The sequence below is a fragment of the Phalacrocorax carbo genome, chromosome 3, assembly GCF_963921805.1.
Source record: "Phalacrocorax carbo chromosome 3, bPhaCar2.1, whole genome shotgun sequence".
NCBI lineage: Eukaryota > Metazoa > Chordata > Aves > Suliformes > Phalacrocoracidae > Phalacrocorax > Phalacrocorax carbo.
This window is the reverse complement of record NC_087515.1, coordinates 102,910,632-102,982,075: the sequence shown is the minus strand read 5'-3', so window position 1 is coordinate 102,982,075 and position 71,444 is coordinate 102,910,632. Positions and strand designations below refer to the sequence as shown.

General features: G+C 42.7%; 3 protein-coding genes across 3 annotated transcripts in view; 2 read left to right on the top strand and 1 right to left on the bottom strand.

Moving 5' to 3' along the window:
* Positions 1–9,127: 9,127 nt before the first annotated feature.
* On the bottom strand, positions 9,128–15,845 carry KLHL31 (kelch like family member 31). Its single transcript, XM_009504361.2, has 3 exons — positions 15,676–15,845; positions 12,175–13,378; positions 9,128–10,296 (listed from the first exon to the last, which is right to left on the bottom strand). The coding sequence occupies exons 2-3, from the start codon at positions 13,344–13,346 to the stop codon at positions 9,564–9,566; spliced, it is 1,905 nt and encodes a 634-aa protein (XP_009502656.1). The 5' UTR covers positions 13,347–13,378; positions 15,676–15,845; the 3' UTR covers positions 9,128–9,563.
* A 5,859-nt stretch (positions 15,846–21,704) lies between these two features.
* On the top strand, positions 21,705–40,277 carry LOC104053707 (elongin-A-like). The gene is made up of 11 exons (XM_064448570.1): positions 21,705–21,782; positions 28,594–28,695; positions 30,567–30,679; positions 31,756–32,404; positions 33,800–33,899; positions 34,755–34,928; positions 35,506–35,603; positions 36,409–36,589; positions 37,080–37,203; positions 39,903–40,021; positions 40,158–40,277. The coding sequence occupies exons 1-11, from the start codon at positions 21,705–21,707 to the stop codon at positions 40,217–40,219; spliced, it is 1,800 nt and encodes a 599-aa protein (XP_064304640.1). The 3' UTR covers positions 40,220–40,277.
* Positions 40,278–70,160: 29,883 nt separating this feature from the next.
* Positions 70,161–71,444, top strand: part of LRRC1 (leucine rich repeat containing 1) — a 73,994-nt gene continuing 72,710 nt past the window's right edge. Inside the window, exon 1 of the mRNA XM_064447902.1 lies at positions 70,161–70,740. Within this exon, the coding sequence (XP_064303972.1) occupies positions 70,582–70,740 (159 nt within the window). The 5' untranslated portion in view covers positions 70,161–70,581. The remainder of the gene's footprint in view (positions 70,741–71,444) is intronic.

The window sequence follows — 71,444 nt, the reverse complement described above, 5'->3', positions numbered from 1 at the left end:
CACAGATCTGGAACATGCAAACAAAGTTTCTGGTGCAAGCCAAAAAGACAAAAGACGTGTTGTCCCCAGTCAAGGCTGAGTGTCCTTTTCACTGCGACTGCAGGGATGATGCTCTCTTGTGGAGACCAGAAATTCATCCTGGACCTCAGAAGCCTCCTCCTGATGAAAATGTTGTCAAACCTCACGCGCTGTTGTGTACTTAGATTTTAACAAATTGGAATTTTTCAGCTCATCCTCATTGAATTACACCCTGCATTTTTCAGATCATTGCACCAGCCTGTCGGGATCCTCCAGAGTTATAGTCTTCCCTCCCAAAATGTTTGCAGACAGTAGGTGGGCATGAAAAAAGGCAAGTGGGCAGGTCACCATTGAAATATACTTTTTTATATGATGTGACTATTGGATTTGATGTTCTTCTTCTCTTTCTGCCTCTTCCCCTCTGCTACCAGCATTGCTGGCTGAAATAAGTGGCTTTATATGGCTTTCCCTCTGCCTTTCCCCCTTACTGCCGTGAGCTTTCCGCTGGGACACGCTTGTCCCGGCACCATGCCCAGACCCAGAGAGATGCTTCAAGCCCGGCTGCTCCCCCAGGGAACCCTCTCCGGCTGCCCGCCCCGGCGGGGAGCTCCGTCCTTCTGGTGCCCTCCAGCGTCTCCTTCCCGAAACAACTCAGCAGAGCAAAGCCCTTAAAAGATCCTGCGTTAATGACGTGCCACTGGGAGAAGCGAGAGGATTAGGCGCCGAATTTAGCTTTGAATTTAGTTTACTAGGGTAAAATGAATGTAATTTATTGGGTGAACAGTGTCCCTTTGACTAAAGGCATGAAATCTAAGCGCTCTGCTGACATTAACCTAGGCTGAGAAAGGCAAGTTTTGCTTAATTTGGAAAGCCATGCAGATTTCATGGTATCTGAGTAGCTATTCTGCAGTGCTGCCGTATTAAAGATGTTCCCTGTATAACCGTTTGCACTGTATGGCATTACCGTACATTGAATGAGAAGTCGTGATTTGTTCTGTGGCTAGTTGAAGTGATAAGAACACGAGCTACAGACTGCAAGACTTTGATTCTGGATTTTTCTCTTTGTTTAGATACATAACTTCAACAAATTCCCTGTGTGGCTCAGAATAATCCCATACATAAATAACACAAAACAAAACCAGTCTGTCTGTTTTGGCTGTTTCTAATTAACTTCAGCAAAATTCTGACTCTACTGATCTTAACAGCTCTTCTCATGTCACTACGTGGGGATTCTACTTAAGGAACACACGGTGTCCTTCAGATGAAACAAAATACATTGCCATAGGCTTGGGTCATATTTACCTTGTGAGCATTTCACAGAAAGAAAAAGCATACCAATTTATAGGCCACTACATATTGGGTTTCAGTTGGTATAACGGGCACCATAAGTCTATGCAAGACCGACAGCTAAGTTATGGATAATTTAGGGAAAATCACCTTTCAGTAAGTGAATATTTCATGCATATTATTTAACTGTTTTTGAAGGAAGATGATGACATAATAAGCAGAAGAATTAGATTTCTCAGACCCTTAAGTAACAAGGCAAATATTTTAAGAAATAAAGGATCCAGCTGATTTTTACTTTAATCCATGTTTTTTACTTTAGTGATGCTGGCAAATAATGCATTTGTCAAGAGTTGCTTAAAATGTTTTTTCTTTTATATCATAGTCCAATTGTAAGTTCTGTCTTTTTAGCAGTTCTTACCAACCACACAGATTCATGGCTTGACTCCTCAAAATCATCCCTAAGTTTTGAAGCAAAATAATTCATTTTGCTTCCTTAAAATCATCCCTGAATTTTGATCTGCTTTACTTTAGCTCCCAGCAATTATATACATTATTCTTTACTTTTTTATTCTTTATTTTAACATTACTTAATATTATTCTTTCCACTCCACCTGCTTGGACTATTTTGAAGATTAGAACCAGAAGACAAAGGGCCTGCCAGTTCAGAGACGGGTCCTAAATTACTGTAATATTCTGTTAGTTTCTATCTTTTTCTTTACAGATAAGCCCTGGTGATCACTTTACTATCTGCTCTTGATAAGAGACCATGGATAGTTGTGTTGCTATGGAAGATTTGGTTGGAAATTTAACATTTCTTCCCTGTTCCCCTCTCTGGCTTCAGGGAGAAGTCATCTGGCAATGGCTTATGCCAGTAGCACGTTGTTTAGGACATAGCAATACCACATTGGTTTTACTCCCTCCATGAAGTCAGGATTTGTGTGCCTTGGCAGGACACCAAGGGAGAGCCTTGCCCTGCCCTTTCTGCATGACAAGAGCAGGCTGCAAGCCCTCTTATACTGCTGTGATCTTGGCCATGTTTCCTTACAAATGGTAAAACTTTGGTGAGAGGAAGTGAATAACATAGCTAATACTAAGTCAATCTACAGCTTATGCCTCCATACAAAGAAATCTCTTTATGCCAAGCAAAGCAACACTGTCCTTTTTTCCAGCAACACCTCTATTCACACAAAAGGACTAATTTGAGACAATTAAAGATTCAAGTCCAGAGTCTGAGGATTGTTGAGAAATTATTTACTGATATACCCCAACACTTCATGCATGCTGGGCAGAAGTTCTGTATCTAGGTGCCCTAAACCTTTTGCTTTCTGAGTCATACCTCTAACCAGGTGAAACACCAGCTGCAGACTCTAGAGCTACGTTTGTTCCCCAAGAACCATTTTCACCACTTCCTTTACACTGGTGAAATACCAAGCAGCTATCAGAGAATCACAGAACGGTTGAGGAGGGAAAGGACCTCTGGAGGTCATCTGGTCCAAAAGTCTTGCTCAAACAGGGCCACCTAGAGCCAGTTGCCCAGGACCATGTCCAGGTAGCTTTTGAATACCCAAGGATGGAGACTCCACAGCCTCTCTGGGCAACCTGTGCCAGTGCTCAGCCACCCTCACAGTAAAAACCTGTTTCCTGATGTTCAGAGGGAACCTCCAGTGTTTCAGCTTCTGACCATTGCCACTGGTCCTATCACTGGACACCACTGAAAAGAGCCTGGTTCTACCCTCTTTGCACCCTCCCTTCAGGTATTTACATACATTGATGAGATCCCCCCGAGCCTTCTCTTCTCCAGGCTGAACACTCCCAGCTCTCTCACCCTTTCCTCACAGGACAGATGCTCCAGTCCCTTCATCATCTTCATGGTTTTTCACTGGACTCTCCAGTAGTTCCATATCTCTCTTCTACTGGGGACCCCAGAAATGGACACAGTAGTCATCAGGTAGTAACAACATGTGATCCTACTGTCCTGGACCAGATTCAGACATCATCACTTCAAATAGATTTCTCCCCTGATGAAAATAATTCTTATAATTAGTGGACACCCCTTGGTGTCAAAACACAGGGAATACTTTTTGGCACTTCAAACCCTCTCATCTGTGGCACAACTTAATTGCTCTTCAGAATTCAGACTAATGTTTTTTTCCTTGAAATGTAGACATTTTTATTTCTGATAGTTACTCATACAATCCAAATGAAAACATGTTTGCTAATCAGACATCTGATCGGTCATCATTTCTTGTTAGGCATTTTGATTGTGACAAATGACTGTGAAATTCATTGTTAAAAACCAAATTGTTGTCCTTGTAATAAAAGGCAAAAGATAAAAGTGGCTCCAGTGTCACACTGTAGCTTATTGTGAAGGTGGTTTGACAGCTCGGGTGTAACAAATATTCCAGTTAGCTGATATGAAAGCAAGGATCAGCACGGGGCTCAGAAAACAAAGCATATTTCAGCTGCAATCAGGCATTTGTCAGAGAGTCTCTCAGTTTCCAACTGATTTTACAATAATAATAATTTGTTTGTGCTGTGTGTCGACAGTTTTATTTAAAGCGTACAACGAAAAATACTAACATGCTGTTATTCCTCTTAACGACAACTGCTGCGCTACAAATTCTAATTTTTAAGTAGTAACATCCTCACATTACACTTACAGACTTTTTCTGTTGAAATATGTTCCCTTGTGTTATCACAGTCCAACCTTAAAGTGTATAATTAGAAAACCTATTTGTATGAGCAGCATGTCTAACACTTACAAGCCAGGGAAATGCTTTACACAAGTAAGTTATATTTTTAACTTTTCTTGTTGACAACAAAACTGCCAAGGCAGCAACTAGTGCAACAATCAGTGTATCTAAATGTGCGTGTTCCCATTCTTACAAACAGAAATCAACTATGTATTCCTCATATGTTTATTAATTGCCTAAGTTTTTATTGAAAATTTAATTTTCATTGAGACAATGAACTCATACTAGCCTTTTGCATGGCAAAACTCATCTGCTGTTAACTGAATCTCTCACACCAGCTATATAGAATTGCATGTGTTTTCCTTTATTCTTTAGGGAACTTCTGGGAACAGAGCTCTGAGCAGCGCCACACTTGCAAATGAGCACCAGCGACTTATTTTTCACCCGTTTTCCAACAAACATTGCAGATTGTGTCCTTTCCTTTATTGTGTCCACCAGTGATGACATTTTTTGAATTAGGTTCACAGATGAGCTTTTATGTACTGTTTGCATCTGTGCATCTTCTTTGGTGCTCCATGTGTCATTCAGTTATAGACAAGAAAAGAGAAAATAAAAGGGACAAGAGATCCTCCTCTTGCATGGAGGAGTCAAAGTACTAATCTGTGCATGATCATGTTTTTGATTACTTATACAAAGTTGGTCTTTAACAAAAGGATGGAAAGATTCATTGCAGAAAGCTCAGGAGACTACAGTAACACTACTGGTTTCAACTGCCTTCTCCAAGCAGGTAGATTTGGAATTTGAAAAAGATCTTCCAACTTGGGTAAAATGGGTTAAATGGATTGAAAATTCAGTTCAACTGAGAATTAAAGCTACAGGCAATTGAAAGCTGAGTCTTGCTTTTCTTAAGAAAGGCTGGGCCACCTCAGTTAGGTAAGATAAAGAAAGGCTGCCTATGGAAAGGTGTGTATTGAGTAGGTGCTTCCTTCCAGCATGTATTTCTCAGACTTCATTGAGAAATGGGAACAAAATCTCAGTCTACTGACTGTGATAAGGGGCTCCATCTTCCCCTTTCGACTGACTGGAGCCATTTGCATCTCCCATCCTGTGTGTTGCACAAGACTCCTTGGAGGATACAGAGGATTTCATTCAACAGCCATCCCAAAAGAAATAATCCTTAGGGGAAAATCTAGTCTCTGAAAAATTTTATGTGCCTGCATGGTAAGTGGGTAGTTGAATGGTGATGCTGAGGATCAGCCTAATACCTCCGTGTTGGCTTTCATTGGACATCGATACTTGTCTACCCTTGGATTTAATTCTTGTGTTTTAATTTTCCAAACATATGCACATAAGAATAACTGTATATAGGAGAAGTCCCACTGAATTTAAGAAGGTATGCATGCTCATACAACTATTTGCTTGACTGTTGGGTTTGCAGCTAGAATTACCAAACCCAGCTGTTACCAGTGAAAACTCCCCCTAAATCCAGCATGGGTTTGGAAAGAGTTAAAACTGTAGGATCAGCTAATCTAGGTTACAGGATAATATAAAGCATGGTCTTATTCAGTCATTTCATTCATCATGTACTTACTCCTGCAAGAATTGCCATTTAAAAATCTCAACACAAAACACTTTTCAACACCCCATAGCTTTGGTTGATGCTAATTTTGTCTGATTCCCTCTTTGACCAGCTAGAAGTTGGTACTTAAGCTTACTGAACTCTTGACCGATTCATAGATGATTTTGTGGGTTAACTTCAGGAAGAGATTAAATGATCATGATCTCATCTTGACTATGAACTAAGCACAAAATCTTCCTTTCAGCATAACTTTCCAACAGCAAGTTCCTCCCTCACAACCTTGTAACACACTCTCCCATGCACCTACACAAGCATGAATAAACAAGAAAACACAAAATTATCAAACTGTTTCACTTACAGGCTGAAGAAAGCTTATTTTCAGATTTGAATTCCTTGGAAGCACAGATGTTGTTGACTATAAAATGCATGGGTGTAAGGAATTTTGAAGATAACAGCATATATTTTTTTTTTCTTTTTACTATTAGTATAGCTTTAAAGAAGATCCCTGTAGTGTTTCAAGTCTGCATCTCATACAGTTGGAAGCCCTCTGCTTTACTTAATATTACCATATACAGTACTTTCTAAACTGCATTTTAAAAATTATTTTGGGGATATACAATATTTCAAGTTCAACTAAAATGTTCCTGTTAAACAACTGGAGATTGAAAATATGGTACTGGACAATGAAAGAACACTGTCCCATAAAACACAACATACAGACCATTTTTCACAGTTCTAACAAAACAAGATTGTACATAAAAATGTCACAAATAGCTCAGTACAGTGGTATGATCAAAATATTATTAAGTCCAGCTGATATTGTCACATATTAAGGGCCAACTCCTGGCTCAAAGCGCAGCTGAAGCCTAAAAAGATGTTTAGAGAAAATAATATAAAGCCACACTGAAATGCTATACTGATAACTGTATCATTTGTTAATCCACCTATAATTTTTGGCCTGAAGTACATAGCTAATTTTTTCTACAGAAGGACCACATGACCAACGGTGCTTGGCTCCTGTCCTAGGACACACCTTTATTGATTTGTCATGGCCAAGGGCAGTGGAGGCTGAGGAGCACTCTTCCTTCTGGGTACGACAGTTTTGGCAGGCATCTATATCTACTGTTCTGCCAGAATTTGGCCAAGAGTTCGAAATCCTGTACATCTTATTCAGTAGTCCCAGTGAAGTCAATGGAACTTCCTTGTGAGTAAGATGAAAAGGATTTGGCCCCCAAAGTTTTTAACCCTTTAAGTAGTAAGAGAGTAGTTTCATTGCACTTAGCCCATCATTCACAAATAATTTTCTACTTGAAGACAGAAGATGGTTGTTGATGTATGGGAAGTGTTGGATCACAAAGAGGAAAGCATGCAGTGATGTCTGACTACTCATAGCATTTTGGAACTCAGTTCCCAAAGGGGAAAAGAGACACTTGCATATGACAGAATTTCATCAAATGGCTGTCTGAGACCAAAATGATTGCTTCTTCAATTCCTAAAAAGCATCCTATGGGTACCTTAGAAACACTAAATAACTGGAGTATGTATACAGCTATAATTGGATATGGGTTATGTGTGTCTTCATTGGACTGGTGGTGGACAATCAACTTTAATAGTATTAAAATTAAAAAAAAATATTGGAGCAGATGGATTTTTCAAAGAGATTTTAAAATACTTTCATATGGAACACATGTTCATGACTTTGGGTGAAGAGAAATTTTGCTCTCATTCACAAGAATGCTTTTGGCAACTGGAATGGGCAAGAACAGCATTTTCGTATTTAAAACAAAGTAATCTTACTCTGCTACACAATTCCATGTTTTGGTCTGTGGCTGTGGATTTGAATTATTATTCATTTGAATTAAACAGGAAAAAGGATAACTGTATGCTAATTAGATTAATGAAACCTATATGACAGCCCTACTATGATCAAAAGTCATTGCAACGCAGTATATTCTAATAACATGCAGCACTCAGAAATAGAATTTAGGATTTAAAATTGTGTAGTCAGGATGCAGACAAGAACTCTAAATTAGAATTGGAGTTTAATCCCAACTGACAGAGTGAATTACTTCACCTCTAATACTGTGTCACGCTCATGCCAATGCTCAGTACATAGCTGCAACAAAGCTACAAAAAGCAGAGCATAAGTCCTGAAAATGCTTGCCTCAACAATATCTGCACTACAGACAATTTTATAGCATTCCCCTGTTGCAAATGAGATAAAAATCTGGATGCCTTGTGAACACTGCTAAGAGCATGCCTTCTGATTGGCACTGGAGCCTGGAGGTGTCAGTGATAATCTGAGGAAACTACATGTGAAGCCTCTATGAATTGGTTAAGGTGAGTGAACCCTTTTGGTTATATTAAATCATTTTAGTTCCTTGTAGTGCTTCTTTCCTTCCCCAACAGAAGGGTATGGACATTTTGTGCTGCAAGCAGTCCTTTGGTATCAAATTCTCAGGGGACATTATGGGTTGCATATCCCTTTGGCTAAGGGAATAGGATTAGGTTTGAGTGCTTAATTCCCCCACTGCATGCTGAAATGAGGAAGAAAAGTTCTTGGAAGGTATTCTAAGTTGAGCAAAGACTTTACTCACTGGGAAAACTTCACAGACTTCAACAGGCACTGCATTAGTCTAGCCTTTGGGAAAACGTGAATAAAAGCTCCAGAAATGGGGCTGTAATTAAGGCTTCAAAAGGACATACTTAATGGTACACCCAGGAAAAGGTTTCTCTGAGTGATGTGCTTACACCTGGTAAGAAATGTGTTAAGATATCTCTTCGATACTCTTAAGGAAGGTCTCTTTGATTTCCTCCAGTCTCCCCATGATTCATCATTTTCCACATATATACCCTACTCTTAAAGGCAGATCCTACAGTCTTTATTCTGTCTTCATTCCTCACTCAACTGGGAATTTGTCAGAATAATGCTGAGCAGGAGGGATGCTCTGTGCATCTCCACTCGTAGACACCGTTAGCCCTTGGTGCCTCCTGGCATGGACTCAGCTTCCTGATTTTGGCTCTGCTGTGGCAGCTCCTACCTCCTTGCATTGATGAGGACCTTCTTGAACAAGAAGATATCCTGGATGTACATTCCTACACAGATGGGAAGAGTAGGAACAGGAGGAGACATATGCCTTACACCTGGAGTGACAGGAGAGCCTCCCTGGTGTGAAGGGGAGGATGGGGTGGTGGTCTGCTCCTTGGTGTAGGCAGAGAGGTCAGGAGAGAAACCTGGCACCCAAGGCAGCCCTTGGGCTGGCCTATAATGCTTACAGGAGCTAAGTATTTTGTGGATTGATGGTCTTGAAAGCCATGACACAGCATTAGATAAGAGAATTAAGGGGTTTCATGGCAGAAGAGAGGAATCTCTGTCAAACTTCTGAAGGAGAAAAAGGTCTGTGAATTTTTCTGTGAATACCACTGCCCCAAAAGGAAAGTATGCACATGCTGTATGCTATATTTTGGGGGTTTGGGGTTTTTCCTTTCAGTTTGTCAAAATAGAAAATGCTTAGAAAAGAACTGATCAATTTTGTGATGACACAGCACATTTCTGATGTACGTTAAGATTTATTACTAGCAATATATGAATTTCATTTTGGGTTCTGAAAGCATTTAAAACCCAGTATTAAAAAAGCTTCGCAACAATCTTCTGAAGGAATTTTGTCTCTATTTACAGGTAAGGAAACCAAGGCACAAAGTACATTATTTTACTGCCACTAAGGTAGTGGCAAAGTCAGGAAAAGAATGAAATTCTGCAGTTACGGGTTAACTCTCTCTTCCTGCTAAGAAAATTCATCTTATCCCTAATATGTTGTTTCATTCCACCTGTATTAAAGATCGTGAAAACTGGCCAATTTGCACTGTTAAAACTGTTGCAAAGCCAATGATTTTTTTTTCCATGTAAGCCCAAAAATGCTACTTAAAGGGTTAATTATACTGTTGTGCTGGTAAACATTTTTACTTCTTGCTGGTTAGACCCGTATTTAAATACTGACTGGGACAGAAGAGACTGAGCTGGCCCTGGACTCCCTTGTCTTGGTGTTGGGCATGGATATTGTACAACAGGATACGCCCACAGTGGCCTCAGGCAGCTCATCCTCCTCTGTCCATTCATTGAGATCTGGGTTATAGCACTGAATGCACTTCTTATATTTTTTCTCTATTTCATTCCAGCCACCCACTAAGTAAATTTTCCCATTAAGGGTGGAGGCACCAGCTGTACTAACTCCGGTTTGAAGCGGCGCCACGTAATTCCACTGCCCCGTGTAAGGACTGTAACACTCCACGGGGAGAACATCGACCCTTTCAGCTCGCCCACCCAGCTGAGACCCACCCATGACATAGACCCTCTCCAGAAGGGACACTGCGCAGTGCCATCCCCTTGGGGTGCTGAGGCTGGACTTATCCTGCCAGCTATCTTTGCTGGGGTCGTACATGCACACTGAGCGAGAATACGCATTATTAATGTAACCTCCTGTGACCAGGATCCGACCATCCACCACTGCACTGGCGTGGCAGCACCTGGGCACCTCCAGGGGTGCCTTCATCTGCCACTGATTAGTTGCAGGCACATAACATTCAATCGAGGAGAGGCACCCCTCAGAGTTGCGACCACCCACTGCAAAAAGGAGGCCATTGAACACATTCAGGCTAAAGTGGGTGCGCCGCTGATTCATGTTTGCCAGGTGAATCCAGGTGTTGAAACGAGGATCGTATCTGAAAGCATTAAAAAAAGAGGGTAACTGTCTCACGTACTGCTCTGCTAAATTCTACAGTCCTGTCTCTGCCCTGCTACTGCTGCAGCTGTGGAGTTACTAAAATTTTAGTTATTTATTTAGCCCATCAGAAGTCAGTGGAATGAAACTGGTATCTCTGGTTAAATTTCCAAATAAATTTAGTTTTTGACTGGGAAAAAAAAAAGTATTTGCATCATTCGAACCTGGTATTATTTCAATAAAGCAAATCTCACTCTTCTTCTGTTTGATTTTGTGTAATAACCTCGTTAGAGTATTGGAAAGAGATACTTTCAACATACAATAGAAATTTTAAAAGGGTTTTTTTTTCAATTTACACCTACAGCAAAGATATCAAAATTTACTCAAAGAGTTTTAAAAAATGTTAGGTGGTGATTTATACTTCCATTTTTTTAGTACTTCTTTCTAAATGGCAAGTATTCTTTCCCTGCCACTCATATGGAATAAGGATTATGTGGAAAGAACATCCTTGCTTCCTAACACCATACCTATCTGAAACAACATTTTCCATCCTTGACATTGAAATGAGCAGTTCTGAAATAGGAAATAGCAAATTATGACTCCCGAAAGAGTTGAGTGAGGTACATTAGTAGGCCCACACATTTCTCCTGTCGCATGCTGTGGCGACCAGGGAAACACATGAGAAAAAGACTATGGGAAAGTAATAACTGTTAGCTGTCATACCGCATTGTCACCCACAGCTCTGAAAGCAAGCCCATGGACCTACTGATGTGACTTGACATGCTCGAGGTTAATGGCAGAACAGGGAGCAGAACCCATTCAGCTGTGGACTGCGAGGATTCTCCCACCTCTTCCCCACCACCAAAGTGTGCACTGAGTACACAGCTCCTTGTGAGAACGTGAGGCATAGCTTAAAAGCAGGTCTGGAAAGCAAGAGCATAATCTCCTTTGTGTGAGATATTTTTCTGACAAAGTATATTAGACAATAAAAATGATCCTCATTCATTCAAAAAAGGTTCCTTATTCATTAACTTTGCATATTGGTTGGATGTCCTCAGGAGTTTTCTGAGTAACTTCTGGGAGCAGGAAAGGAAGCACTGGTAGGACTGTGGCTGTGTGTTGTCATTGCATGTCCACAGTCTGTTCGTAGATAAAAAGCTGAGTTGTCTCACCTCCAGCCTTTGCTACAAGCTATTGTGTGCTGTCAGTTTTAGGCTGAACTATTTAAAAACTACTATCGCCCATCTAACTACTGCATGTTAGCCTTCTGACCTTGCTATCCCCAGTGCAGTCCTTGGATGACTATAGATAGGTACTGTAATACTGCAGAAGTGAGATATTATTTGGAGTACACTGTAGAAGAGAAATATGGCCTTCAAGAGACAGTGACATTGTTTCTAAACTCTTGATAAATAAAAAAGCTAAAGGATATGAAATGCAGTATGAAAGCTGTTGAAAATATGGTGGTTGGTGCATAGAAAGTCAAGATTATAATACCTAAAAGGTGTTTTTCTGAACTTTCGTGATGCATCAGCAGCTCTTGACATTTAAAAAGTCATCTTGTCTGATTTGGCGCATTTTAATGGTACCTTAGAACATCCCAGAACTTCCTACTTATTTCTTCCACTCGGAGTAAGTTTTCTCAGTTCTCCTCACTTCTCATTGTGCATATGTAACCATGGTGAAGTTTTTGCATAACTTCAGATGCATATTTCTGTTCATTCAAACTTTAATGTAGAATAGCATCCGCACCTCCCCAGCCCTGTCCCCTTTCTATTTATCTGAGTGGTCATGCTGCATGTCACAGACCAGCTTGGTCTATCTACCAGCATTGTGTGGAAGTGCTCTCTCCATCCCTTTTAAATAAATAACCAGTTACCTGCAGAAATTGCTGACTGCGTGCTTGGCTTGGTTCCTGGCATCATTCTGGTCTTCCCCACCGGCCACATAGAGAAATCCATCCATCACCGTCACACACTGATTAAAACTTTTAGCAGGCATTTCACTCAGCTTCTTCCATCCATTTTCAGGATCTCTGTATAAGATGTCTCTGCTAAGAGACTTTTCTGTTAGAGCAGGGCGTCCCCCGACAGTAACTAAGACCCTGAAACCTCCACGGATCCTTGTTCTTCTGGACTGCAGTGTATTCTGGTGGTAGGGAAGCAAATGATAGTTCATGGCATCCACTAGGAGTTTATGGCAGTCTGCATCTTGCATCATTCTCGGCACAGTTTGAACATAATTGACAAGGTCTTGGGCTGAGATGGTACCAAAACGGATGTTACCTAAGAGATCGGCAGCAAACTTTACTCTTTTTTGGTCAAACTCCAGCCATTTTATTGCAATCTGGAATGCAACAATTTCAGAAGGCAACTGCAAGTCATCATCTGCAAGGAGTTCATTAATCTGATCAAAAGTAAGCTTTAAGAACTGATCTGTTTCTGAAAATTCAATGAAGTTGTCTCTAATAAATTTGTGTGCTGCTTCCTTGGTTGTTTTTAGTCCATATGTTTCTGCAATATTGGCAACGTACATACAGTTCTCAACACTGATTTCTTGGATTAGAAAATCACAGCACATCTTTACAAGGGTGTGAATCTGTAGATAAATTGCTGTGGAAATAATACTACCTATTGTATAAAGTGAGAGGGTAAGTTTTCCAGTGTAAGCATAGGTGATAACAGTAGCTAGACCCAATGGGGACACGTCATTGAGGTCTACTCTCTGAGTGGATGGATCTTTCTTTAAGATGTTGTGAAAGTAGTCACTGCTTGAAGCCATCACTACCTTATGAACACTGAAGGATTTGGTTTTGGTACTGATAGTCAAGTCACAAAGAAAATTTTCTTGTCTCATTCTGCTTAGACCTTCCAAGAGATTTGGGCTATATGATGGGTCGGAAACTTCAGATGAGATGCAGCTGAAACCATTTCCTCCATCCAGGAGTCCATTCAAACCATTTAGTTTACTGAGGGGGCCATCTTCCACAATGATAGTCATTTCATTGATATCTGCTTTGTTCTTCTTCACATTCTTCTTCTTAGGGGCCATGACTGCAATGAAATATTACAGCCAAGAGCTTGCTAAAAATAAAATTAAAACATTTAGAGCTATACTGCAGTTGTGAAATGTAATAGTGGAGTGACTATACAACAAATCTAACCTTTGTCAATACATATAAATGCCACAAAACCAAAACAGACAGGATAATCTATCTTCCTAAGAACTGTCATGCTGTCCTAGATTGTAGTGTGGCTGCTCCTTAATAACAATGGATACTAAAATTGTGAAGAATACACCTACAACACCTAATTCTTTTTTTTAGGAACAAGGTCATAAAAACAACAATCCCCTATTGTCACCACATCCAAAGAATTAAATTATCTTCCTAAATATTAAATGTGTTTGCCAGAGTGTAAAATTTTGTAAATATACATTTAAAACAGCCAGGCTCTAGATATGAATGCATTAGCCTGAAGCATAGGAAAGATATGGGCCCCCAGCTTCGTTCATCCTTACTCCAGGGCTAGTACAGACTTACAGGCAAGTTCAGTATTTGACCAGGAACTATTAAGAGTGGGAGAAATTCTTAGGGAAAAAAAAAAAAGCAACATAAGACATAAAGACAAAGTAAATTTCAGTACAATGTCATGTTGATTTCAGATTCAGTATCTGCTCCAAATTGTTTCCAGGTTTTTGGAGCTCTTGATTTTCTAGACTGATGACATTCTACTTCCCATGTCAGGTTTACAAATACATTCTACTCATAGCACACTTTGCTTTTCAATATCAGTAATTTTGAAATTTATAATCCTATATTTAGGATTTTGTCTAACTTTTATTTGAGAAAAATGCCATGCAAACACTAGCAGGATGTGTTATTTTAAACAAGTTCTTTATATGTGAGGGTTAAAAATTACTCCCATACAATTATGTTAGAACAGATAGATGAATTAGACTTATAAACTGTAGGCAAGTTCCAGCTCTTGCTGAAATGAAGAACTAAGTGTTTGTCACATGCAATGTGAGATGGCCCCTAAGTAATTTTCAAAGGAGCTATTTCAAATAAATATAATTATATGCAAATACACCTTGAAAGAAAGCACTGATCTTCAATAACGCAGTTAAAACAAAATTGCTGAGATCAGCATTCAAATATATTCAAATACAGCATTTATCTTCAGTATATCCCTTGATTTTAAAACAATCTCCACCAGCTAATTTTCTCTGTAATCCATGTGCTTATTCATGAATAAATGCTACCTAACAATAAAACAAATGACTGGATTATTTAATTAATAACTTAATAAAAAACTCCAGTAATATTTCGATCTAAAATCTCAGCACACAAATTTTACCTGAAGCACACAGCACGTAGCAAAACGATAACTTAAATTTAGAAAGGAATGGTTGCTGCCGGTGAGAACCAGGATTTTTTTTTTTTGCTGCTGTGGGGTGACGACTATGTGCAGAGCAGGCAAGGGAGAAGGCCATGTGTGCCGAAAGTGTCAGTGTCATCCCGTGCTGACGTGAGCTGCGATCCCCAAAATGTCGGTGTGCCAGTGTGGGGGTCAGCTGCTGCCCGGCTCCCCCCGCTCCGCCTGCATTCCAGGAGCTGCATCTGTTGAGACCTATCAGAGTCACCTCCCAGAATAGCAACCTCCCAGCAGCTTGCCATTTTAAGACAGGTTCAATCAAAGGTATAGCTGGTGGTTTAGTATACTTTCGTTGTTTAACACAACTTTTTTTGAAAAAAAACTATGCTATCCCAAGTGTCATGTATGTTTGTTGATATAGAATAAAAGCAAAATGAAACTTTTGGATGTTTTTGTATGTTACCCATTCATAGCTTTGCATATTAATAGCCACAACTTTATAGCTGGCAAGGGCATATTCTTCTGGCAGTCATACTTGTGGAGCAAAATATTTTTAGAGACCCTAACTTAAAAATTTTAATACATGCAGCACTTCATGTTTATCGCCTCAATGCATCATTGCAGAGCTCATTTAAATCTGTGACATTTTAAGCTTGCTGGTCAAAAATGTCCACTCTCCAGTGTTTTTTCCTGAAAAACACTTTTCCATCAGCAGAAATGTCACCAGCTAGTTTAGTGTATAAGCACATAAGTGACAGGACATGCAACACCAGTGAAACAAATGAAATGATCCTATAATAAATCCAAGTTACTGAACTTTGAAAACCCTGAATGATTTGGTTTTCTATAGCTGTTTGGTTTTGGTAATTGATCTTAGCTTAAGAACAACTTATGCCAAAGGACACTTGGGGTCCCAAAACAATGCATTCAAATAAACAACCTTCCCCCCTCCGTTAAAATGTTACTTCTAACCACTATCAAAGTGAGGAGTTAAAACCCCTTACCCTCCTCAGAAAACTGGTGTCCCAGAGCTGTCCAAGAAGCTGTCAGTGAAAACACCTCTTCCTTGGAAAAATGAGATGACAGAAAGAGAGAAAAGGTGGCAAAAATGAGAAAGAAAGATCAGAGGCCACTTGGTAAGTCCCAGCTTGTGGTTTCCAGTGTGACGCTTTGCTGTCACAGTGAGCAAAAGAGACTGGAGCCTGCGCTCGGGTGCTCTTTAAAATGACTCCTCCTCTCCGTGCCTCACTCCCTGCCTCTGCCCAGCCACAGGAGCTCAGCTTCCTTGGGCTGCCTGGCCTCTGGAAACTGGGGGGACAAGCCTGGACACTGCAAGTACACAGGTTCATGAAAGGCAGGGAAAGGTGAAGACGGTAGGTACATCCACAGCAGGTAATAATTGTCCCAAGTAAGTGTAGGGTGGACCACTGGGTTCTCCACCTCTGAGCTGGGTGCCTGGGCAAAAGCCATTATGCTCAGGGAGGCGAATAGGTTTAGACTGGACATAAGGCAGGTATTTTTTACAATGAAGGTGATGACACACTAGTACAGGTTACCCAGAGAAGCTGCGGATGCCCCAACCCTGGAAGTGTTCAAGGCCAGGATGGATGGGGCTTTGAGCAACCTGACCTAGTGAAAGATGTCCCATGGCAGGGGAGTTGGACTGGATGATCTTTGAAGGTCCCCTCTAACCCAAACCATTCTGTGATTATATTATTCTATGACCTAAAATAACCAGCAGGAAATACCAAGGAAAAGCTGGCACTTTAGTTCCACTTTCTTAGGATTTTGGTGCTTAACTCTGGGCAGAAGGAAGGAGACTGGCTGATGGCGATTCACAGCCATGTCCTATTTCTTGGAGTTAGGTCGCTGCTTCCATAAAGACTTGCCTCAGCTTTCAAGGATACCGGCTCATATCCCCTCATATGTTTGCAGAGAGATGTGAACTTTGATCTTCTGTCTCAGAAGAAAGTATCCTAACTTGTGGGTTATACCATACACCAAAACAATTTACCTCCACTTCTTGCCAGTGAACCTCAGGAATAACATAATGCCAAACCTCCACATCCTAGGAGAATTTCATCCCACGGGAGAGATAAAAGAAGTGAGAGAGACTGCATGAGAAGTGAAGGATATTGGTGGAAGTGGATGTCAGAGAAATGGAAGATTTTCTCTTAGCTGTTGTTTGTGTAATGCTTCATCTGGTAGATTTATTCAATTGCCTCCATGCTCAGATGGGCTATTAAAACTATTGCTGCAAAGTAACACTTGTATTTTGAACAAAAGGGCATCCCTGTGCTAGTGGAGTTACAAAAAGTTAGAAGATCAAAATGAAAAAGCAGAATAGGGAATGAGAGGCGATAAACCCTGTGAAACCAGAGTGAAGGAGGGGGACGTAAAGCCAAGCCCTCCCAAGAGCAACAAGGTAACCGGCTTTCCTTATGAAAAGGAGGACCACCACTGTGAAAAATGAAGGACGACGTCTTATTTTAAGACATGTTTTAGGAGCTTCTCCTTACTATACTATGTATTTTTTTTTCTCATGTGTAGAGTGCCTCAAATATACAACTCAGTATAGCATCAACTTAATATGTAGGATGAGATCTATCATCATCTTAAGACATCTCAATATATTTTAATTTACCAGTTCAATCTAATTATAAAATACTTTACATGGACAATTATCCTTAACTTTTTTTGAAGCTCTGCCTTAATAGGATCAGCGGTAATGATTTTTACACAAAGAATATATTCCCCACCGGGTTTCATGAGTTTTAAGAACTTGTAAAAATTAGTTTTATAGATAGAACAGGCATATTTCTAAAACAAGACTGCCAAACATATACAGACTGGTGAGCCTGAGTTACTCAGTGTTCCCTTTTCTAATAGTTCATGCCGAGACTTTTATCAATTTTTATAATTTTAAAATGTCCTAAAAAGCCAGAAAGAATATATTTTTTCCTTTTGTTATTTTTCAGTTAGTTGTTTTTTGATTTTTTTTATAAAGGGGAAACTTATTCTCCAGAATGAATACACTATCATGATCTGTAGAAAATAAAAAATTACTCTAATTTTCATACTGTACCTTTAAAATCTATTAGCACATTGTAAAAGAAATTTAAGTCTTATTCAATCTGTACAAACATGTTTCCAGCATCTGATTATGATTCAGGGTTGAAAAATACACACAAAAAATAATGTGGAAATACACCCACTGAAAATGCAAAACTAATTTCTAATTTCCAGAAAACACTGAACATGCTTTGAGCTGCACAGTATAGAGATAACCATCTTGTGGGGCATGCCTCAACATCTCAATGTACTAACACTGACTCAATTAAATATCTCCCAGAGTTCTATGGTCATACATTAGAGCAAAACCCACAAAATCTTTAGTTACTTAGCCTTCAAGATCAGAGGACAACTAATAGGATACTTGGCTATTATGCAGCATGCAAGCTGGTCTTGGAACTAGTCATTCTCATTTTCCATTAATTTGCACACAACAGTGTCTTTTAAAAACCAAACAGTACCAGGATTAGCTGCAAATCATGATACATTTTTTAAAATAAAACTTTGATTTAATATGGTTTTTTAATGTTCAGATATTCTTAACATTGTTTCCTTTATATCTTGAAAATAACTATTGTCTTTTTGATTTCTTCCCTCTCCAATGGCGTATAGATTAATTACTATAAAATATTTTTATATTGATTGAAGACCTTTCAATCAAGGTATGAATTATCTTCTCAGTTAAAAGAGGGGGTAGTACATTTTTTGGCAATGTCCTAAGACTGTCAAGATGTATCCCTTTAGGTATGAGTGAATCCTGGGGGAAAAATATTTAATTTGCTCCACAATCAACTGGTCTGTGTGAGTGACTAAGGACAATAGTATCCATGCAGCAGTAGCAGGTCATGTAGTAATGCTTTAACATTTGTAGGGGGGAAAAAAGCATAAAGATTTCAAGAGATTTGTTCTTAGGCCAATAAACAAGAATAATTGTTATTATTTGCTCCATGTGCATAACCCAGAATCAGCAATAGGGAAAGTTCTTGTACCAGCAAAGATAGGACTTACGGCAATTATAACTGTCTTTTCTAATCCATGCACAACCATTATTGCACACTTTCTGGAAAATGTAAAGCCTTTTCTTTGGAGCTAGCATGGTCAATTAAAGATGTTAACAAAGCTCAGGCTCAGCTTTAGATCATGACTGCATTGTTTTCTCTGAGCCCTTTGTGTATACTCAGCCAAATACTATGCACCCCCAAAGCCCACATTTAGTTCACTATGATAAATAGTTACGAAAAATATCTTTAAATGAACTGATCTGAATGTACTGAGTAATCACACCAATAATGACTTTAGGAAGTCTGAAGCTTCTTGCGCAGATTGGAGATAGTGTGAAAGCAGATTGAATTTCAGTGGGTTCTGCAGTCTCTTCAATAAAAAGATTGAAAAGAAACAGGTTTTCTTTTTAAGCTGCTGACTAAACATATAAACTACTACTGTTTAGGATCAAATATAGAGGCCTTGATTTCACAGATGGTGACTTTGAGGAACTGTGTTCAGCAAGACACCCAACCAGGGGTGGGGTCACTCAGACCTCCCCCTTGAGGAACAGCTCCCCCAGTACTTGATTGCTCAGTTGCAGTTCATTGCCTAATTTTGCCCAGCGGAGCCTCTCTCATCCATCCACCCCCTGAAACTCTCACCTAGCTCTTCTTAGCTCGTACAAAGCCTATTTCTCTTTCTGGTGTCACTCTTTCCTTGGAAACTCATCGAGCACTGGCAGTAGGGCAGGGAGAGTACCCTAGGGTTGAGATGAGAGTTTGCAAGCCCTGAAGTGGAGCTGATGGCACAACACACCTCTCAAGCATATACTGACAGAGCAATTATTGGAGCTATATTTCTGTGTGTGGCAACCCTCTTCTTCCTAATAGGAGTCCTGCATCAATGCCAAACAAACAAATCCTCATAATGATCCATTGGCTGGCAGTTTTGAAGGACCAAGTAAACTTGGAATTCTTTTCTGTGCCAGTTATGGCAGGTGATATGAGAAAGGCTGCAGTTAGATCTGGGCCAGAAACATTTTTCTTGTTCTAGGAAAGCTTTTGAGATTTTAAATATTTTCTTCTTCACTGGTATGAAATCTTGATCTTTCAGAATAATTGGGCAGAAGTACAGCAAGGAGGTTTTCCTCATCCCAGAAAACCCAGTAATTTGATAATTAAGGCTTTGAGACAATATATGGGAAACCCAGCTTCAATCGCATAATCCATATGACAATCTGAGCCTCAACTTCCCTACTCAAAGATGACTTTAACCATAATGCTGGTGTGGGCTGAATCTCTTCCAAGACTTCTGCATAAATGCCACTTTGTGTAAGTAATCTCATACTATTAGAGCCAGAAAAATAAAGAAAGAGTAACTAGCTGCGGATGGCCGATTTTAACACAGGGTTGATGAAGTCTCTATACGCTGTGAAGATGAGCTAGTTATTCCTGTAAAAAGATGAGCATGGGAACTCAAGAGCCAGGTTGCAACAGGGACCTGGGCTTGTTTTTTCTGTATCCAGCCTGAGCGCTCTACCTACTGTATTGCCCTACCAGCTATTTTGGTTTCCCTACTGATACATTCGCTATATGCTGTGCCAAGCTGTAATAAGATCTATTTTGCAAGAGTAGTAACCCTAACGTGCAAATACCAGACTTTTGCCTTCTTAAAATTCCCCTGTAATTCAGACTAGATACACTCTTTTTAACACTTCCCCCAACCACTGCTCTAAAGAGTGAAAGGTGTTCTATATATTTATTTCAATTGTATCTACATTAACTTCCAAGGAAATACTGCAAACCCATAGGTGTTTTGAGGAGGGACTCTTTCAGCTTGGAGTCATTCAAGCACATGCTCAGCCCCAGCAAGCTCCATTAGAGAGATCCTGTTTCAGCTATGCAGTTCATGCAGGATGAAAGACTAACTCTCTGTCCTACCTTTTTTGTGACCCTAGGTAACAGAGGAGTTATATGGAAAGTTGCAGGGCCCAAAAGTGCTCTGTCCCACCCCACCCCCCAAAAAAAAAAAAAAGCATTAGTCATCAGGCTGTAAATAAGGCAGGACAGAAAGAAAAGGATGCCCACTTCAGCCTGAGTGCTGTCTTCACCTGCAGGTTACGACTGCAGTAGGGTGCCTGTGGGCACCAGTCCCGTCTTCATGGGCTTGGCCTCACTACCCCTATGTGCACCTTCGTGCTTAACGGCTGCTAAGCAGCCTTGTGGCCACGCACAGACGACAGAAATGCCGCAGACACTACCTGACTGAACAAGTAACTGAACAAGTTTGCACGAGCAAGTGCAAAGACTGATGCTAGTAGTGTCCCACCTAGTGCACGCCGAGGGCAGAGACCTCTCACGGCTTCTCCTGAGGCTGGCATGGCTGTTCTGATGGACCTGCCTTGCTGGGTAAGAGCGCATGCCATGGTGCTTCTTGGGGCAGGCTGCTGTTCCACCGACTCACCTCCGTAGCCTTACTTCAATTACAGCTCTGCTTGTTCGGTACCACACTGCATATTTAAATAAAATCGAAAGAGGCAGAACAAAGAAGTGCTTGTAATCTTTATAATTGCTAACAGTCTGGTACGGAACTATCGGGTCAGCTGCAGCTATCGGTACACAGCCCGGCAGGGAAGAGCCACTCCGGGCCAGGCCCTGTTGGCTGCACCTGCCTTTGTGGGACAGGAGACCAGGTCTCAGGCCGAGGCTGCCCGCACCGGCCCCCTCCAGGGTCTGGCCATCGGCCCCCGTCCGTAAAACCCCCGGGGGAACCTCAAGAGGTAGGCGTGGGGCGGCTCGGAGGGCGCGGCGACGGGCACAAAGCCCAGGGGCGGGCTGACAAAACAGCGGGAACGGGGACAGGCGCCGCCACTAGCCCGCGTTCCGAAGGCCCGGCCTGGCCGAGCCCGGCCTGGCCGCGGCGCCGCCCATGGCGGCTACAAAAGGGGCGAGGGGGGGAGCGAATGGCTCGGGCAGCCATGGCGGAGGGGTGGAGTGTTGGGCGGAGGGTGCTGGAGCTGAACGAGCGGCTGGCCTGCGCGGAGCAGCCGGCGGAGGTACCCGCCCCGCCGCCGGGAGGCTGCCCTTCGCCGGCTCTTAACGCATACTCTGTATGCTTACGTGTACCGGTGTAATGCCGCAGCAGCGCGAGTGGCGTCGGGCGGTGTAAGCCCGGTGGTGAGGCGTTGGGGGCCCGGGCTGCCCCCCTCGGGGCTGGCTGCCGGCCCTGCCCGGCAGGGAGCGGGGCGCCTGAGCCGAGCGCGGCCCCCTGGGCCGCCCGGGGGGAGCTCGCCTGCGAGGCGCCACCCGGCGTCTACATTTTGTTTCCCTCACTTGTCATGGCCAGGAGGGGTTGCGGGAGCGTTGGGTAGTGGTTGGGTCACGCGTGGTTATGTCCGGGTGGGTAAGGGCTGAAGCTTTCTGCGGGTGGCCAAGGGGCCCTGCGTGCAGTCAGCTGAGGAGAAGGACAGCCGAAGCTGGGCGTCATGTCGTTGCATGTAATGGCTAGCACTGGTTATGTGAAGGCTTGCCAGCGTGGCCAGAAGGTCAAAGCGCAGCGAGCAGCTGGGGTGCAATTTCTGTGTTCGTAAGAGCTTTTCTCAGTGAAACAGGTGTTTCTGCTTTGTTTTAATGGTGCACAGCAAGAGTGGGAGGTGTGCCACCTAGCATTGTTATTCCTGGTTCAAGACCAGCAAAGCTGCTCTTAGGTCTGAAAGAAATGAAACAGCCTCCGTAGGAGAGTGGGGTGGCTCAGTAGCTGCAAGGGCTAGATAAGGAATACTTGGAGCAAGCAGCCATCAGTGGGGAGATGGATCAGAGCAGCCTACGGAAGCTATGCTTGACACCCTTGAGGCACTGAGAGGCAGATGGGGAGATAAGCACAGGTTCCAGGGCAGTGGGGGGAAAAAAGAGCGGCAGCCTGGACTCTGAAGGGAATGGAACCAAAGCAGTATGTGCCAAAGTGGCCTCTGTGTTTTTTTAAGTAATAAATCACGTTTGACTGAAGAAGGTGTATTCAAAAAAGTGGGTGTGGGTTTTTTTGTTTTTTTGAGGGTTAAATTCAGTTTGAAAGTACAGAACACAATTGCAATGATAGGTTTTTAAGATTAAAACTTCATTCAAGTTTGTGGAAGCATTTGGAGGCAGAGGGTGGCAGTAAAACGTAATCTACATTGTATTTGGTAGTTAATGAATTTGAAAAGCTTAGTTATTAATCATACCTACTGTGTTTTCTAAGTGTGTGTGTGTATGCATATATAGGAAATACTGATTTTATTAGTCAATGATGGTTTATCTTCGTGAATGCTAGTGTTGTAGACTATATCTGTCTGAAATACAAATATCAGTCCAGGTGCTTCTTCAGATGTTTTAATTTGCAGTTCAATGAACCTAAAATTTCTTCTTTTTCATACAGAAGTTATCAGATATTATAGTCTTTGCATTTTTTAATATTTGGGTTTGATGTTGATATGCTATTCTGAACAAGAGATTGAAAGGGAAAAGAAAGAAACAATTCTAGAGGTAATTAATTTTTAAGTGATCCCAGAACAGTAAGTTTCAAAACACATTCAACTGAAATGAAAAATGTGAACAGCCCTGGCAGATTTGGATCTGTTAAGGGAGGAGATGCAGTTTTTATGTGCATGACTACAAGCATGTGCTGCATAAAGTGAGACTAATGGTGGTGCTGCAGCACTTCTGCTGTCCCTGGTAAAACTGTGTCTAGGGAAATAGAAATATTTATGGATAACCGGCTAAGGAGTGGTAGGGGAAGTGAGAAACTGATAGCCGTAAACTTGCAGTCATAAAATGCACTGCTAATAAAAGGTAAATCTAGTAATAGAAAATATGTGATTATTGTGTTTAAAGGCAAAGAGGAAAGTTTTACGTATGTGTGGAAAAAATAAAAATATATTACAGACATGTATGTAAGTATTGATGTTGTCAAATATTTCTTTTCCATACTTGAGAATAGTATTTGTTTTGACACTTTCTAATAACCGTTAAATACTTTCCGATCTTGTAGCAACCAGGGAAGATGCAGAACATTGATTGTTCAAGTCAAAAGCTTCTTAATGTGTGAGGCTTGATAACTACCTCAGTGAGTTTTCAGATAACTGACGAAAGAATGAACAGAACTAAAGATTTAGGTATTGGATGATGCTCAAGGTACTACAGTAGTTCAGCAGGACAGGAAAATACTCTGCTATTGTTTATAAAGGTAAATGAAATGCTCTTCACTGACATTGATCATGAAGAAGTGTGTTGAGCAGCTGCATGATGTTACATATAAGCTGTAATTGGTATAGAAATAAAGGATGGTACCATGATCCATGTCACTTGATGAGACTTTATGTAGATATGTACTCCCAAATTTTTCTCAAATTATATTCAGCTTACACTATTATAAATAAATGCCTTAAGAGATTTGCATGTGACTTGCTTCTGTATGATGATGATTACAGTAGCAATGTTATGGACCTGATGCAATACATAAAATAGATTTTGGCTGCACTCACCAAAAATAAGTGTCAGACCTCATCAGAAAATGATGTTGATTTGTGGTTTTTGGTTGTGGGTTTCTGGTGGCTTTTTTGTAGGTGGGAGGTGATGCTACTCAAATCTTTCTTAATTTAGAAGACAGCAAGCATTGTAGGGAAATACTACAAATACTGAAGTAATTTGTGTCAAATGAAGACTCTTCTAGAAACCAACTTTGGTCATGTGTTAGGCTATGTTCATCTGAGCAACACATGTTTTAACATGGCTCAGTGGAAAGTCACAGCTAGGAGCTGTGTATATAGGTCACTCAGGATAGGAGACTATTTTGGAAAGCATTGACTCAGAAAATGATTTGGAGCTCTGATGTATTACTGGTTGAGCATGAAATTGCAGTACAGTGCAGTGGCTTATGGAATAAATGGTATCTTTGGGTAGCTTAGCAGGGTTATGTTATTACCGCTATGTAGTATTAGTGGGACAATTACAGGAATATTATGTCCTGTTCTGGGGACTGTGGTTTTTAAAAACCACACTGCGAAGCTGGAAGGATAGCAAGACAGCTCAAGAATGGCTATAGCTCTGGCTAGCATTACTTCCTGAAACAAAAGAACTGAGGTAAAATGTGTGATTAGCATTTACATTTCTGTGTTGTACAAGATGTTTGGAAGAAGATTCCTTTGTTCAGCAGAAAGATAGCGTGATTCAGTAGCTGAAAGCAAAACTGGACGGTTGGTTTTGGTGATACTCTTTTTACTGAAGGCATAGGAATGACTCGCTTGGGAATACATTTGGTTTTTCTAATGTGTTGTCTTCAAAGTCCTGGTACTCTTTCAGCAACAGCAGAAGTTATGGACTTACCACTGGATGAAATTTTACGGGCTGTGTTACAGACAAACACAGGCTAAACAATCATAAGGATCCCTTTGAGAGAGAGATGCAGGTGGTGAGCGAGGAAGAGGAGGGAAGGAGAGAAAGCAAGGAGTTACAGTGAAATGTTGAGTCAGTCCCTTGGCCACAGATGGCCTGGGGACCTGTTAATGGGCCCTATCCTTCTTGAGGGCCCAGGGTCAGCTAGGAGAAGTGAGGTGACTGTACAGCACTCATAAAAGTGCTGGAGCAGCACTGGTGTGGGAAGAGAACAAACATGGTGTACCTGGGATGTGTTGTCATTACTCTGCTTTTAATTTTTGTCTCTGGAAAACTTTGTTTGCTCACGTGCTTCTTACCTGTTGTTTATTACCTTTGCTCCCTACTTTCTGAATGCCTGCTTGCTTTCCCTTCTCCCCTTCATCTTAGTTCACCCTTGTGCCTATTGTCACCTTTGCTTTTTGTCTCACACTGGTATGCATGTGCTGGCTCTCAGTTTGTCCATAAGGCTCTGCTTCTGTTGTGTGTTACATTGCAGGAAGACCTGTGTCTTGGGCTTGCTTGGAATGCTGTTTATTGGAAAAACAACAATCCTCAAGGCTTTGACTCATCTTGTAGAAATTGAGATGTATTTAGGAATTGTATAGAACAGTTCAGGAATCATATAGAAATAGTTGTTATGTTTCCATTATTTTTTTTAATAAAGATTACCATCTCTTTTAAAGTCAAGAGAGCTTTTCCATAAGGGTATAGTTGATAGTGGTATGCAAGTTAAAATGCACTGAAAACCCATGGAGGTATATGGAAGGACTTGGGAAAAAATTACTGGGTACAGTCCAGTGAGATAAGAGCCAGATGGGCTATAAATGCTATGGTAAAAGATATGGTTAGAGCAAGGCAGCTCAACAGTCAGTCTTCACTTTGTTTTTAAAGGCTTGCTTAGAACAGACTTCAGATTAATTACTTTCTCTTTCTGCCTTATGTTTTAAATGTCATGGTCCACCATATAAATATAATGACACCAAAGTTTGTGTTTCTAACAAGCTTTAGTTTCAGTGATGGGCCCTTCGGTGTCTTACGTTTCACAATATACCTTTCTGTGGCCTTCACCAAAATCTGATAGGTATCGGAGCTTGGTATTTGTGCCTTAAAAAGCAAACAGCCCTGCTAGTCTTTAATAGAAAAAATCAAAACTCTCCAGCAAATAGGGTAAATAAAGTTTCTCTGCTGTTACTGATGTTTGCCACAAATTATTTTTGCTTGTTTTTTGTGTCTGTAAGTAAGTTTGGTTTTAAGTGCCAGGGGCTTGGAAGTGAGTGGTTCCTCCTGGCAGGCTGGATGCTGCCACTTAGATTGCAAGTACAAGGCAAATGGAGCGCTCTCTCCTTTGGTAGTCCTGTATATGTGTAGCTGCCAATCTCACTGCAGCCTAAGTGCAATTCTCTCCTTTTGAGAGATCAGGATTGCTTCTCCCAAAAGAATGGTCAGTGTGTTTGATCAATGCTTTCTATTTTCTTTTTAATGAAACCCTCTTGTTTGTCTTAATTTGCCAAATGTGATACACATTTCAAGAAAGCAAAAGGAACAGTGTAGTCTTTCATTTAGAAAACTGGAAGTTTTGTGTTTCATTAAAATGTGCTGACTGCTTTCAGACACGCTTGTCATCTAGGTGCTTTTGTAATTTAGGCTGTTGTCTTGAAGTTGTATGAATAGTACTTGCCTGCTTCCTGAACCTGTTCTTCTGAAATGAACTCGGTTTTATGAATTAACGTAGTTCAAAACCCCCATTCTCCTTGCAGCTTGATGAAAACATCTTTTGGCATTCTTCCATGTGTGGGATTGTCTTTGGGCTATCGGATTTATTCCTAGTAGTTCACACTGCTTGATTATCTAGCCGTTCTATGTAGCACAATATATCTCCTCAGCAATGGGTTATGTCCTTTTGATTGCAAAATAAATCAAATGAATGGGGATACTTTCAATAAGAAAATTAACCTGACACTGATAACATAGTTTCTAATGATATTGATAAATGTTGTGAACAATTCTTTGTTTTACCTAAGTGTCTCTGCAACACACTTCCTGATGGGGATTATTTAGAAAAAGTCTTCAGCACATGAAATATGTAGTCTGTATCTGTGAAGTGTCTGGGAAAAAAAATGTTACATGTTAAACTTGTATTGTCCTTAAGAGTAGCTCTCTTGAGATGCAGAGTTGTTTTAACCTCATTGCATATATTGTTGACTCAACTTGCTGGCTCAGGGAATACGTTATCCTTAAATAGCAGATGAACAGAACTTCACATGGCTCTCGTACTGGTTCCAAAATTTTGGTCAGGAAGCTTTTTTTTTGTAGGTATTCTGACATTTTGTAGTTAGCTGAACTTCTTACGAGAAAGTTGATTTGTTACCTCTGGTCCTAGGTGTATGTCTTACTGTTACAGTTTTTCTCATGTGTTCTCAGGCTATGAAGCATTTCCCCTCTACTTCTCTAGGTCTCAGAAACACGATTGCAGGGTGGATGATTTACAGGAAGAACTGCATGCCCACTGTACATGATGAAATTCAGTGTCGAGTGTGGGGTTCCACTACTAATGCATTACAGGAACAATGAAATTTAGAACAACTGTAGAAAAAAACAGTCCCCCCAGTGCTGTTTGCTTCTTCAAGTTTGGTACTCACTTATTTTAGTACCTCTTCTAATTCCTGCAACACCATGTCAGAAGCAATATCTAGTATGATAAATGGCAGTTCAACAGTTATTTAAGTTATCGTAGCTGCTGTTACAGTTAAAACAGTTCTGGGTAGTCTGTTTTGCATTCCTGCAGGTTCCTGCCATTGCATTTAGAAGTGACAATGATCTGAAAAATTTGATTAGTGTTCCAGGCTTTGTGAAACTCTTAAGAAATGCTGTTACATCAGTTCCACATTAATTCTGTCATCTACATAACAGCTTCATGGAAGTTTGTGAAAGATAAGGCAAATTGCTTGTGTCTGGCCAGCTGCAAGACTCTGGGCTGTTGTATACCTTATTTTTGCAAACTGGGCTCCCATCAGCTCTGTCCTTTCTTGGCCCAGGCTGATGGAGCAGTGCTGCTGACTGGGAGATGTGCCAGGAGCCTTGCTGCTTTTTGCATAGCGCTGGTTCTCATAATGCAGCTTTTCTATCTCTTCTGTGACAAATGAGGGTCGCTGCTACATGAAGAGTGTGGGCATACATATGTACCCTGTACTATTGTATTACGGATCTGTAATGTAACCTATGTAAGCAGTAAATTCATACCTAGTGGATTTTCTGGTATTACTGAAATTTGGGGGGTTGGCAGAACTGTAGTGGTTCACAGCACAGCCTTCAGGCACAGCCCTGATTTGCAGTAAAGGAGTACTTACACTTTCATGGAGTTACTGGATAGTCCTCTTAACACTGAGTATTTCTTGATTAAACATGTGAATAAGAATGAGAAGAATAGAATAGAATTAAAAAATAGAATTAAAATAATTAGAATTAAATAGAATTTTTAAAAAATCTAATGTTTCCTTCCAGATTATAAAAACACTTAAGGTACTACAGGATTTGGATATATCATTGGATATTCTAGTGGTAAGTGACCAATAAGACATTAAACTCTTCCATAGTGAATTACTGTGTAAATGTCAGGGTCTGCAATCATACAAGCAGTGAGCACTGTTGCGTTTGTAATTTTAACTCTTAATCATTGTTTAGAGCTCTGTACAAGGAACCATGGAGCCCTTTCCAAAAGCCAGCTGGAAGCTGGGCATACAACTTGATGAATGCAGTATTATGCAATCAGGGGTAGTACTGAGCAGGAATCTGAGCCTAGAGAGAGCACTTCAGGGTTGGTTTCTTCTCACTGTAAAACTGCTTTCAAGACCATACTTAAGACAAAGCAAATACGGGCGAACCATTCTTTAGGCCAGTTGTCTATATCTTCTGTCTTTTATTACCAGTTCAAGGTTAGTTTCTTGCATTTAAAGAGCAGGCATCCCATGTTATAGAGTAGGGTTACTTGAGACTTGTACCCTTATCTGTGCTGCATCCTATCAAGTTTTATATTAGAAATTTTCACGCTGGTCTATGAAGCTTCTAGATATTATGAGCAATGTGCCTGTATTTTCAGAAGAAGAAAAATGTGGGGTGTTTTGTGACAGAGCTCTTTAAAGAGTAAGGGAAAAATATGGTAATTAAGGTATTTGGCTGACTTAGGCAAAAAAGCATTTGTCTGCCTAAACACAAGTAGACTTCTACTGGAATACAGCAATATTTATGCATTTTTATTGAGAAACAAAATAATCTCATCTTGCAATTAGTTGTTTAAAATGCAGAGGACTTCTGGAGACAATGTTCCAAGCAAACTTACGTGTTTTATAATGTGACAGACTTTGATGGAAGCCTTCAAGTCAAACGGAGGAAAGTGATGGCTTAAAACTGAGGGTTCCACGTACTTTTAACGCATTTGAAGAACATAAATAGCATTAGGAAATAATCCCACCAAATTTCTTGCATCTATTTGCAATACACTGACCTATCGAACCAGTATTGCTAAAATTATATAGTAGTTAAACTCCTTCAAGTGAAATTAAGGGAGTCCTTTCTAAGGTGTGAGCCAGTTTTGTGGGAGTAGCTCTTGCTCAGACTTCACAGAAGTATCATTTCAGTAGTCAGCAAGAGCATTAACAGGTTGCTGCTAACCTATGAATTCCAGATTTTATATGCATCATAAAAATGAGAGTTCATGAATCAGAGACACTTACTGATAATACAGTATTAAAAATCACCTATGATACATACACTCAATGTCTGCAAGATAGTTATGTTTTGACAACATAAAACTCAGTAGAACAAGATTTGAAAGCACAGTGGTAATGTGAAAATAATTGGTTTCCCCCAGTACAGAAAATGACAGGTTTTAAATGTCAAGGTGTGGGTTTTTTGTTTTGTTTTGTTCCCCCTCTCCCTGTGGCTGAGACTGAGTTTAGTCATATGAACTCTGTTCCTCTGACCCCTCTACCCCATACTAATCCTGGTTGAGATGCATTTTACATTACAATACATCCATCATATGTGTTCTCTAACACACTAAAATGTACCTGCATAAGCCTGAAGAGAATTTGAATTGATTAATCCAATTAGCTGGGGCAGTATGCATTTTGGCTAAAATGCTTATGCCCCCAAGTAAAATTCTTGAAATACATACGTTTAACAGAGGAAAATGACTTCTCTTAGTTTTATGAATTAAGACTGCATTTTGTTCTGTGTATTTGGGTATAATTATGTACCTTTTCTTCAATTCTATTTGCCGTGTAAAGAGTGCATGCATTTATTATTTCTTTAGCTGCCATAAGGCTTCTCTGAGTACCATAAGGCTAACGCTGTTTGTAGCAGTTTTAGAGAAGGTTTTATTTGGGGTGATAGTTGTTTCATTCTGCCCATCTTTCTTGCACTTTCAACAGGAAACTGGCATAGGCAAAACAGTTAACAGTTTTAGGAAACATGCCACTGTGGGGAATGTAGCTAAAACCCTGGTGAAAAAATGGAAAAAACTTATTCCTCCAGAAAATAGACGGTAGGTGTGAACTAACTTTTTTGTAGAAGTTAATTATACTGTGGTGTAACTTTATAAAATACAGCTTGGAAAGCTTAGGGAAGTGTTTGGAATGGCAAATGTGCATTAGGACTAATGCATAAATTGAATGAAATAAATCTGTCTTTTTGTAAGATATCAGAAAACAAATCAGAGCAAGTACTGGAAAATTAGTCAGCTATACTCAAAGACTTAAACTGTTTATTTGTTTTGACTGGCACAAGTTGTTTGCTCCCAGCTGATGCAAGTGGGACTAAGCCACTTGCATGGGCACTGCTCTGCATTTCCTCAGGGAAGCGGGAAGCTTGCTCTTTCTTCCCAGATGGGTGGTTAAATGAGGCAGCTCTCCAGTGATTTGGCTGTATAGAGGGCTTTCCTCTAATGTTCTTGAGGACAGAGAGGGTCTTGCAATATTGGAGGAGTGACACTGAAGAGATGAGATTTCTTCGCAGAATGAAGCAGCCACCCCTGCCACGGCCAGGGTGACTGCACTTTAGATGTTTTGTGGACCTCCAACAACTTGAGGCAGTTGAGCTGAGAAAGCCAAAGGTTTAGATTGACTAACTAGTGCATTTTAAATCTGAAGTTGTTCAAACAGGAAAGTGAAGTACAAGAACCCGTGATAAGCAAAGTGTAAAGGCTGACGTGTTGTAATCTGTGTCGCCTACAGAGCATGTTGCAAATTCTCTGCCTCCTTATTACTTCATGTACCATGTCTGTGTTATAAAGCATGCAGGGAAACTTGTGTAAAAAGGGGTATCCAACACATTATAAGCAAATAGTAGTCAGGCATGTTTTCCTACTGATGGTTACGTCCTTACTCCTCACTTGTCTTGCTGTCAATTCTTGTTGTAGCATTTAGCAGAGCTGGACTTGAGCTGTTTCTCTGGGATTCTGTACTGATAATGGAAGAACAAGAGCACAGCAGCACACAGTTCTGGGTCTTGTAAAATTATGACACATGGTGTGACTTAATACTTTTAGTTTTATTAATGCAGGTAAAAAGATTGATTGTTCAAGATGTAGTATGGGATGTGATTATTTTTTTTATGTTGCAGTGGTTACGGAGGAAGAAAACAAAATACTGAAAAGGAAAAAGATGAGATAAAATCTTCAGTTTCAAAGGAGATTAAGCCTTCAGAGAAGTCCAAAGCATCTCTACTGGCCTCCAGAAGTTCCAAGAGCACTGCCATTTCTAAAAAGTTGAATAAGCAGCGTACTTGTAGTGAAAAGACAGACCGAAGTAGAGATGCTGAGTCTCAAAAAGAATGTAATAATGAAGAATGTAGCAGCAGTGGTTCTAAGCATACTTGCCAGGGTACCAATCCTCAAGCTAAAGAAAGTGACTACAAAGAGTCAACCTCCACAGACGGCAAAAAAGCTTCAGAAAAGCAGTGTTCCTCTGTAGCCAATAAAGATGTATCACCCCTGAAGAAAAAAACTAGTAAGGATGCTTCCAAACAGAGAAATCCTGAGTCTGTGAAGAAACCAAAACAAAAACTTGTCATAAAAAGCAAAGCCAAATTAACTAGTGATGAGGAGTTTGAACCACCTACTATGTCTTTCGAATCTTATCTTAATTATGATCAGGTTACCAAAAAAAGAAAGAGGAAGGCTTGTCCTACTTCAAAATCTTCTCATGCAAAAGAGGGGTTGGAAGATGTAAAAAAATGTGAGGAAGATCAATCGGAAGCTCCAAATAAAAAGGTAAACCACTGCATGGTTGAGATAATAGCAAATAAACTGCAGAGGAGCAAGTGCTTTGTTCTCTTATTTTCAGTGGAATTCAGCTGTACTTATTTTAAGCAACAGACTGCATGGCTCTGGCATACCAGCTGCATTGCAATTGCTAATAATTGCAATAATTGAGGCAAAAAAAGATTGTTTATTGCACACTGGCAGTTTACATTTGACTTGTATTTTCAGGACAATTTCTAATATGGCAATAGTCTTTGATCCATATAAGCTAATCTGCTTTTTACCTGCAAAGCAAAGGTCCTTCCCTTTGGAAAGATGTCCCCTTCTTCCATTGACCGGCATGGTTTGTGACTGTGGTAGCTCTTTGTGTACAGCATTTTATCAGATGCTGTGGTTCTTTAATAATGAATGTTAAGGTCTGGAGTGGAACTGAACTTCCTTCTTTTAATGCATTGATGTGAACCACAGTATTGCGTATAAAAATAGTTTATACATGTTCATAATGTGAACTATCCTGGTCCCTTTAAGTGGAAGAAGCTTAAGTAGCTTCTCTGAGCCAAGGTAGATCTAAACGTGTACTAATTAGACCTTTTAAAAGAAGACCTTTTGTGCACTGGGAATTAGAGGTCTCTTCAGTCTTTTATCTCTACTCTGATGTGAAAGCCCCAGGCTTTATTTATTGTGGAAGGTCTGTGATCTGAATGTGGTATCTTCTGTCCAAGTGGAATAACATTAATGTAGAGGCTTATGTATGATACTCCAGGATAAACTAAGGAAAAATCTTGGGTGTTCAAGCAGTTGTGGAAAGTTATTAAAGATAGGGAAATGAAGCTCAGAGAGATGCAAGTTTGGGGCTGTAATTGTGTGGCTTATAACTTAAGACCCAATTTAGATGTTGTACATAATGCTGAGCATTTGTAGCGATGTGTATATACCAGACTGCTGCATCTTTAAATCCCTTTCTAAGGGATTATCTGAAAACTTTAGGCTAAATGGCTTATCCAGCACAATACAGGAGACTTGATAGCACCAGGAATAAAGCTGTTTCTTATACTTCAGGATGGCATTTAGTTTGCCTTTAAACATTTAATTGTGGTTTTGTCATCTTGCAGTTTTGTCTCATTCTGTTTGCTGAACACATCTGCTCCATTCTTTAATCTCTTTTCATGCACTGATTGCAGATATCCCACTAAGTTCCTCTTGTGATTTAGTCTTGGTAAGTAGAGTATGAAAGGATACACTGAAAAGTAATCCAATGAGTAAACTTTAGTACAGAAAAGCAATAATTCTAGTTATTCTAGTTAACTTTGGAGTTTGGTTAAGGGGGGGGTGTTTGTAGCTTATCTTAAGCCTCAGTAAACTCAATTTGTAGTGTTGAAGCCATGTTTCCTTGTCTGTGCACAGGCCAAGGTTGCATCCCTCCAAGATCTTCTTAATACTCCACTGCCTAAATTTCTGACAGGCATCTCAATCTCATCTCCTACATATGCTGCAGACTTTAAAGGTAAGTGATGTGCAAGGCTGATAAATGTGAAACAGTGTAGGTTTTGAAAGCTCTATGTAGAGACGCCTTTATTCCCTTTCCTAATAAACTGTATTAGCTCATTTGTCCATGGCAAAGAAAGGCCTTACCTTCACTTTGTCCTCTGTAGAAATCATGTTGAAACTGAAGGGAGTTATCAAGGCTTCTCTCTTATGGCTTGCTGAGTAAAGAAATACTGTGGAAGATGACCACAAATGTAGAGAAGGCATAGATTGGGTGGCTCCATTTATCTTTACTCCTGTCTATACCTTATAGCAGGCAAAGACTTAGTAGAAATTATCTTAGGTAAAATAAATAAAAACCAAAATAAAAACAAATATAAAACAAATAGTTTCTAAGTTTTGGCCTAGGAACTTGGTAGCATCTTTATATCTAGGTGAGACAAAGTGTGACTGGTTCCCATAGCAGGTCTTGTGAAGTTTCTGTGGTTTTATATCATTCTGGTTTTGAAATGTCACTGCTATTGCAGCTTCTGGCTTCTCTAGGATAACTCAGGAAGATCAATAATGTGCTGTAGACTGGTAGCAAATTAATCTAGATGTGAATACAGCTCATGTAGACCTGAGCTAAATAATGTAAGTCTGATTTGAGTTGGTGCAGCTAATTTGCAATGTATATGCTGTCTTGGCGTTGGATGATGGACTTCAGTAACATAGTACATGTAGAGGCCCCAAACTGTAATGCAGTAGCTTTTGTATTTCAAGAAAAATGAATATACACGTGTCCTACCATTTGTGTTTCACTCAAAGGTGAACGTTTTAAGCATTGTAAAATGACAGGAGGTAAAGGAAACCCTGCCTGATGTTTTGTTTGCAGCTTCTCTAGCACCTGTTGTAGAAGCACCCCAGGAAGTCAGTGAACCATTTCAATTCACAGGACGGAGACTGAATTCTAAAATGCAAGTTTACTCTGGCTCTAAAACAATCTGTCTCTCAAAGATGCTTACGCTGTACGAACAGTGCATCCGTGTGCTTCAAAATAATATTGATTGTGAGTACTTTAAGGGATTTGTAGCAGGCTGTGCCTGAAAGTGTATCAGACTTCTCTTTTTCTGTGCCAGCAACTGACCTAAGATATTGCCCCTCCCTACAAACAGTGACTCAGAGCAGGTTGAAAGGCACTTAAAAGAATGGATTTATGGCCGTGCTAAAATGTAGTTTTGTTTTGAAAGCTTACCATTTTTAAAGTTTCAATTTCAGTTAAAATATAATGTCCTATAAATTATAAGCCAAAAAGCCTGCTGATTTTTTTCCCTCCAAGATGTTTTTTTACATAAATTAGAATGAGTGATCAAGAAATTTTTTATTCCCTTGCATAGGCAGAGAGGGGAATGATGCACATTGGTAAAGATGGGGCAATAGCTAATCAAAGATGCTTTCTCCATCCTCAAATATAACTGTCAGTCAGTATGGAACTGCTGATTTATAAATGTTTTCATAGTCTGACTTCAAAATGTGTTCTGTTAGCGCTTGCTAAAATTAACTTGTGTTTTTGTTTAAACTGTTCAAGTGGTGTCACCCACTGAGTAAAATAAATGAGATACTGAAAATGCTGTCCTCTTTTGTAGTACTACATCAAGTAGGAGGTGTGCCCTTTGAAATTCTTGAGCCTGTGCTAACACGTTGCACACCAGAGCAGTTGTTTCGAATAGAGGAATGTAATCCGGTAAATTTTGCCTTGTTAAATTCAGGGAACCACAGAGGAGGGGTCACCTATTTCCGCCTTCCATGCACACCTTTTGATATTCTCCATGGGCTCCACTGGTTTTCTGTCTTGCATATTTATTTCTCTGAATTCAGCTGTCATTATCAGGCCTCACTTTCTCAAGTGTCAGGATTTAAAGCATTTGGGAGAATTATTACTGATAATTAAGTGAAAAGCACTGTGGGTAGAAAAATATTTATTTCTAAAAATAAGGAGGAAAAAAAGAGGCCACAGTATTTACCACTGAAATAGCTGTGAAAGTCATAATAGAACCGACTGTGTTCAAATTGCAAACTGTTAAGGCTGCAAAGCATACTAATGGGGAAGTTCCTGGGGTGAGGTTTAATGTGTGTGATAGGTTTCTTATCTACACTGGTAAGACTTAAGCTCCAAGATACATTTGGACATTGAGATTCTGAGCCCGTAGTACTTTGTAGTGCAAGTTGGCCATTTCTCTGCATGCCTAAAGTTGAGAGCTGTTGTGGCCTGAGCCTGCGTTGGAAACACAAGTCCAGCCTGTAAGCGTGGCTCATTAAATATAGAGCTCTGCTATCTGAAGCTATGCGATTTCTAGGCTGAAGTCAGCATCTCTGCATTGTATTGCCATGCTCCATGTTGGGAGTACCTGTGAGAGCACACGTGGTGGAATCTGTTCTGCACCTTTCTCCACTGGGGGACTGGGCTTTGTCTACAGGCTCGGCTAACAGGTACTCTTGAAAATGTTATTTTTAAATCTTTGATTTAAGATATCTTGTGTTGAAACTAGATGTTTACAGAAGAGTCTGACCACTTGTGGAAGAAACACTGCCAGAGAGATTTTAAAAATGAGAGCATCCTGGAATATGAGTCTTGGCGTGAAATGTACTTGAGACTGTTCGATCAGAGAGAAGAAAAACTGAAGACGCTTACAAAAAGTATTCTTTCAGCTCAGTCTGAGAAACCAAAAGGTAAATCTGTGGTTAGCTTTTCCAATTACAAAACCCAGCCTTCTGCTATTCCTGACGCTTACTATGTAGGGTTTAGTGATTGATTTGCACTGAGCACTAACGCTGTATCTCTAGAAGACATGAAGAAAGAACACTCTTCCTTTTAATTTACAAGTTGCTTAAAAAGCAAATACATGCATTAATACAATACATCAATGCATAATACTTGCAGCATACAGTAGACAAATCATGCCTTACTGGTTAGGCTGAGGACTCTAAGCAACAGTGCAAAGAGTACAAATGTAATTACAAATACCAAAGTTAATGTGAAGAAATGCTGCATGCAGTCTGTCTGTGATTTGCCATGGTTCACTTACTACTTTGGTACCAGATTCTGCTTTTGTGAATGATATTTTTCCCAATTTAAACTTACAAATTGCCACGCAACCATATTTTGAACATAAAGGAGGGGAAAAAGTAACATATCCTCTGCTTCTTGCTGCTGTATTAGGCCGACAAGTAAAATTGGCTTACGTGACCAGTGCAGCAAAACCACCCAGGGGCATTCGCCGACAGCAAGAAATCCACAGGACAGCAGGTCCTGTCACCCAACTTAATCCAATAGCGAAGTTTAAGTAAGTGTTCTGTAGTATGCTTTTAATTTAGATTTAGATGTCTTTGTCAGTACAAAAGGTGGCTGGCAAAACATTTAAGTTATAAATAGCTCTCTATTTACTTTCCTTTTTTAAGCAGCTAGTGTCTAGAAACTAAACTTGCCTTTTAAGTTTTGCGTGCTCCTCCGCCGTGTATGCGTTGTCATCGCAAATTTCTCCAAAGTGCCAGTGATGAATTCACCCTCCCAGCTGGAGAGTGAGTGGAAGCTGTTGTTTTTCTTCAGACTACACTAAAGCCACTCGATATCCTGTGGAGATTCCAGTATTGGTGTTTTGTGCTTATAAACCTGCCCAGTAGCCTCACATATTCTGCTTTCATAAAACCCCAGTCAGCTGACCAGGGTGATATAGCTGACCAGAGTGAATTTCAGCAACTTCTAATACTCTTGTGGGTTTCAGCTTTGGTAGATTTTAAAGGAGTATCTGGAACAGTCAGTCTATAGCAGTAGCCAACGCTAGTCACTGGAGGAACAGAAAACTGGTTCCTCAGATGTTGACTTTGTACAGCACAAAGCCAAATTTTCTTTGTGACATCTTAGATCAGAGTAGTTCAACAGTCACGAGAACCAAAGCTGAGATGTGATGTTTGTCATACCATTCCTGCCAGCCTAATGAACCCTCTTGTATCCAAGAGGATGGCTGCAAGAGGATGATAAACCAGCGTAGGACCAGCTTCTATCTCTTCTTCCCTCCTCAACTGTGTGGGGACAGACTGCTCGTTTTTACTGTTTGAATATCTGTTCTTGTCTGAAAGAAAAATAAGCAGTTTGATTCAGAAGCACCCCATGGGTTGGTGAGTCCACATGCCAGCAGCTGGACCATAAAAGCTAAGGAGAGTACTCATACTGCCTGAACCACGGGTATCTTAAGCCATAGTCATGCACTCTGCTGTGGCTGCTGGTGAGCATGGTGCCCTCCCTTGTCCCCACTGCCTGTGGTTGTTCCCATGTTGGTGTAACTGCTCTGCAACTATCTCTCTCAAAGGTAACCCTTTGGGGAGGTGACAGGTAGAACGTTTTTCATTAGTCTGAATTAGGGAACAGTTATGCAGGTGAACAAGTATGCGAGTAAACAGTGACAGATAACTGGGATCAGGGAGGATAAAACTTACGTTGTTGCAAATGTGATGCAAGGTTGGCAGTATACTGAATATGTCAGTAGACTCATTTTAAGTTGTTTCTGTTCTGATGCTGCAGTACCTGCAGTTGTGCTGAGTAACTGTTCTGTCTTAGGCACATGAACTAGGTAACTGAACTGATCTGGGTTTGCTGGGATGGTGGGAAACCCCTACAAAACCATGGGAAAGTGTTTTCTGTGAATTTCAGGAGCTTGACTTAGTCAAGCAGCCTTGATTTACTGCTTAAGATGGTGGTGGTATGGGACAGGAATGACAGCCTGGGTGTAGGAACTTCTTAAAATCAGCTTTTACACCAGGTATGATGTTTTTATAGCTGCACCTTTAGCTGATTAAATTAGGAAGTTTCTTTCCATACTGTTGCTGTTTTCAGTGAAAAGATAGTCACCTACCAAGGCAGTAGCTCAAGGCACTTTGAGTTTAGCTTTTGCTTTCACTTGCCTTATGGGAGGTTGTATCTGCATTGTGACAGACCAGCCTTCCAGTTTAGGTACTTCAAGTACAGTAGTGTAAATGTCCTTTCTGCTCCAGTAATCCCTGGACCGGTAACTGAATGATGTATTCAAAGGCCTGCATTTTTTTTATTCAGGCATTATAAATCAGGAAGAACTGCTGTTGTGTGAAAGGAGCCTTAAGAGGGCTGTTGCTTTGCTTTCTTGAGAAACAAAAGTTGGTTTAGGCATGATGAGTTTAACGTCATTGCTTTGACCATGTCCTCTGAAAAGCTGTTGGTTTTGCAGGTTGTAAAACTTGTACAGCTGAAATCTTCACTGAAGAAGCTGGTTTTGCAGGACCTGAGAAGGTCCTGTGGCAGACGGGTAGATCCTTAGCATGCTGCTGATTGCAGTTCAGCATGCGGCAGTATAAAATAACTGGCAGCAGATGTCAGTGACTGGCTCTGAGGCATACGAGGCTGCCCAGATTGGTGACATCATGCTGACACTTCAGTGCTGTGATGGTTTAACTGTCTTTAGCAGTAGGCATCAGCTCTGTATCTGTGACTGCATCAGTCCTTGTCCAGTTGATTGAGGATCCCAACATATATAGTGTTAGTTATCATGCCTTTTCCTAGATATTACTACTCTAACAAACGAAAATGAAAACTTGTGTAAATTTGCCCTCAGTTTCTGGCAGAGAGCTAGTTAGCAGTTCAGCTGTGTTCAGAGGAAAATAAACACAAAGAACAAAGTAGAACACAGGGCATTGTGAATGACAGTGGTATTGCTAAACATTTTGATCTCTCTCAAATTCTGATCATTTAATTTTAAAGACAAATAAGATGCATCAAATCTATAAATGGAAAAATGTGTAAGAATGGAAATGGACTAGATGACCACCTGAGGTCCATTCTAACCTGAATTATCCTGACTTTTAAATGTACTATAGAACCAACTTGTTAAAATACTGTCTTTGAGGTGTGAAGTCTTAAATGTTTGTCATCAGTTGTTTTTTTTCCTCCAAAATGAGCCAGAACAGTAGTTTCATATCAAAAGCTAACTTTTTTCTTACTTCCTTGTTTTAAAAGAGCAAAGATTCCAGAAAGCAGACACAGAAGTAACACATCACTGAATCTGATCCCTGCTAGCAGCAGTGGAAGCTCTAGCTCAAGCATAACAACTCAAGATGGAAAGAAGCCTATCAAAAGTAAATGGAGTTTTCCAAGATTATGAAGAAAATTGCTTTAACTTGCTGTCTATTAATATGCTTAATATTATGCTAATACCATTTTAAGTTGCTCACTGTGGTAATCCTAACTGGTCTCTTCTTTTTGTTGTTGAAGAAATTGCACCAATCATGAAGAAAACTTTGAAAGCATTGAAGAATAGAACTGGAAGACCATAAAATGAGGCTGCATATTTGAAGCTTATATGACTATTAGTATATCATGCTACAGCTAATGAAAGCAATGTTAATGCAAATGTTTTTCAATTTGCCTTAGTTAAAATATGGTTTGCAATAAAAATTGAAACATCTGAATCATTTTATACTGCTGCTTTCTTACTTGTGAATGAGGAAAAAGCACTGAAGTATGGTCAGTACACATTATAAACTGATTTGTCATTATTAATATGGACTTTTATAGATGCTGTCTTCATCAGTTTATATACACATTTGCATAAGCTTAAGCTGTGGGTGTATCTTGCCAAGGTGTTGTGGTTTAGCCCCAGCTGGCAATTAAGCCCCTCCCAGCTGCTCACTCACTTCCCACCCCAGTGGAATGGGGAAGAGAATCAGAAGAGTAAAAGTGAGAACTTGTGGGTTGAGATAAAGACAGTTTAATAGGGAAAGCAAAATCTGTGTGCACAAGAAAAGCAAAACAAGGAATCCATTCACTGCTTCCCATCGGCAGGCAGTGGTTTAGCCATCTCCAGGAAAGTAAGGCTCCATCATGTGTAACATCTTCGGGAAGACAAACACCACCACTTTGAACATCATCATTGTCTGTCCCCGTTCCCCCGCCTTTCTTTTTTCTTCTCCCAGCTTTATATGCTGAACATGACATCAAATGGTATGGAATATCCCTTTGGTCAGCTGGGGTCAGCTGTCCTGGCTCTGTCCCTTCCCAGTTTCTTGTGCACCTGGCAGAGCACGGGGAGCTGAAAAGACCTTGACTAGTGTAAGCACTGCTCAGCAACAACTAAAGCATCTCCACATTATCAACACTGTTCCCAGCACAAATCCAAAACACAGCCCCATACCAGCTACTGTGAAGGAAATTAACTCTACCCCAGCTGAAACCAGGACACATGGTTAAAGTTATCTTGTAGAAATGGCCGTGAGGTATACTTAGATACAAGCGTAAAGAGGTCTTTATGTCTCTGGCACAAAAGTGTTTTGTGAACTTAGTGTATTTGTTTCACTAAAGGTTTTCCCAGGGAGACTTCTATATTTTTCTTTTTATGAAAATGTGATTTGGTGGGGTTTTAGTTTTTCCTCTTCTGGGAAACAGAAGGCTGATTATAAGGCAGTCCTGGAGCTCAACTTCTGACCTGCTGGAAGTGGGCTGCAAAACATTATTCAGGTCACCAGGTGGTTTCCAGTCCTTTTACTTGACTGAGGCAATGAGACTTTAAAGGAGAGGTAGGAGAAGACAATGTCTTAAATTTAAATTGCTATTTTATAGCAGGATTTATATACTGCCAGGGTAGATAGGGCAGGCCATGACAGTGAGTAAATGAAAAACAATGCGTTATTCAGGAGCTCTGCCTAGTTGGGACCCTTTTGGTACAATAATTAAAACCAGGCCTGTCATTGTGTGATACCATCTAAAGGCATTAAGTTCTTGTGTGGGAGATAGTATTTTGGTAACAAGCAGAAGGGAGGGAAACCAAGAATGTCATCAGTTTGGTGCGATGGTCATCTGGTAGAACTCATGCAGAATAATTCAAGTCTGGCAATGAGAGAAAACTTGTGCTATACTTTGATCTGCTGCTCTCAGTCTTTTGTGAAGAGGCCTAGCTCACAATCTCGAGCCTTTTCTGTTCAAAGTGACAAAGCTATTTAGGCTTGAATAGCTGCCCTTTTGAGAGTTGGGGACTGCTGCAGTTTGAGGCTGGTGTATGAATAGGTTTGCTTTTAGAAATGAGATACTACTTCGTAGTTGCTTCATCTAAACCAGTTCACTTGCATGAATTGTAACTGTGACTTTACCTTGAAGGCATGGCTTACAAATGGAGGGACTCTTTCTATAGGTCGCACTCAGTAGCTGCAAGTAGGTCTTGTTTCCTCCTTTGTAATTCTATATGATTTGGCATCTTGGAACTCCTGAAGCAGAGGGCAAGGGCAAGATCATCATGAAACCAGTTGCTGTCTCTTACTCAAGACACCTGATGTGTGAATTTTGGTACCATCCTATAAATTTTCAGGGAGATTACAAAAATACTGGTACTAAAAATGGCTTTTACAGTCAGGTAATGTAGTCACCCATACATAACAGCTTGTGCAAACGCTGTTTATAGAGGGATTTTTAAGTCAGTAGGTGTGCTACTGTGTTATGGGTTTTCTCCATGCGTTATAGTTGCACTAAAAAGTATGGAAGATGAGAACAGGTATGTTGACCTCGAAACTGTGGGGAGCTTTCTCTGTCTCGGGGATCAAAACAAGTATTGACTAGTAGGAGAGGTAGTCTGGTGTCTGTTGTCCACATCTATAAAGAATGCTTCTGGGAGGAGCTATTCAGGACTTAAACCTGGCTGAATGGCCATTGTGCCACCCTTTGTCCATCAAACAGCTCTGGTCATCATATAGTTGCTGATCAGTTGGTCATGGAAGTCTAATTCAGCTGGAGGCTTGTATCAAGTGTAGTCTGAATTGTTCAACAATTCTGGTTTTTTTTGCTAAATGACTTTTATTGCTGTAGCTGTTGATGGTATGTAAGAAAAGACAAAGCTATAACTCTGCCTTTTGTTGGACTCTGGCATGAGAGAACACAGCTGTAAACATTTGGAGCAGCTATAGATGACAGGACTGTCCCCTTGGGAGAATGAAGGATAAGTAGTTGTTTTAACTAGTAGACTTGCATTGTTAATTGAAGGAGGAGATAACCCTTTTCCTATCCTTGACACTGAAAGCAGAGCTGTGTGAAGGGCAAATCTGACTTCAAGACTAAGTGGCTTTCATTTCCTCTTTTTGCTTTTTCTCACTTCAAAGGCTATAGATTTATCTCCAGTAAGAGATATGCAGAGGGTACCCATGGGATCAGATGGTTTTCCTGACAATTTCCGTATTAGAAAATACTATAGACAAGCAAATCTCTTTTATAATAAAGTGGTAGGTGCTGCAGACACTTTAGGCTAGGGTTTTTCTTTCACTTCAGGTGTGCTGTGGTCTGTTCCTATGGACTGAATGCCCACCTGAGGCTGCAGTGTGTCAGGAGTGCTCTGGGAATGCATCTCCCATTCGTGAGGAATCCTGTTCCTGTGGTTTGACATGGCTTCATGACATGATTCAAAGCATACGTAGAGGTAAATTCAAAGCTTACTTTAAAAGCATACCCCTTTAATGTGAACTAGAACATTAACATAGATGTTTCTGCAGTCTCCTACCTTCCATCCCTGTATGCAATTACTCCAGTAAAGATGAGTTCTTGATCGGTCTGTGTGTTCTTGGCATCTGACATTCTTAACAATAGATGCTATTGGAGTATATTGGCCTGAGGCAGGCCACTTTACTTCTCCTGGATGCATGGAAAGACTTTTGGTTGGTTTTGTTACATACTCCCCAGGCTGGTTGCCACATCCCTCTTCCTGATAAATCCTGTATTCTCCTGTTGCGTGTTTGAGCTCCCTGGTGGGGAGCTGAGCCTGCCTCAGGGCAGCTTGGAAGAGGAGAACTGTGATCTTTCTCAGGTAAGTGGCTGTTTTCACAGAAAGACTAAATGTCATGAGTGCATGATGGCCTTCTTTTCCTTAGAAACACGTTGCGGCTCCTAGTCCTCCTGCAGTAGCTCTGGAGCCTTTCATCCCAGCAGCACAACTGCTTTTCCCTCCAGGTGATGAGCAAGTTCTATGCTCATTTCTGGCAAATTAAATAAGGATTGGGAGAAAAATATGGTCACAAAAGGAAAACCCTGCTGTTGTGGAAAACACCACAAATGGAGAATATTTCTTCTCTTGAACTGTCCATCTCATGCATAGAAACCAGTTTCCACTTCCTGCCAATGTTTACTTCATAGCGTTCAGGAATATTTTCCATCCTGTTAGTGGTTGAGCCCAAGAAGAAAGCTTGGCCTGACTGCTATTCCACTTAAAAAAGGATGTATGATCTTGACATTTAAACAGTCCCTGTGGCAGGAGGAGAAAACACAGTTTTGAGGTGAAGCATTCTTTCTTATGAGACTCTGTTCAGAAGGCATGTGAAGTTCCAGGAGCTAAGCTCTTCTTAGGGACCATGTAGGCGTTCAAATGCTAGGTTAAGTCCTGGGCCAAAGCCAGGAAGGGGTTTAGGGTTTGGCATGATCCTTCTGGAAGAATTTGGAGACCTCGGTGAACTGCCCTATGCATACTGTTGTCAGTTGTTGCTGTTCCAAGAATCAGTATTTGAGCTACTGCTGAAGCAAGGCACAACTGGGATCCCTGTCAGCGGGGAGGCTGTTACAGCTCTGAGCATGGTGCTGTCTGCTGGCTGGTACGTGGAGATTTCTGAGGATTTCTGGTAGTCATAGGATAATCTTAGCAGAGGGAAAAGAAATCCCCTCACACAGCACAAATCTCAGACTTGCCATGTGAAAGCTCAGGAAAACATCTGTGCCAGGATTTAGTGTCGTGAAAAATGTTGGATTAATGAGTAAAAAGACACTCCTAGATACACTGCTTTTGGGTGAAAAAATCCCAAACAAAACTCCACCCAACAAAACAAAAAATCCAAAACAACCAGTGAGGGTTGCCTAATTCTTTTATTTGTATTATTTTCCTTCTCTTCCCTTCCTGTAAATATGGGAGAGGTCTTTGAGTGGGTGATTGAAGGCCTTGGTTAGCTGTCTGCCCTTGCAGCCACCCCCACCACTGTGCAGAGGTTTGCCTCCTCCCACAGAGCTGCCAAAGGCTGTGTCCACAGCAGAATTTATCAAGGCCTTTTTCCTGCAGTTGTAACTAGTTATTGGCACCAGAGGAACAAGTCTAGTTCTCTCCAGATTTGTAATGTCTGCTTGTGGCAAGCTTAATTCTACCAGACAAAAGAGGCAGGAGGAGTAGCTTGAAGGAGTAACTTGCTCTCCTGGTTCACTGTCTATGGGAGTAATGGTCTTTTTCTTGTTTCTTTACAGGCCAAATGTTCTGTGGATTTTGGTTTTTTTACTTTGTCAATAACTTCCATATGAACAACTCTTCCTTCCAGCCCCCAAAGCATTTCCTTTCCGATCTGCTGAATCTACTGGAGAAAAAGAATGGTGATGGGTCTTCATGGTCAATAAGATTTGATCCACTGTAGGGGCTGTTTTCAGCATTTCCTGGTGTGATCATTTGCCTTTGGTTTTCAATGGGTCTCTGCTTTGGGTACCACTGTTTAGCATTGAAACTCTTCAGGAAAGTGGTGGAAGGTGCAGTTGTGCTACTTGGCATAAGAATGGGGAGAAATCATTCTTCCTCCTGCTTAATGGAAGTGCTGTGCAGTGTACAGAGGTGTATTATCCTCCTCTCTCTTACAGTTTCTAGTAAACATTTTTGATGTGCTTTTTAAATTTTCTGTTTTGCACACTTGTGAGTTGCATCCTTACACAACTATTGGATCTTCTCTCAACTTCTTCATATAGCTGAACTACATTTTATTTTGTGGTACAGTCATTTCCCTTGGTTACATGTCTTGCGGTGTTTTTAAAACTTCAACCTTCATCTTTAGCAAAAGGGGGCCTCTGTGACTACGCACATTTTAGAGGCAGAATTGCGGGCTTTTCAGAAAATAAATATAATTTGTGGAGAGTTGGGATCCAAAACATCAAAAAAGCAGATGAAAAGCAAGCACTTCCAAATGTGCAAAGGAATGTAGTAATCCTGGAAGACTTGAAAAGATTGTTCCTGCAGATGGACATACAAAGTCCAAGTCTCTCATGGCCTAGAACCATAAAGATCAGGAGAAGCTGTGTTCTCCAAGATGAAGCATCCTGGAATCTGAGGCCTAATGGTCCTGTGCATTCAACCCTCCTCAACTTCCTCGCCAATGTGGCCCTAGACAAAAGTGATACTAAAAATGGAGCTTGGAACTGCCAGGACTGTAGAATTAAATACATGATGAGGCTGTAATAGTTTTTCAGAAATGAAGCATCAAATATCCAGGAAATTATTAAATATTTTAAGGCATAGAAATCTAGTTTCACAATCCAAGTGTCTCTTTTAGATCCAGAAGGAGACACTATTCAGGTCAAGACAGTACAGAAGGTTGGAGTTTTTTTGGTTTTTTCCCCTCAGATAGCAAGACACTAAAATCCCTGTTTTAAATGTGAAACTGCAAAGTCACGAGTGTCATCTTTGTAGCTTAAGCCCTAAATGGTGTGCTTACTGTGCGAAGTGCAGGTGGAAGCCTTCAGCAGCGTGTGTTTTGTGAACTTTGTTTACAGAGAAGTTGCCTCTTCTTATCCCTGGTGACAGACCTAAAAATGTCACTTGCTCAGGGAGCGGGCTGAACAGCTCTGGAAAATCTTACATAGCTGTCCTCCTACAGAACTGCAAGTTGGTATCCAAGCAGTAGACAAAGCTCTTCACCACTTCTCCAGGCCCTATCCTTTAATGTTTACAGAATTGTTGAGGCTGCAGAAGAAGGGATGCTGCTTGCTGAAGCCTGCAGAAGCAGGAAAATCAAGCTGCTCAGGCAGAATTGAGGAGGAGCGAGCTGCTGCTTGCCTCTGGAAGGAGAAAGCAGTCTACCCTACAAGAGGGGAGAAAGCTGCTGAGACCTGACTGGGAAGCAATATTCCCTCTTTTCAAGATGCTGACCCTTCTGAGGGGAAAAAGTTGAAGGCTGTGTCCTCCTGCCACCTTGCTCCATATCTTTCATAAGTTATTTCACCAGGCAAAGGCACTTTCCCTACTTACAGCTCTTCACAATGCTCAGGGAGTTGCCAGCTTTTCTTTCCCATGGATGTGCTGTAGCCAGCTCTCTGCAAAACACATTTTCCCACAGTTACCTGTGTTGATCTGCTTTTCAGTGCTTTCAGACCTTTCAGCCAGCAAGTTAGATAATTAGTCTGTCTGAAATTTAGATAAACACTAAAGTGGCGCATTAAAGTGTGACTTTTCAGAGCATTAGTATCATGCTGGAGCAGTGCTGACAGCGGAGTTCTTGGCTTAGGCATTTACAACAGCACGGAGAGAATGAAATGTGGTAGAGAAGTCCCAAAGGCTTATGCACAAAGTAGCTTCTCCAGGTTTCCAGAAAGCCCTAGACCTGAGTTTGCTTCTGCAGCTGAGGGATGAACACCACAGATCCTGAGCAGAGGTATGGATCTCTCTACCTTTATAGTGAAGGAGAGAAATACTCTATGTAGTTCTAAAAGTGCAAAATCAATATATCAAGGACCTCATTATAACAAGGTGCTCTCTGCCCTGTGCCACAAGGTTTTGGTGTGATCTGGATGTTGATCACCAGCCGATTAATCAACTGGCATTGTTTCAAATTCCCTTCTGTGGTAAGGGGGCATTGCATCATGAGGAGGCTGACAGCCTCCCTGACCTTCATTGTCATAGCAAAAATGACTCAGTGCTTTAAGAAGGGGAAAAACACATGAGGAAATAAGGCTTATGTTGCCTCTTGGACTTCTCCATCTAGTCTTCTCATTGGGCCTGAACGAGGGAAATGTCTGTTTTCTGAAACCTATTTTCCCAGTGACTATTTGGAGAACAAATACTTTTAGAACAGGCAGAAACTGGAAACATCAAGACATTCCTTTATTCCAGAAGTCCTAATGGGTTCTTAATGGTCCTTAGATGATGTTAAAATCGAACATTCTCAGAAAGGTACTGGTCCATAAGAAGGGAAATGTCCCCAGTCTCTACTGAATGCCTTTTCCAGAAGTTTCCTGATCTGAAAAGCTGCACTAAGCTGTACCTGTGTTTCTTCTGCTATTTGGTACAGCAACATGTTTTTTCCTTATTGAGGGCTTGAATCTCTTTGGCCTGCCTAGCAAGAGAGGCTTAGGGAAGAGTTTCCTCAAGAAAGCCTTGGAGTAGGCCTACTGTGGACTTATTTAATCATTCAGTGTTACCAAAACTTTCAATACTAAGATGACAGCATATCTTGATTCTCTGTAATCTGTATCAAGAATCTGTATCAAGAGCTTTGTGGAAGAACTCATGCATAATGTATGAAGCATTTGTCTCAGTTGTTTGAGTACAACTGAGCTATATTTTGCATATAAGTCAGTGTTAAATATTGAAAACACAGTATAATTTTCTCAAAATTATGGCACTTACAGCACAGAAAGGATTTTTCTGAGGGTCTAGGGAAAAACCAAGGATGTGGCAGACGATGTTTTTGGTGCAGCTCTGACTAGCGCAGAACATTCTTCTTAGTCTTGTTAAAACCCACTGAGATCCTGAGTTTGCAGGGGACAAGACAACCATTGTTCCTACGAGTATTTTTGTTCCTGCTCTGGAACAGGAAGTTTCATCTCTTATCCATCATTTATAATAACCTGTTGAATTATATTGAAAATAATGCCTTTCTTCTGGGGATGAAGTGCTATACTTCTGAGAGTGACAATTTCCCATGGCACTACTGTTTCTGTAGGAGAGAAGGCGTTTTTTCTTGGGTGCTGACCCTCCTCCTGGATGCCTGTCTGTTATTCCCTGCCTCTTCCTGGCAGTGCCTGGTGCCACCACACTGTAGCTACCAGCATGCCACTGCGGGAGGAAGGGAAGGCTCTTACCTGTGGGGAGACAGCAGTGGGCTGCCTTTTCCTGCCTGTGCTCTGAGGTATGCCCTGCTTACGTAAGTTTAAAAGTTATTCGGCTTCTTTGAGGTTATTATACTGTGGTTTTCAGGCAACAGAATTTGGCAAGAATTTCAACAGCAGAAAGATAATAGTGTCACCATGAGAGCACAGTCCTGAGGGTGGTAAGGAGTCAGTCGGGTGCTGTGCATCACACCTCCTGCTCTACTTAAGTATGGCTCCTGTCCCTGCTTGTCCGTCCTTCCTGGTGGCTGCCCCATGCCCCAGGAGGGGTTGTTACAGAGGGACTCAAGTGCTGCAAGAAGTGGCTGTGAGAACTAGGTCTGCATTTCCTCCCAAAGCTGTGTACAGTTTGACTCTGTAACTCCCTCAGGCAATTATAAAAATTGTGGTCCAGGTCATTTCCTCTTAACAACCCCTTTCCGAGCACCCTGGCATGCAGCTTAGAAGGATTTTTCTCCAGGCAGATGCCAAACCACAAGCATGGGTAACCTTAAAAATCAGAGGACCGTCAGGCTAATCCCCAACTGTGAGATCGAGAATAATACACTGTTTTTTCAGTCTGTTATCCAAAATGCTAATGTAGCTGTTTGCCTTGCCAGCTCTTCCAGTAACATCAAGTAAGGCGATTTTTGGTTCTACCTCTTTTCTGCCCAAAGCCCGCTGGCGTTTCCAGCCTCTCCTCAGAAATGAAATGCTCATTAACCCACGCTGTGTCCTTACCCCGACCCTGGCACCTTCTCTGTCCGCCCAACTTGCAGTCTGTCTGCCTCTCCCTTTCATCACAACCCTTCCTCCTCCAGCTCCTGACGCAATACGGCAACACGATGGCACATGAAGGAATATCTCTGCGAGATGCCCTAGTTCATATTCTGCCTTTTTTTTGTGTTGTGCATGCATGCATTTCTCTCTCATTTTCAGGGGTGTCACCTTAGTTCCCACATTGAAATCATACCCTATTCCCCATCATGGATAATTTTATAAATGTATTTCCAGTGGCATTTTTCTTTTTTGGAGGGCTCCTACAGGAAATTAAAGCTTCCTAGTTTCAGAAGTGCATCTGTTCTCTGCTAATGTATCCCAAAATAATCAGGATGCTGTCAACATGCTCAAAACTGAGGTTGTGTTTGCTCTCTTCAAGTGTTTGTTCATACTTTTCAGTCTGCTAAATTAGTTTTCTTCACACTTCAACTTGCCGATTTGTTGCTAAGTGTGAAATAGGTGCTTGTGTTCCCAAAAGCAGATGCTTGAAATTCACGTTTATAAAGTCCAGTTTCAATGACTGTGTTTGAAAATTGGACTTTGCAAAAAAAATGGAGCATTCTCTGTACCTGAAACCTGCCTTGGTCTCAGATATTGCTCATCCACAGCTCTGCTTACAGCTTACAGCCTCGCACAAGTTTTGAAGCCAATAGATAAACACTCAGCCCTCTGCTCACCTCACTCTGGCTCTGATGCCTTTCAGCAGCTTTCTAAAAAGCCTGATCTTTTTTTTTCTCCCCCCCCTCTCCCCCCGTGTGCTATTTTTCTGGTGGAGACAAGATACTTCAGAGCAGCAGTAGCTATGTTGGTCTCCATACAAGACCATGCATGGCTCATTTGTTTGGAGGTCTGGTGACCTCAGCGTAGCAGCCTACAAAAACCAGAGATCAACATCTGAGCTCGCATCTTTAATCAGATGTCACTTTTGTCCCTGTGACATAAGAGGAAGACTGCCTCGAGTGCCTTCCAACAGCTCCATTGTTTTATATCTGGGCTATGTAAAATACGTCCCCTTGCCACATCGGCCCCTGCGGTACAGCCCGCTGGCTGGCAGCACGGCCGCGGCAGGCAGCAAGCCTCTAGATTTCACTCAGGGTGAGTTAGCAATTTGTGTGGCTGTGCTGCTAATGGCCTGCCACTTTCCTCGAAGGAAAATTAAGTACAAAAGGTTGAAAGAGAGTGACACTGCTTTCAAGATATGCCGCGGCGCATTTGCGTACAGACTGTGAGGCTTGCTGCTTCTCTTTGCGGGGAGCCCTATCAGCTCTTTATACTCATCTTCTTTTTACCTGCTCTAAAAAGCAAAAATTATCTAAAAATCTCCTGTTTGCATGAGACAACACTTACGGCAAAATAGGTGTTTCAAAAAGTTAGAGAAACCTAGTGCTGCCAGGTCAGAGAGGTGATAATGCTTACATTATGTGAATGTTAATCGGAGTCATCCGCTGAAATCCCCCAGACTAAATTTAACTGGAGAATAAATCTGAGCAGAGATGTTGACTCTAAACACTGCAGTGGATGGGTGGGGGAGGGCATGCCGGATTGAACTCGGAAAAACTAATTTTCCATTGGTTGGATAATCCCTTCAAAATCTGTTTTCTGAGCATCGGGGTGAGATCCTATCTCTTTATTAATGCCTGCATAGCGCCTGTGTTCGAGCAGAATGGGTATCAGCAGACAAGTAGCCATGGCAAAGGCAAAGGCTGTTTCTGTACCCAGTCAGCAGTCAATAGCTGCGAAGCTGAACCATTTAAATCTGTGCTAATATTCAGCGCTTGGGATTTATTCTAGAAAATTTATGCTGGAACTTGAGAAATACAGGAATGGCAATATCCACCCAGACCATCAGATGAATTGCTTTGTTTGTAAAACTCATGGTCCATTAATTCCAGTAAAAAACCCCACTATCGCTGAACTGGGAAAATAAAGCTCTGTGATATACATCTGTTATTTTTCAATATGGTAAGTATAGCTGTATTCAGTAGAACTTCAAAATTGCGCACCACTCTGGTGAAAGTATAGATGAATATCTTCAAAACACAGTATATGTTGCCTCGCTATTTTCAAACCTCAGCAGGCAACAGCAAGCAATTCTCTGCCTTATATTTTCTGTCTTATTACAGACAGCTGGGTTTGATCCAGATCACTGGCTCAGGCTGGCACAGAGAAAATGATGATGTTGTAGGATCTACTTTGTTGAAAAGGGAGAATATGGGTTTATTTATTTATTTATTTATTTATTTATTTATTTATTTATTTATTTATTATCTGAGGAAGATGGAGCATGGGTACTACATAACTTTTTGAAGGTTCTTAACTGGAAAGAGCAGTTTTGATGCCTTATCGTCTGGAGGGAGGGGGAGTATTTAGTCACCTCCACAGACATTTGAGTTTGAGTCCACTGTCAATAATGGCCATGTAAATTTTGTACTATTAGAAATATTAAAATACGTATTTGCTGTTGGTTTTTTACTTACAGTACTTACGCACACAATTTTTTCCCCCTAACACTTCAAGTAGAGAGAAGGAGAATATTTTTGCCCGTATGCTTCACAGCTGAAAACAGGCATCTGAAAGCAAATTAGACACGAGAGGGAACTAATGTGGTTGTTTTGTCATTTTCAGCCTGCGTACAGTGGGGTTTCTATCTTTGATGGACTGCTGAAAGGAACGGAAGGATGAATTGCGTGTCACCATATAATCTGTCAATATATAATTTGTCAACATGTAATAAAGGCAGCCTCCGGAGAAGTAAGTAGATGCTTCACGGTTGCATTCATGATGAATCAAATGAAATGCAGATACCTTGTATAAAGCCAGGACAATCTAGCCATAAGATTAAACTAATTGAGAAGATCTTTCCAATTTCAGGATGAGGTTCTTGTGAGCTGGTCGGGGGCTCTCCATCAAAAACCTATCACAGTGCTGTTGTAGAAAGAAAAGAGCCCTGAAACTCCTGGTATTGATGATATTCAGTTGCTTTGCCAATTCTCTTGCATTACAGCACAGGTTGCAACACCTCTTGGAGCTCCAAGCCACTTTTCCCCACCTGTCCCTGCCTGCTGTCTGTAATTTAGCTGCTCCTCGTGAGCTGCTTTATGAAGTTTATGTAATTAAAATTACCTTTGTGGAGGAACAAAGAGGAAAGTCAGGCAATTCAGTTTGACTGGGAACCTTGACTCAGCTTTGTTTAGTGCACTGGTTTAAGCATCTCTTCCCAAAACTATGTAATTTTTACCAATAAGTAAAATCAAATAAGTAGTTGACTATGACACTAATGGTCCAGAAAAGATAAAAAATATTAGAGAGACAGAGAACACAGAGATGGGGAAAAATTAGCCTGAATTTCTCACTCATGCTCTTTGCTTCCGCATTACAACATGTGAAAGACATCAGGAGTTTATATGCTGTTAGCCAGCTGGCATGGCCACCCCAAATACTGCCTATCATACAGGAACTTTTAATATAAGGGTGCAGAAATCCATGATGGGATTCTCATTCTGCTCTTCATAAGCCCCAGGCCAGAGAAGGAAAATGTGCTGTAATCCTGGAAGAGTTAGTCCTTGAAAACTACAGCTCTCCTTCAAAGAGAGTAAGTTCCTGGGGCTGCCCAGCATGCTCTTTGCTCACCAATTTATATTTTTTTAATGATCTCTAAATATAGTCCCCAAATGATAAAGCTGTAAGTTCTTTAAGTCAAAGATACAGCAATGTGACCTGTCAAAACTGGCATTGCCACAGTCTCTCTCTCCTCTCTTGCTGTATGTTCCTGGCCCCTTCTTTGAACCAAGCTGAGTGTTTTTCTGACTTAGTAGTGAGCCAAATTGGTAAAAATAGACTCTGAAACCACTGACCAAACATTTCCACCTCCTTTCTTGAATCAGAGCTAATGTTCATTTAGTATATGCTATGTTGATTCAGCACTCAAAGCCAAAGAAATAAAAACCATGTCTTTCTTTTTGTATTTTTCATACTGGTTTGGTTTCCCACAGGATCAGGAAGCTTGATCTTATCCTGCTGCTGCGACCAATGCACAGGAGAGCTTGGGGAAGGGGAGGTGAAGAAGAGCAGCATCTTTTTCAGCAGAAGCCTGTAAGTAGAGAGGTTTAGGCTGAAGAGTGGCTTTGGATGGCCATTCCTGAAGTTGCCTGAAGCCCCCTGAGAGGTGGTCCAGTCTGTGGTTGGCTGCAAGAGCACTGGCAAAGCAAGAGACAATTGTCTTTCTGGGGAGTTTCAGGGCTGCACCCTCTCCTTTGCTCATCACAAGGGCATCGGGTTCGGTTGCTGACATAGTGGTATAAACCTAGCTTAACTGACTGTCTAGTGGTTTAAGCTTAAACTGGAAGCGTAGCCTCAGAGTCTACAAACATGCAGTTGATGAAAATTGTATTGAATTGGTACTTGTCCCATGGAATTGGGAACTGAAGTGGTTCAGAGAGCAGATACAACTACTAATGATGGCTGGATTGGTTTCCAGTTGAATCGGCTTGCCTGAACTGGCTATAATGTGACTGCATGAGTGTTAGTGCTGGCTGGCACAAGAGAGAGAGCAGAGCAGAGGACAAGGCTGCAGCAGTCCAGATTTAGGCTTAAACTGCAACAACATGTCATATCCAGAGTGAGCTGAGAAGCAGGTTACATCTATCCAGCTGGGGAGCCTTAATCAGTGCAACTACAGTCAGCCTAGATATGAAAGAGCAGTGGGAGCAGAAGGTGGAGACCACACAAGTCTCTGCCCTTGGACCTGCACCGTGTACTCCATGCTGAAAAGGACTGATGGGAGAAGGTCTGGGGTACTCTTATTCCCTCTGTTTTCAGTACTTGCCTTTGATGTCTCAGAGCTATGAATTTTATGAAGGGCTACCTGACAAATCTTCAAGGAATTACTTTGGGGTGTGTAGATCCTAAGTGATAGTCCTAAGTGACATTAGTTCAAATCAACTTTTGAAGAAGGTAAGGGGTTTTTTCCTACTCACTGGCCTTACCCAGCTCACCTGGGAAACAGCACAATTCTGCAGTTTTCAGCTGCCAAATTCAGTGCCTAACGTTGGGTGAGACATTACTTATTGCAGATAGTGATATTGTATGGCCATTTCCCAGATGAAATCATGGCCTGTAAATATGCAAAAGCTCCAGTGGCCTGTTTCCTCTAGATTTGAATCTGATTTTTACGTATTTTCATAGAATCATAGAATTGTGAAGGTTGGAAAAGACCCTTAAGATCATCGAGTCCAACTGCTAACCTATTACTGCCAAGTCCACCACTAAACTGTATCCTCAAGCACCACATCTACCCTTCTTTTAAATATCTCCAGGGATGGAGACTCAACCACCTCCCTGGGCAGCTTGTTCCAATGTTTGACAACCCTTTCGGTGAAGAAGCTTTCCTAATATCCAACCTAAACTTCCCCTGGTGCAGCTTGTGGCCATTTCCTCTTGTCCTATCACTAGTAACTTGGGAGAAGAGACCAACCCCTGCCTCGCTACAGCCTCCTTTCAGGTAGTTGTAGAGAGCAATAAGGTCTCCCCTCAGCCTCCTCTTCTCCAGACTAAACAACCCCAGCTCCCTCAACCGCTCCTCATAAGACTTGCTCTCTAGACCCTTCACCAGCGTTGTTGCCCTTCTCTGGACACACTCCAGCAACTCAATGTCCTTCTTGTACTGAGGGGCCCAAAGCTGAACACAGTACTCGAGGTGCGGCCTCACCAGTGCCAAGTACAGGGGCACGATCACCTCCCTGCTCCTGCTGGCCACACTATTCCTGATACAAGCCAGGATGCTGTTGGCCTTCTTGGCCACCTGAGCACACTGCCGGCTCATGTTCAGCTGGCTGTCAACCAGCACCCCAGATCCTTTTCCTCCAGGCAGCTCTCCAGCCACTCCTCCCCATGCCTGTAGTGTTGCATGGGGTTGTTGTGACCCAAGTGCAGGACCCAGCACCTGGCCTTGTTGAATATCATACCATTGGCTCCAGCCCAATGATCCAGCCTGTCCAGGTCCTTCTGTAGGGCCTTCCTGCCCTCCAACAGATCGACACTTCCACCCAGCTTGGTGTCATCTGCAAACTTACTCAGGGTGCACTCAATCCCCTCATCCAGATCATCAGTGAAAATATTGAACAGCACCGGCCCCAACACTGAGCCCTGGGGAACACCACTCGTGACCAGCCATCAACTGGGTTTGACTCCGTTCACCACCACTCTCTGGGCTCGGACGTCCAGCCAGTTTTTAACCCAGCGCAGAGTGTACTTGCCCAAGCCGTGAGCAGCCAGCTTCTCCAGGAGAATGCTGTGGGAGACAGTGTCAAAGGCCTTACTAAAGTCCAAGTAGACAATGTCCACAGCCTTCCCCTCATCCACTAAGCAGGTTACCTTTTCATAGAAGGAGACCAGGTTAGTGAGGCAGGACCTCCCTTTCATAAACCCATGCTGGCTGAGCCCGATCCCCTGGTTGTCCTGCATGTGCTGCGTAACGGCATTCAAGATGATCTGCTCCATGACATTTCCTGGCACCGAGGTCAGGCTGACAGGCCTGTAGTTCCCTGGATCCTCCTTCTGACCCTTCTTTTAGAGGGGCGTCACATTCGCTAGTTTCCAGTCATCTGGGACGTCCCTGGTTGACCAGGACTGCTGATAAATGATGGACAGTGGCTTGGCAAGCTCCTCTGCCAGCTCCCTCAGTATCCTCGGGTGGATCCCATCTGGCCCCATTTTCATTTTTTGTCTGCTATGGTTCATATAAGGCACAATATTCTTGTCCTATAATGTTATATTGTTGAGTTATTGGTTGCTGTGATTTCATGGCAGGAAAGCATGAATTTGATCTGTTAGTATTTTAGATCCTCTCCTACAATTTGTATTTGGAAACGTGATTAATTGTTGCAATTGGTCTTGAAATATTATAGTAATAGAGGAGCTAGGTGTGAATGTTCAAACTGGTGCAACTAAGGCTAAATTACTGCAAGCGTGGTGTTCAAGGCTTGCTGTACTGATTAGTTCCAGAGGGACTGGTTAGGTGCTAAGGGTTTCTAAAACTCACAGCCTTAGACGCACTCACTTACTCTCTGTAACTAAATAAGAGATTTAGAGGCCAAACTAGAAATGTGATGGGATTTGAAAGTTTTGTTGTTTTGTTTTGTAAAGTATCAATAAAAGCATGAGCCTATGATCATAGGGAAATAGAGAAAGAAAGATGAGGCAATATTCTAGGTATTTCTGGGTGATACTTACCGAGCCTGCCTCAGTTTGTTACAGCCATGAGCCCTTCGATTATGTGGAATTTACCCCAGCACAGAGGGCTTCTGTAAAAGCCTTTACTCCACATATAACCTACTTCAGGTCTCTGTGAAAGGCAGAATTTGGTTCTGCCCTAGACATAAATCCTTGATAAAAATCCCAGTTCTAACGTTCAGCCACTGGATGTCCTCATTTTCAAAGGTCTGCAAAGGTTGATCAGCTGGAGAGCCACATGTTGTTGACAGTTTGCAGGGCATTGCGTAAAAATACTCTGTGTGCCTTGGGTATTGCCAAACTCCAAGCTTACCACCCATAAAGCAATGGAATCGTTTTCACTTCTTAAGGTAATTAAACTCCTACTGGATGCAGAACATGTATTTAATCTGTTCTTTCTCCATCTTTCTCTCTTTTTTGATGACTTAACTGTAATTTATGTAACAGTTTGCTCTGCAGGACTCTTGCATTTCTAAACACTGAGAAGTTCACTACATTTCTTTCTTTTTCCAGTGCTACCTTCACTAGAGTTTACTGCAGTTTTTACTGCAGATTCTGACTGCAGCTTGGTTTTTCCTGTGAATTCCCAAGGGCGCATTCCTCTGCTCACAGAAGTCCTGATCTGATCCCATGGAGACTTTGTCAGCGATAGGTAATCACAGCGTGCATGTAGCTACACCTGCCCAGAGAGCTTCACTTTGCTTTTTCTCAAAAGGCTTGCTTTTTCCTGTAGCTCTTGAGACATGACCACCCACCTTTCCTCTGTGGCAGGCTCCCCTCCCTGCACTATCACGGAGGGTGTTTCTCAGCCCGAGCTTCCCCTGCAGCTAGAGCTCTCATCCAGCCTCCTCGTTTTTGCAGCTCTAATGGCATCGTCCTTGTTGCCAAACACTCCTGTCTTCTGATTATGATTTGACATTGCTTGTCAGACACTCTCCAACAACTTTTAAATATCTGAGCTGGCAGAAAGATTGGCAAAGGGCTGTCTGTAGCTGCACGTGGATTTCATGTTTGTTCGTGAAACACAGAAAACATGGTCATCAAAATCTGCATTGTTGGGTTTTCTTCAGTCTGAAGTTTCAAGAAAAAAAAATCTTCTTCTCTTAGCTTTCTGTGTTTTAATTTCTCTAATTTAAGCTACTGTTAAACCATATTGTCTTTCAAACAAGGGGGCAGCTTGTGCTCTGTAAACACTTGTTTGAAATTGTGAAAGCAGGTTTTGCCAGAGGACAAACTCAGTAGAAAAATGAAGGCTAGACTTCTTTCCCTCTTAAAGGAATCTTGCCTTCTGGTATAAATGGGCATATTTACACTAGATACGTACAGTTCATATACCAACATGGCAGTTTTGTTCCTACCATGCTGGTGCATGAGGCAAATCTCCAGCAGGAATCAGCCTGTGTAGCTGCTGAAGTCTCCTAAGGTGACCAGGGCCAGATATGAATTTATTTATCTACTTGCTAACATCTCTTTTTAGTGGTTCAGCATTGGATGAGTGCTTCAGAAATAGATGACCATGTAATCTTTCCATGTACAGCTCTGCAGGACCGGTAGAACCTCATGGAAACTCGCTCACCCCTTGCACATCCCGTCATGCCTGGTGTGGAAAGGGAGGCATGCCCAGAGCTGCCCAGATGGGCAGAAACCTGGGGTGCTCCTGGTACGACTCTGAGTCCTGGGATTTGCTCCCAGCTCAGAAACCATGCCGTTTTCTGGACTCTGAAACAAACCTAACATTCAGGTGTGCCAGGAGAAAGATCCAGAAGATGGAGGACAGAGAGAAAACCACAGCAGATCTGGATGACACAATGTTTGTCACAATGTTGTTACCCCAAGAGTGTGGTGATGTTTCCATAACTGGGAAAGTAGTGGGGTGTGGTAGGAGCAGACTGCTTTGCAGACACAGTGAGAGGAGCTAAGAGCAGCTCCAGAAGAGGACATGTGTTCAGGAGTCCTCCCGTCCCAGAGGTGCTGGCCATGGTTGACTGGAAATGAGCTCTCTCCACTCCTGGTGTAAGACTAACTGGGCTGGGGGAGCAAATTAAACGTCATATCCCTGCCCTAGAAACTGTGATACTGTGGTGAAATTTGCTCGCCTTAGGCTAATGACGCTGATGGTACATCTAAATTATTGTCTCTCACAAAATTTGGCTTCTAAACTGCTTAGGAACTGGTGACAGCCTGTGGTCTACTCAGCCTTTGCCCTTTTGGAGGAGAAGACTTATTGATCCCTTTCTGTCATTCTGAAGGGCCACGCTAACAGTGGTGCCAAATATAGATGAAGAAGAAATGGGGTTGGAGCCCAACATTTATATTCTGAGGTCACACACTGCCATTTTTCCCTCTGGTGCTCATGGTCATCCCCAGAGAGCTGAAGCCCACTGTGATTTTGGGGGGATCTACCTGCCCTTTCTTCTTGCGGCTTTTGAAGAGCTCTTTGGAAAATGTGGGACGCTGCTTTTAATCATTGCAAAACTGGAGATTTGACTTGGAGGGCTGAAAAAAGATTAAAGGTTTTACAAGCAGCAAACCCTAGATTTACAGCAAACACATAGGATTTTGCTTCCTCAATACAAAAGCACAGATGCAGCTCAAATTAAAATCAATAATTGATCTATATCCATTTACAGATATATCTACATTCATATAGGCTGGGAAACCTTATCCCTGTGTGCACATTTTCCTTTTAAGCAGCTTGTACTCAGGCTGCCTGCAAATATATTCACTCATCAAGCGGGCAATGCTCAGTCCCTTCTAAGAATGAGCTGGGGCCATTTTTTTTTCTGCTGGATGCCAAGAGGAGGACTGACAAGACAGATGGAAGCTGCTGAACTGTTACACAGCTCGTTAGAGAAGCACAGAGCCTTTTAAAGCTCAGGGTGCAGCCAGGCTTTACCTCCTGAGAAATGGCAGCACTCCCCAAAGTAAGTAGCTTGCATGGGCAACAAATCTGCCTCAAAATAAGTAGCGTGGATGCAGCCTGTAAGGCTGAACCCAAATTACACCTTTTTTTTTTTTTTTCTTTGGATGAGATGCTATAATACGGGATGAGGTTGAACAAACATATTGTGACTCTCCCCTGTTCAGCACTCCATGTCCCAGATCACTGGCTGTGCAGCCACGCCAGGCTACAGGTCATGCGCCTTTATTCCCTATATAGAGAAAAATTCCTGCTATGTTAACAACAGATCTGCGAGGAATTTTGTTTTTGCTTCAGCTGGTTAATGAGCCAGTGTCTTGCTTTGGCTGGTGCTTGCAGGGAGCACATTGCAAGGGCTCCTCTGCTCCAGCACTGTGCTGGTGAGACGGCTCTGCAGCAGTGGGTATCCCATGAGCTGGGGCATGTCCTGGCTGCAGGATCCTGCTGGGACCCCGCTGCGGAGGAAGGCCCTGGGATGCGACCCAGGATGTTGCCTGCCGCTGGAAGCCCAGTTCTAGGGGATGGCAGCCCCCACTGCCACCAGCAGACCCACGTCGTCCCCTTCCCCAGGAAGGAATTACTGGTGTCTGCCTTGGGATCCTGCTGTCAAGGGCACTTTGGGGTCTGTGCCTCTGGGGACTGCACCCCCCTTCTCCTGTCCCCCTCCCTCTCTCTCCTCCCCTGCTGCTGCCCCCCGTGGCCCCTGTCCCTTGTATCGCCCCACGTCGTACCCAGCCCTCGGTAGAGGCAGTCCCCTTCTCCCTCTGCCCCAGCGTGGACAGGCGGGTCCCCCGACACCCCCAGCCCTCCCACCGCTCTCGGGAGGCACGTGGGCAGCCCAGGCAGCGTGACGCAGAGCTGATGGAGTCCACGGAGGATTTGGGGGATTTTTAGTTGCTAAATATTAGGCTCGTTAGGTGCACACGCTGCTGAGCCGATGTGAACTGCTTTTTATTTTTTTCAGAGGAACCTTGGACAAGTTTCACAGCTCTGGCAGCAAAAGGCACACTGGTGATAGGAGACTGAGCTCTCTGCTCAGCGGCCCTTTCTGCTAAAAGAACTTTTATTTTTTCCAAAGCAAATGATCACAGTAGCAAAATTACTGTACTGTATTTTCTACTAAGTGTGTTCTTAGAACAAGCTGATCAATTTAGCTGAAACTTTCTTAAAAGTACCTAAGCCTGAGTCAGATGCACAGGGTAGAAAACATTATCCTGACAGTTGGAGTCTGGGGAAGTTGCAAGCAAGTAGAAACTAGATTTTACAAAAGGAAGTACTGGGCCAGCTAACGATGGAGATTATCAGCTCTGCCCATCGCTCCTAATGACAGAAGGAGAAAAGGTGCCCTTCTGCTTCCTAGGGAGGTTTCCAAATGTAAAGAAAGGGGCTTTGTTTTTGGTGCGTGTGGGATTTTGGCTGAGAAAGGTTAGCAGGGAAGCAGACAAAGATAGGAAAGCTGCAGCAGCTGGGCATTGTGTGCGAAAGGAGAAGCTGCCTGTTCAGTGTTTACAGTGTGTCTCCAGGAGCTTTTCTTTTTGGCTTCATTTGTAGCTGTTTTGTCCTCTCAGCTTCCCTTTTTTTCACCTTGCAGCCCGAGGTGAATTCAGAATATAGTGTAGAGCTTCCCACCTTCCAAAAAATAAATGTTGTGATCTCATGTGAGTCCTGTAGAAGATAGACAGGGAGGAAGAGGGAAACAAAAGAATCAAGGAAAAAACTGCATCATCCAGTCAGATCTGCATTAGCCCCAACATCTGTATCCTGGGATCAGATTTCTGCTGAGATTTTGCTTGATGCAGCTTGTCCTTCCTGTCGGGAAGAGACCTGGGAAGGATGAGCGTGGCTGTGTTGGGAAAGTTGGGAGAAAAGCGATATATATAGGAAAGGGGGCCCCGGGTGGGCTCCATTTCTTTGGAGGAGCTCATGTCCCTGCAGCATTTCCACCTGGGGAAAATCCCATCTGTACAGCTCCTAAACCTGAAGGCACTGATGTATCTGAACAGCCTAAATGAAGTGAGCCCACGGCAAGGAGTGGGATTTCACGCGGACGAGAAGTCAAACCTGCGCCACAAGCCGAGAGAGCCTGGCGCTGTGCGCAGCAAGGCAGTATGGATGTGTAGGCTGCAAAATTACAAGCTGCTCTTTGCCAACTATGTGGCTACAATGAGTACACCAAAGCAGACCGGGTTTCCCTTTTGCCCTCATCTGGCCTCCTGTTAGCCTACGCCTCTGTGGCGTGTCTGGATGAAGTGCTAAAAACTGGAAACAGAAATTCAGAATGAAAACTTGGAATAAAATGTCCAGGCTCAAGATCTATGTTTGCATGCTGGCTGCAGAAATAGGGGGCATTCTTGAAATGAAAGCTGAGCAGTATCCATGGTGGGTGATGGTGCTTCCGTGCAAGGATTCCCACCAATGGGCAAGACCAGATTGCACCACTGGTGTCAGCTGGAAGAAGCCTATTTTTGGGGGTTTGTGTCCAACAGAATCACCAGATTCTTTTCTGGTCCACACATTTTCAAGTGTTTGCAGTCATCTCAGATCTTCACATAATCAAATTAATTTCAGTACTTTATTCAAATACAAAACAGTCTTAACTGAGCACATTGGTACCTGGTGAGACCTATTCTCTGATAAAAAGACCAGAGATAGGACAGGATGGAATAGTTCAGTTGGAAGGGACCTACAACAATCATCCAGTCCAGCTGCTGGGCTGGTAGAAGTTCCTTGCAGTTGGGAGTTCGCTGAAGGCCTGCCAGGGTCATACTTCAGCTCATTTTGCTTTCCATTTATTCCTTCTGTTGGCCTGCAGAGCTTCTGAGGTGTCTGCAGGAACTTCCCAGTTCATCACAGTATGCCTATTTGCCAAGTGCTTGCTTGACTTAAACTATTTTGAAAACCATCATTTGTGATGACTATAGCACAGACTTTACAGAACTGGGTAGCTGGCTAATAGATGCTGTGACCTGGACATACAAGCTCTGCCATTTTGTTATCAACAGTATAGGCAGTTATTTTCTATTTTATTTCTTTTTTTATGTTAGCTGAGTTTTTAAACCATATTTATTTCTAATACCCAGAAGATTGAGCTGTTGCATTTATACCCTAAATTGCTAGTTTACCTTTCGGTCCTTAGCGTAATGTCTCTTCAGAAAGGCATTTAATTCTGAAGACAATTGTGCTTCTCCTTGAATTGTTACATCATACCTGGTAGCTCACTGGATTCAGACATCTGCTTTTAATGCCAATTGGTACTGTGACACAATTAAAGGCAGAAAAATTATTTTACCTGGTGCAGCTGCTTACTACAATTTTTCCATTCAGCTTTCTGAATAAATTCCAGTTATATTTCCTTTATCCTGGGTCTGATTCCTTAAATAAGCAACTTTCAGAGTCTATCAGTTTCTCTTGCTCTAAGGAGAAATGTCAGAAATTTCCTGATTCTTTTTCCTGAAGATCAGTAGCACTTTTCTAAAATGGTATTTTATAATTTGAAGAAAAAAATCTTCTGTGGTAACAATCATTGAAGCACAAATGCCTAATTAGCATGCATTATATGAGCTAAATAACTATTCTAGGAAATTAGTGAAGAGTAGACTCAACATTAAACTTGTATTTATGAATACCAAATGTGGAATTGTATGTGTGTGTAATTGTAGATAAGACCCTATTTGATTACTCTAAAGGCATTAAACTTCCCTTCCAGCTAAGATGAGAGGAGGAAGGAAATTAGGAACCACATACCAAAAAAAAAAAAAGTTTTGAAAAATTATGAGCCAGTCAAAATATTTTTCATTGTTGTCAATTATACGTTAGCCACAGTGCTAGCTGCTTCTACTTCGCATCGGTAAAACATTCTCCAGGTCCATCAATCAGCACCTGAAATGATGGTCCGTAAGGATGCTCCTGATATGAGTTCTTGACATGCAGAGTGCAGACATACAGACATGCAGAGTGATGCTCATAATGGCTGCCCCTGCGCTGGCGCTATCCCGCACCAGCCCAGCTTCCCCAACAGAGATCGTGTCTCCTCCTGACCATCACGATGCTGGATGTAGCCTGGCCCAGAGCCCACTGCAAGCTGGGGGTCTCTCATCACTCAGAGGATAAAGATCATGAAATGGCATGAAATGAAGGTGCGGCTTAATGCCTACCAAAATCCTCAGGCTGGGCTGATAGGCAAGGTGACCTACGTCGTGCTGGTATCTGCCTTTTCATTTCATGCCAAATCCAACAGTGTGGTTGTCTTTGTTGGCCATGGGAAATAGAGCACCAAACTACATGCACTCAAGTAGTATTTAGCTACATCATGATGTTGATCTGAAAAAATAAACACAGGCCTGTATTCGTGTCTCTGCTTGTTCTCCTCACGGTGGCTGGAGAAGCAAAATTTGCTGTGAGAGGTTGTGTCTGGTTGTATTGGACCAGCTGAAGATAGCCAAAACCCGAAAAAATGGTTGGGTGTCAGAGGCTATCCATCAGCAGTGATAGCCAGCTCAGCAACTGGAAGTGAAAAAAACAGAAAGAAGGGGAAAACGCCATCCCAGCCACTGAAACATCTCTTCTCCTTACCTGCCAGAACCCATCGCTTTGTTCTTCCGGCCAAAGATGATGATGAGTGTCAGCCCTTGAAAGTTGGTGTGAAACAAGAAACCATAGGAAACAATGCAACCACATATTACTGGCCACTCCTTACAAACCAAACTGAAGCAAATAGGCTTAAATCAGGGTAATACCTCACGTGATTACAGCTCATTGTGTTCAAATAAAAGCTGACGTTATCGTGAGCGATTTGTTTGAGAGTGGGGGTGGAGAGAAGAGATGCTACAGCTTTTGCTCACAGTGATTGCTATTTATAACGCTGTAAACCCACAGTGAATGTGTCAAAAGCGCTGCCACGAGCATGTGCCACTTAAGCTTGGTATTATGGCTAAAATAATTAATTTCAACTCTTAGATGTGCCTTTACACTAATAATATATTAATATTATTCTATATCTGTTATTTCAGACATACAAAACCTTTGCAGATGTGGCACTTGTGATGATGTAACCATAATTTGTAACTGTATTTGTAGCTCTGTAATCAATATGGGAATACTGTATAGTCATGTCTACCTGCTGCTTTTCCAGCCCCCTTCTAAACAATTTAAATAAAAACTCAAGAGTAAACGTGCCTGGAGTCCTCAGCCAGCAAAACTGAGAAAAGAGAAGTATGTCAGTGCTAATTAATTCCAGCACCCTGCCAGGCCTGGCTCTCGGCAGCTCTGCAGGCTGTAGTACGGTTACTGCGGGTTCAGTAGTATTCCCGTTTAATTTGGTCAGAGGGGGTGGGTAACTACTCTTCCAGCAGCAGTCGAGTGCTGGTTACATTATTATCTGCCAAACGGGTCCTATTGCCTGTAGCACTTGGGTCTTTCTCCCTTCTTCACACTCTTCTTGTTTTGTCCTGGCTTCTCTGACTCTGTAATTGCATCTCTTTCCCTCTAATGAGGCTCGGGAAATCTGACAGGGAGAAGGAAGAAGACCTGGATGCAGAAAAAGCTTCAGGAACTTGGCCTGCTTTGTGATATTATTAGTAGTAGTATTAGTATTTTTCCTAGTGTTAATTTAAGTGGGTTTTGAACTATGAGCTTTATAGACTACTTAAACTGCTGATGCTGAAAACTATTTCTATCCATTCTCTTTTTTTTTTTCTCTCTACCCTACAATGTACTTTACTGTCAAGGTCTGATTCTGAATATTACTGCTTTCTTTGTAGCAGCACTAACCTCCTCTGCACTCATGGATATCCTTGCTTTAGAGCTTTTTATAAGAATCTCAACTTAAAACTTGGTGGTGTTTGCTTGAATTGCCTTTTGACAAGCCAGAAGGCAGCCTGCCCGTGCCGTGCCGAGGAGGGAGCGCTGCAGCGTGACCTTGCTCCTGCTTCTTTCAAACAGCAACTTCCAGGAATACTCCTGAGATCAGCCCAGCCTTATCTATATCTTACGTTTCATTGTCTGAATTCCTTAAAAGTCACATAAAACTAATTTTTTGTTTGGGAGCACACAGGACGATGGTATCTAGAAAGGGAAATAGAGCTTTTCAGCACTGAAGGTCTTGGTTACATGCTCAGACCAGACTGGCAGTGATTGAAGGATGGCTGTTTGTTTGATAGACTAGAAGACATTAATTTTTCGGTCATGACCTGTCTCCCAGATTTCAGCTATGATGTGACTGTATGTGTAACTGGTACCCCTGCTGTCATTCCCAACAGAGAGCCCTGGAAGCACTGACCTGTTCAGCAGGGCGATCCCTTGCACACAACACATCCCCGCTGGCAATCCCGTGCAGGAGAGCTTGCTCTTCTGCTGTGTATGTGCTGCAAATAACTGAGGGTGCAACCTTTGTTTATGTGCACCTTAATGCTGTTTAATGCGGGCAACAGTGACTGCCATGAAACCTGATGTGGGTTGCCTGATCACAGTGCAAATGGCAGAAAGAAATGTGAACTGTGGTATCACAGTGAGAGCCAACCTCATCCGTTCCCCTCTGAAGCAGAGTTTGTAGAAGTCTGACCTTATCCACCCGAGGCTGAAGAAAGCGGCCTGCCAGGAAAGAAGCATGAAGCTGCTCCCCACACTTATTCATTGCTCTTGCAAAAGAGGCAGTGGCATTACCTCTCTTACAGATTTCATACAGCTCGAAGGCTCCTGGCATTGCTGGGAGAGGCTTAAAAATAATATTGTCTGAAGTAACTAAAATTCAGCCAATATAAAAAAGTACTAAATTACTTTTAGAAGTAATAAAAAGAAAAAAAAAGTTAGAAATGGCAATACTTAAATAACAAATCTCAAAAAACAAAGGTAAACCAGACCAAATGCTTATCAAATGGCAGTTTGGAGCCAGGTAATCCCCTGCAGAACTGGGAGAGCAACAGACCTTATTTCCTTCTCCATGTGAGCCACACCTTGGAACATGGAAATGCGTAACACAGCAGGACTGCTGCTATCAGAGAGGCAATACTTCTCTTACCCCTTGGGGACACAGTTGCCCCAAGTAAGAAGTTTGTCTGACAATTTGCTGTCCTCTGCTTGCTCGCAACTTCTCCTGAGTGCCTGGTTATAGCTCCTAGTTACTCTATTGCATCACAATTCTCTTTTCCCAGCCCTTTTCAAAGACCTCTCCCACCAAAACTTGCCCCAATGTGAGGTCACTCTTCTTCTGGTCACCCAGGATACAGAATTGGTCTCTTCTTGGTTTAGGGAAGGGCTTTTTATTGCTGCTATTTCTTAGTGCAGTGGAACAATGGAGACTAGTAACTCATTGCGCTGACGAAAGCTGAACAGGTTTACTTGCTCAGGATGATGCTTTTTGCTGTAAGAATACTATTTCCTCAACAAAGGCACTGGTTTGCCTTTTGACATTCTCGATGTCTATTTCCATACCATAGCCTCAGGCTGTATCTTCAGGTGTGCAATGGACCAGGGCCACTAGCACTAATCTGATGTCCCAAACTCCCAAGGATTTTATCAAAGCCCCTATGGCAGTAGCTGTCCATCTCAGAGAGGGGAAGCGGCTCTTTATCCTCACTTTGAGCGTCAGCTGGTGAAGGCAGATCTCATAAATAAGCATTAAACTATCACTCTGTCCCCTGGACTCCCTGACAATCAAGAAAAGCATGCAGACAGTTTGCCTCGTCCTTCATTGAAGTACCCTGGCTCACCCCACAGTCACTGTCACTCTCCTGTTACTGTCTAGACTTCTCACAGTGAGACCTAGTCATAAGACACATGACAGCATCTGGAGAAGTGACACCTCACGTCAGTCTTCGTGTCCGTGTCATGCAAGAAAAGCTCAAACGGTTTACAAGCCTCTGAGTCAGATCAGTGTGCTGGGATCTGAAGCCCTCTCTGTCTGGAGGGTGTGCTGGGCATTACTCCCCAACGGCACAGAAGACAGTGGGATGGAGAGCACCTCAAGCTGGCATGAAATCCCTCCCACAGTGGCCACTGCTGGAGCTCTTGCCTGGTGTCAGGCTCAGCAGTGGGACAATGTAGATGCTTCCAGCTGAGCAGAAGATGCACAGGAGGTCCTGAAGGGCCACTCACAAGCCTGTTCTTAAGAGCTGGAGCTCAAGAGTCCCATTTGGCAACTGAGCAAGTGATATTTTTCAATTTCAAACGCTTTCATGCCAGCCCATCCCTACATGCAGTCGTGTATAGGACAGCATGCCCTGCGCATACTGGGGGCAGCCAGCCACAGCCCTCCCTTGTAACCTGCCCTGCGGCATGGCTACCCTGCAATCCCGCTTCTCCGCAGGCCTCTCTAGGAAGAAAGGCACTGAGAAGCTGTAATGGTCACCGAGTTTAGGCAAGAAGATCTTGGTCGGTCTCTGCTGAGAGCACTGTGTTCCCTGTGTCTGGTTCGAGACCTCCCATGTCAGAGCTTGGGCCGGAGCTGCTGTGAGAAGCTTGATTTTCTGAACCTGGCACCTCTGCTTGCCCTGAGGGAGGACCAGCCTCACCAGCAGCTGGAAGAAGCGTGCTGGCAGTGCCCAGCTGGCCCCCAGCTGGGACCCACCAAGAGTGATGGTGATGGTCCTCCTCATCTCCACCTCCGAGATCTGCTGGCCATCCTCCCACATCTCTCCCTTTGCCAAGCTCTGTGCCGGAGCACATCACCTTTGTTTGATTTTCTCCTGTCTTGTAGTTATCTGATCTCATGCCCTGGGGCTGGGATGGCCTGAGGGCGCTGCCCCGTCCCCAAGCACACGTGAGCATGTTTATGAACACTCCCTCCACGGGCAGTGCAGGAGCTAAGGAAGTCTTTGCCTCAAAATATTGTAGACATCTTGAGAATGCTAATCTCCAAGCCCTGCTCAGAATGCCATTAGGTAACAATCTCCCTCTCAAGTGCAGGATGAAAAAGATCAATTGCAGCTTTCTTTTTGCGCGTCCTATAAAGGCTCGTACACTTGTAGAGGATGAAAATTATGTTGGAAAACCAGTTACGGTCCTCTGAGGTGAAACACCGACACTTTCTCTCCAACACAAATTTTTTATCATGGCATGGTCAGAAGTCAGATCGTTTCCTGTGGCTTTCTAAAAAACCACTTCAGTCGTTATCAGGTCAGCAGTATTTACAGTTCTTTCCCTGCGGGCTAGCAGATTTCTTTACACTATTTACATATTGGGAGCTTCCACATATTTTTTTGTAATTCCTGGATATACAGATTGAAGAAATAAACTGTTGGTTCTGACAGATTTTTTAAGGTACTTACAAGAAAATGGTAGCATTTAAAAAGTTTTTTTTTGTTTCATAGGCCAGCAAAGAGTAACACTACAAAGGGTCCTAAAATGTCCTCTTTAAAAGCAAAGATAGGCAGATCACTGCAATTCCCCAGAAATTAAACAAGCATAGCTTACAGGATTTATCAGCTGATTTAAGAAAAAACACCAATAAATACCTTTTATAAGACTAAGTATTGTCAGTACCGTGCAGAGACTGAAGAACAGAGACGACTGCATAAACTTCCCCCCCCTCCCCTATTCCTGTACCTGCACTCAGTTATAATTATGCAAGGATTTAGAAATATTTCAAGAGGAGCTCTGATGTTAAGTGCCTGTTTTCAAAAGTATTTTATGTCATTTCAAAAGAAGTACTTTATGTCACTGTGTCGATTACAAAATTGCTATTATGCAACCAGAGACACGACAGCCTCTGAAACGGTGTTTTGTCGTTGGAGCTCGGCACGTCGCCCCGCTCAGAGGTGCGAGGAGCGGGGCTGCGGGAGCCCGGAGCAGGTATTTCCCTGCTGACCCTACAGTCAGCTCTTGTGAAAGCAGATTTAAACAAAAAAAAACTTAGTTCAGAAAGCCCTGAGGATAGTATATTGATTTTTTTTTTTTTTTTTTTAATGCCACAGCTATGTTGTCTGAGAGGAAAGACATCATCCACGGCCACGGTACCTAAGCAGCATTCCATACATTTTATTACGTTGTTTCCCAGGGACAATTGAAAAGCGAACGTTCGAGCGGCCCGCGCGCGCTCCCGCCCGGGGACGTTTGCCAGCGCCTCGCGTGAGGAACGGCGTGTCTGGAGCAGCCAAAACGAGCGGCCCAAACCGGCTCACGCCATTCCCGGTCACCGCAAGCCCTGTTACACCCCGCGGCCGAAGCGGACCCCTGCGGCCCGCGCCCCGCCGTGCCACACCGACCCGAGGCGGCTGCCCCCGAGACCCCCGGCCGCAGTGGCCCCTCTGTGCCCCCCGGGCAGGGCTTTACTCTTCCAAGCCGGGGGAAGCTCCGTGCCAGCGCGGCTACCTCCTCGGCGGGAAGCTGTGGGGGCGCGCGCCCCCGGCTGCCCCGGAGGGGTGCGGCGGGAGTGCGGGCGGCTGGCCGCCTCCCCGGGCAGGCTGGCGGGCCGGGGCCGGGCCGGGGCGGGGCGGGGCGGCGGGGCCCGGCCCCGCTGATGTCAGCCGGGACGGGGGAGGAGAGGAGAGGGGAGGGGAGGGGAGCGGCCGCCCGTGTTCCGGGTCAGGGGAGGGAATGCGCGGCGGCAGCCAGCAGCAGCAGCACCAACAGCCGGAGCAGCGCTGCGCCCGGCGCCCCGCGATGCCCCTGCGGGAAGGGCAGCGGCCCGCCGAGGAGCACTAGGGGGGCGACCCCCGCCCCGCTGGGCTCCGGCTCCCACTCATTGTTCTCCCGGGGCCGCCGCGCTTGCCCGGGGCCGCTTCCCGCCGCCGGCGGGCTGGATGCGGGTTGCCGCCGGCTGGCCGGGACCCGCGCTGCGCGGCGGCGGAGGAGGAGGGGGCAGCGGCTCCTGCGGCCGGCGGGGAGGAGGGAGGGGGCGGCGGTGAGCGGCGGCGACGCCCGCCCCGCGGCCCCCGGTGGCCCGTCCCGCTCCCCCCGCCCCGTCCCGGCGGGGCGATGTTCCACTGCATCCCCCTGTGGCGGTGCAACCGCCATGTGGAGTCCATCGACAAGCGGCACTGCTCGCTGGCCGCCGTGCCCGAGGAGATCTACCGCTACAGCCGCAGCCTGGAGGAGCTCCTGCTGGACGCCAACCAGCTCCGCGAGCTGCCCAAGGTGAGGGGGGGGAGAGCACCGGGAGGGGGCGGCCCCCCGGTACCGCGGCCGGCCCCGTCCCAGCCCCGCCGGCCGGGGCGGGGGGCGCAGGTGAGCCGCCCCGGCAGGTGCCCGCCGAGCTCCCCGGCCCGGCGCCGGCGCGGTGAGGTGCCGTGGCGTCCCGGCCCCGCCGGCCTCTCGGTAACCCCGGGAGCTAAAGGAAGAGCCTGAGCCTGGGGTTAGCGTTTATCATTTTGCCGTAGTTTGATGGTAAATGAGCTTTCGGCAGCGAAACGTGGAGATCCGCGCCGTACGGGAGGAAGAGTACTGTTTGGAGGGCAGCGGGGTTAGGGCTGGATTCGCAGGATGTGAATATATGTTGTGATTAACACTCACGTCATCGGAATTACGAGGCCGTGGAGGCTACTCAACCCTCCCTTTTTCCCCTTTCGATAGATACTATCTGCTCTGTGGGGAAAAAAAACCCCAAACCCTCTAGCAAGTAACAGCGTTCCCGTTTCTGTCTTCCACTCGTGGAAACTGTCACGCAAAACACGAGGGGCGAATAAGCTTCTCCTTTTCTCGGTGTAAGTCCCGCACAGTTGTCCGTGTTTTCCTTCTTGCATGAAACATGCAACCAGATTTTTGTGTGTAATACTTTTTTGGCAGTATTTTCAAAGGTGAACTGACTTTCAGTTTAACGTGGTGGTGGCGGCGGTACCCAC

Coding starts and splice junctions, on each gene's coding strand:
- LOC104053707 (XM_064448570.1), top strand. CDS start 21,705: ATGGCGGAGGGGTGGAGTGTTGGGCGGAGGGTGCTGGAGCTGAACGAG. Junction 35,604..36,408: donor GAATAGAGGAATGTAATCCG/GTAAATTTTGCC, acceptor TGTTGAAACTAG/ATGTTTACAGAAGAGTCTGA. Junction 40,022..40,157: donor TGGAAAGAAGCCTATCAAAA/GTAAATGGAGTT, acceptor TTGTTGTTGAAG/AAATTGCACCAATCATGAAG.
- KLHL31 (XM_009504361.2), bottom strand. CDS start 13,346: ATGGCCCCTAAGAAGAAGAATGTGAAGAAGAACAAAGCAGATATCAAT. Junction 10,297..12,174: donor GCAGTCAGCAATTTCTGCAG/GTAACTGGTTAT, acceptor TAATGCTTTCAG/ATACGATCCTCGTTTCAACA.